This window comes from Polyergus mexicanus, unplaced genomic scaffold (assembly GCF_030449975.1).
Source record: "Polyergus mexicanus isolate NDT 795.1 unplaced genomic scaffold, iyPolMexi1.0 SCAF_10, whole genome shotgun sequence".
Lineage (NCBI taxonomy): Eukaryota > Metazoa > Arthropoda > Insecta > Hymenoptera > Formicidae > Polyergus > Polyergus mexicanus.
Window position 1 is genome coordinate 6,083,127 of NW_027223330.1, and position 72,089 is coordinate 6,155,215.

The 72,089-nt window shown below is 34.1% G+C and overlaps 3 protein-coding genes, 1 long non-coding RNA gene and 1 pseudogene across 4 annotated transcripts in view; 2 read left to right on the forward strand and 3 right to left on the reverse strand.

The window, feature by feature from the left end:
- Positions 1 to 9,360: 9,360 nt before the first annotated feature.
- On the forward strand, positions 9,361 to 32,114 carry LOC138937038 (uncharacterized). Its single transcript, XM_070302910.1, has 4 exons — positions 9,361 to 9,547; positions 24,079 to 24,194; positions 26,432 to 26,676; positions 31,996 to 32,114. The coding sequence occupies exons 1-4, from the start codon at positions 9,383 to 9,385 to the stop codon at positions 32,112 to 32,114; spliced, it is 645 nt and encodes a 214-aa protein (XP_070159011.1). The 5' UTR covers positions 9,361 to 9,382.
- On the reverse strand, positions 11,316 to 13,995 carry LOC138937036 (uncharacterized; annotated as a pseudogene).
- Positions 14,039 to 16,098, reverse strand: LOC138937037 (uncharacterized). The gene is made up of 2 exons (XM_070302907.1): positions 15,720 to 16,098; positions 14,039 to 15,303 (listed from the first exon to the last, which is right to left on the reverse strand). Exon 2 carries the CDS (start codon positions 15,188 to 15,190, stop codon positions 14,039 to 14,041), a length of 1,152 nt encoding a protein of 383 aa, XP_070159008.1. The 5' UTR covers positions 15,191 to 15,303; positions 15,720 to 16,098.
- Positions 32,115 to 55,444: 23,330 nt separating the features above from the next.
- On the forward strand, positions 55,445 to 56,383 carry LOC138937014 (uncharacterized). The gene has a single exon (XM_070302863.1). It carries the CDS (start codon positions 55,445 to 55,447, stop codon positions 56,381 to 56,383), a length of 939 nt encoding a protein of 312 aa, XP_070158964.1.
- A 13,473-nt stretch (positions 56,384 to 69,856) lies between these two features.
- Positions 69,857 to 72,089, reverse strand: part of LOC138937270 (uncharacterized) — a 7,119-nt gene continuing 4,886 nt past the window's right edge. The window contains exons 3-4 of the long non-coding RNA XR_011447484.1: positions 70,395 to 70,514; positions 69,857 to 69,951 (exon numbers count right to left, since the gene is read on the reverse strand). This is a non-coding gene — a long non-coding RNA (uncharacterized lncRNA). The remainder of the gene's footprint in view (positions 69,952 to 70,394; positions 70,515 to 72,089) is intronic.

The following is a 72,089-nucleotide window of genomic DNA, read 5'->3' on the forward strand; positions in this document are numbered from 1 at the left end:
ATCCGATGTCAAAACAAAACGTGCCTTTATCTACTTTCAGACAATACAAAGCGCTGCCGAACATTTCGGCACGATGACATGAAAAGGCTTCTCTTTTCAAGAAACATATATACTACATATTGGCGTAAGACACTACTATGCCTTTTTATATATATACATATATGCAAAACTGTTTAAAATTAACAAAAATGAAATTTCGAGATATAGAACGATAAAAGATAATCATATGTATTCTGTAAAGAGCAACAAATTCAGACTTTTATATATCTCGATAGTATATTGTCCACAGATTATTTTAATACCCAAAACATGCGAGCAACAAATTCTTTTAGTTAATTTATATATTAGGAAAGCGCGTCATATAGGATCCGCGGCGACAAAGTATCGATTTTTAATACTTTAAGACGAGCAACAAATTCAGTTTCTTATATATTTCGATAGTATATTGTCCACAGATTATTTTAATACCAAAAACATGCGAGCAACAAATTCTTTTAGTTAATTTATATATTAGGAAAGCGCGTCATATAGGGTCCGCGGCGATAAAGTATCGATTTTTAATACTTTAAGACGAGCAACAAATTCAGTTTCTTATATATTTCGATAGTATATTGTCCACAGATTATTTTAGTACCAAAAACATGGGAGCAACAAATTCTTTTAGTTAATTCATATAATATAAGAGCGCGTCGTATAGGGTCCGCGGCGACAAAGTATCGATTTTTAATACTTTAAGACGAGCAACAAATTCAGTTTCTTATACATTTCGATAGTACATCGTCCACAGATTATTTTAATACCAAAAACATGCGAGCAACAAATTCTTTTAGTTAATTTATATAATATAAGAGCTCGTCGTATAGGGTCCGCGGCGACAAAGTATCGATTTTTAATACTTTAAGACGAGCAACAAATTCAGTTTCTTATATATTTCGATAGTACATCGTCCACAGATTATTTTAATACCAAAAACATGCGAGCAATACATTTTTTTATTTACTTTTACTTCGCGCAAGTGAATGGTACGGCGCGGCGAGACTGAGTATATAGTGGTATTAATTAAATAATATACTTTTTTTAAAATATTTTTATGTTATTTTAGAGCAACAAAATAGCAACAAATTCTAGTGTATTTTATTTTTTGATTCGAGCATTCTATATATTTTTTTCACTATGGGGGGGGCTGGCTTAATGTCAAGCTAGCACCCCCCACTTTGAATGTAAATTCCTGCTAAACGATTTGAGCAACAAAATTCGGACTACGGCAACTAATTAGCACATAATTAGCACTAAATTATTTGATGTATTTGACTTAATTTGGCGTTGGTGGGGGGGGGGAGCTAACTTAATATGGGTTAATATCAAGCTAGTTTCTAGACTTAAACAGTTATTTCAAGGTTTAAAACTTGTATATACAGTTAATTTAAAAAAGATTTCAAGTTTGAACGCGCATAATTCATAGACAGAATAAGAACTTCCTCTTTGCATAATTTGGGAACTGTCTCCAAAGTATTCGTTTATTATACAAAAGAGATCACAACTTCCGTACAATAATTTATTAGCGTGTGCTAGAATCAAAATAGAATAAAAAATTCTAAACAAAAATAAGACTGCAATAGTTTTTGAGTTATAAGCTATCAAAGTTTACCACTGATATCGCGTAGATCTCACGTGCTCAGGCGCCTAACTACATATAGACGACCGATAGACTACCGATTCGTCATTGATTTTTTCAATCAATAAAATAAAATCAGCCTTGCCGTAAAAATCAATATCACAATTATTTCAAAAATGGATAACAGATGACATCGGCACATGTGTATGTGTAATTACGGACCTAAGCGCCTAAGTTCTACATATCATTGGCAAACTTTGATCACTTATTACACAAAAATTATGGCAGACTCAACATTTTTGTATTACAATGTTTTATTCTATTTTACCTCTACAACGCGCTAATAAATTATTTTATGGATTTTATGAGATATTCTACATATATAAGATCTTTCATATATTTACCGCATACTTTGAGGACAAATGTATATATAATAAACGGATACTTTGGAGACAGGTCCCAAATTATGCAACTCCTATATAAAATGGAAATTTATATACATGGATATATTTTTCCTCTACAATAAGCTCATAAATTATTGTATGGATTTTATGAAATATTCTGCATATATAATATTTCCCATATATTTTCCGCATAGTTTAAGGACAAATGTATATAATAAACGGATACTTTAGACTTAGAGCAGTGCTGGGATTTACTTGCACATTTCGGCCTGACTCCGTGGCTCACGCCTATTGTCCTCCACTCACCGCTCGTGCGCTAGCAACGAGTCGCCAGATACACGTAACTAAGGACCGCGGCGCTTCGTCTCAGGAGCGTTTATATGTAAGAATGCCCAAATATAATAATAAGACAATACTTTTCTAAATACAGCGCGAAAATTCTTATAATTAAAAGTTTTTCTTCAATATTTTATAATTCATTGATATAAAATATTGAAGAAAAACTTTTATATATAGAAAAGTATTGTCTTATTATTATATTTGGGCATTCTTATATACGGACGCTCCTGAGACAAAGCGTCCTTAGTTACGTGTATCTGGCGACTCGTTGCTAACGCACGAGCGGTGAGTGGGAGGCAATAGGCGTGAGTCACGAAATCGGGCCAAAATGTGCAAGTAAATCCCAGCACTGCTTTAGAGACAGATCTCAAATTATATAATTCCTATACAGGGTGACCCATTTTAATGTACCACCTTCAGAAACTTTTATTTTTGATTGTAGAAACAAATACTTCAGATAAAAGTTGTTTGGTTCGAAGGGGGACATAAGATGGTGTCATTGGTTTGACCTGGGATAATCTTTTGTAGGTCATATAAAGGTCACTTTGAATTTTTTAATCGGAACACCCTATATATTTTTGCATATTCTTGTAACTTATCTCGAGAGCTTTTCAAAACACTATAACAAAATATTTTTCCTTTAAGTACTTGTTGAGTTATAAGGCTTGAAAGTTAACAATTTTTTGACATAAAATGTAAAATATCTTGAGAAACATTTAATTTTCGATAATATTACCTTAATACTTTTATGCACAAAATAATGAGACCAATCAAGTGGTGTAAAGAAAACACATAGTTGATCTAAAAAAAAATATGTTGCAAATTAGATATTTTTTTTTAAGGCAACTATTTTCTTTACACCACAATTTAGCAACTATTTTCTTTACACCACTTGATTGATCTCATTATTCCGTGCATAAAAGTATTAAGGTAATATTATCGAAAATTAAATGTTTCTCAAGATATTTTACATTTTATGTCAAAAAATTGTTAAGTTTCAAGCCTTATAACTCAAGTACTTAAAGGAAAAATATTTTGTTATAGTGTTTTGAAAAGCTCACGAGATAAGCTACAAGAATATGCAAAAATATATAGGGTGTTCCAATTAAAAAATTCAAGGTGACCTTTATGTGACCTACAAAAGATTATCCCAGGTCAAACCAATGACACCATCTTATGTCCCCCTTCGAACCAAACAACTTTTGTCTGAAGTATTTTTTTCTACAATCAAAAATAAAAAAGTTTCTGAAGGTGGTACATTAAAATGGGTCACCCTGTATAGGAATTATATAATTTGAGATCTGTCTCTAAAGTATCCGTTTATTATATACATTTGTCCTTAAACTATGCGGAAAATATATGGGAAATATTATATATGCAGAATATCTCATAAAATCCATACAATAATTTATGAGCGTGTTGTAGAGGAAAAATATATCCATGTATATAAATTTCCATTTTATATAGGAGTTGCATAATTTGGGACCTGTCTCCAAAGTATCCGTTTATTATATATACATTTGTCCTCAAAGTATGCGGTAAATATATGAAAGATCTTATATATGTAGAATATCTCATAAAATCCATAAAATAATTTATTAGCGCGTTGTAGAGGTAAAATAGAATAAAACATTGCAATACAAAAATGTTGAGTCTGCCATAATTTTTGGGTTATAAGTGATCAAAGTTTGCCAATGATATGTAGAACTTAGGCGCTTAGGCGGATAACTAAACATACACGCGTACCGATCTGTTATTCATTTTTTAAACAACATAATGTAATAGTTTTTTTAAAAAAAATGTTAGTTGCAAATTACATATTTTTTGTTAAAAACAAAACTATATATTTTTTTATACCAAGTAATTTCTGTCATTATTTTGTGCATAAAAATGTTAAAGTATGATCATCGAGAAATGCAATATTACGAGATATTTATTAGTTTATGTAAGCTTGTCAAATTAAAATATTAAATATCTCGTAAACTGTTAACTTTTTGATCATATTACCTTTATAATTTTTTATGCAGAATATTACGAGGAATCGATTTCTATAAAAAAATATAGTTGTTCTATTTAAACAATTTAAGGTAACCTTGCCCTGACTTTGACGTCACCTAAGGTCAAACCATAGGTATTATTTTATATGTTCCCCTTAAAATCATAAAACTTTTGTCTTAAACATTTTTATCTACCGGGCTCAGTTTTTTTAGATATTCGGTTCGAATGTTTAAAATAGGACACCCTGTATATATATAAACACTATATAAAGACATTATTTTCTAATGTTATTATTTTCTGTTTATAAATAAAGTCATTTAATTTATTGTCAATATTGTGTGCATAATAAAGTTATTTATATAAAAAGTTATATGTGTATAAAATTTATATGTGTGTATAAGGTGCGGGAAACTTCTCTTAATGCGGGTAAAGTGCGGAATAGAAATGCTGAATGTAATTCTGTATTATTTTGCGGTTTTTGTAATAATTTACGAGAAATTAGTAACAACACAATTTCTTCGGCGGTTTAGCAATGTCACCAGCTCTGTGACTCGTCGTTCCATCGCGGATTTGTGACGATTTTCTAACAATTTTTATCTCCGTTAATTGAGATTCTCCATTAATCTTCGCATTTTATTTTCCACATTAATATTATATGTATAATAATCTTGTCTTGCGTCTGAAACTAACTTATTACGTTTGTTTATCATATATTCCTTTATTATACAGAGTGTCGCACAACTTTCGTACAATAATTTACTAACGCATTCTAAAAAGTGAAGTAAAAAATTTTAATAAAAAAATATTGAGGCAATAGTTTTTGAATTATAAGCGATCAAATTTGCCAATGATATCGCATAAAACTAGTGCGACCCATAACTAAACATGCGCGTACCGATCTGTCAACTGTTATTGATTTTTTCAAACAACAAAATAAAATCAGCTGTGCCGCAAAAATTAATATCACACTGACTTGAAAAAAAACATGTATGCATAGTTACAAGCCTGACCGCGCGAGTTCTTTGCGGTATCATTGGCAAACTTTGATCAATTATAACTCAAAAATTATTGCAGCCTCAACATTTTTGTATTAGAATTTTTTACTCTATTTTTACGTCTAGAATACACTAATAAATTATTTTATGGATTTTATGAGATATTCTACATATATAAGATCTTTCATATATTTACCGCATACTTTAAGGACAAATGTATATACAATAATAAACGGATACTTTGGAGACAAGTTCCAAATTATGCAATTCCTATATAAAATAGAAATTTATATACGTATTTTCTCAAAGTAAGAAATTAATATAAAGAAGACTTTAAATTGAAATATATATTTTGTGAATAGAATAAAAATTTCTATCACATAGAAGAATCGCATATTTTGGGAACTGTCTCCGAAGTATCTGTTCATTATATATATATATTAATTCTGAAAGTATACTGTTAATATAAGAAAGACCTCAAATTTAAACGCATGTTTTGAGGACAGGATAAAATTTTCCGTCATATATGTAAATCGCATAATTTTGGGACTGTCTCCGAAGTATTGCTTATTATATATATATTTCAGTCCTCAAAGTATGCATTGTATATAAGAAACCTATATAATTTTAAAATTATTGACTTATAAATAATTTTATAAATTGGGATATGTTATTGAGGTTGTATTACACACATTTATAACTAAAATCGAAGTGGTCTCAAAGTATACGCTTGACATATATATATATATATGTATATTCTATGATAAAATCAAAAGAGATAATATATGAGCAATATTATAGATTTGTATTCAAAATATTTATGCGACACAAACAGATATCTATGTAAAGTCGTTGCTTCTACGAGACGATAGAACAGAAATAGAGTAGAAATTCAACATATTTTCTGTCTCTACATATTTAACACAATGCGAAAAGCTTATATTTGATTGTTCTTCCCAAAGTATGCACATATCCTTGACTGCATTACTCTACATAATGATATCGGTAATGTAACTATAAAGCGTTGGTAATATACCGACACTTTTAGTTACACTTAGATGAGGGTGTTCACCCGTCGGAGTTCGCCCGTCGCTCCGGCATCCTCTTAATATTTTATAAATTTATTTTTACTCTTACATTTAAGCTTTACATATTAAATACTTGTCAAACTCAATTCTGAATCGTTTGCACAAAAATCTAGATATAATATGGCCTAATGATAGATCTAATCAATATATAATGGAAAAATAACGCCTAATGTATTTAATTAGTATTATCAAGTCATTATTAGAGAACGGATTTTTAGATGATTAAAATTTATAAATTATGTATTTTTTTATGTGATTTAAAATTTAAAAATATGTAGGAAAATAATATAAGGGAATGAAAATATATGATTAAAATAAGCTTTTTTCATGCTATCATCATCTTTTTATTATATCTTTGTACTACAATGCACTATAAAGATCATTTTCAGATTATCTATAGTAAATCTTTGGCGATTTTCACGAAAAAATACCTAGTAGCTCGAATAAGTACGGTCTACGTCACATTATGTGATTCGCATATATTTAAAACAAGTAATGTCATTTACATTTATATTTTCAATTTCTCTTTCTCATGTCCTAGAATGCGCAAAATTTTACAAACTTTTTTGTAACCTATATTTTTTTCAAACAAGTTTTTAAATTTTAATTGTACAGCATCAGCATTTGGACCATTAACATTGATAAGCGATGATGAATTCTTTGCCTGACAATTATCGAAGATATGCAAATTCAAAACTCTGATTTCAGTAAGAAAAAGAGAATAAGTCAAAATATCTTTGAAAACATGTGTTTTTGGGACAGAAACCGAAAATATGTATTCAAATACGCAAGCTCTTGAAAATATGTGTTTTAGGTGAAATAAAAATATACATTTTTGAGTCGAGGAAGTTGCAAGAAAAGTTTTGTTCAAATCCTGTGTCTGGCACATATCAATAAAAATATGCATTTACCTAAAAATCCGTTCTCTAGTCATTATTACTATTTGCTTATTATAAAATAAACATCATGATATAATAATTATTTGAAATATTTTAATAATTGACTTGATAATAAAATGAAACTTGATAATAAAACTTGATAATAAAATATCTGGAATATGAGTCTTTAAAAATTGTTTATGAATCTATTAAATACTTATTTATACTGTTAGTAATGAATGATTTATTGTATATTAAATACAGCTGTAAGTAATTGCACTGCGTATGTTCGCAATATTTTCGTTATTAAAATTTAAACTTTGCTCGAATACGTGCATTCGATTAATTAGGATATTGTACGGCGTAACTTAAAATTATCAAAAAGCAAATGTCGTTGGTCTTTGCAAATGCGTCTTCAATTTGCTTAATTATTGAAAAATCATTATTTTTTACACTTCAAACTTTAATGCTCAATTTAGCAATTAAAACTCCAAAATTTAAATTCCGTTACAATATACTGCAAAATGAATAATAAATAATGTTACGTAATTTTTTTTTCTGAAGCTTAATTTGTAAAGAAACTTTCCTTATATCTAAAAAACTGCTGTTGTTAATCCTAAAATTTTTATCCACGAGAAATGTTTCTAGAAACCAGTTATAAAATGCTTCAAACTAACATTTTTAAAATCTTTTTAAAACAAATATGTGCTACCTGGGAACTGTTGGAAAAATGGTACAGGCAAATAAAGTTGCTTTGCAATCAGATTTATAAGTAAATGAGACTTCTTCCTCTTTCCTTATAGTGGATCAAATATCAAATCTGTTCTTTTTAGAAGTACTTTTTTTTAGTTTTTAAGTACTAAAATTTAAAATATATATATATTTTTTTATTTATTCATTTTTAAATGTATATGAGAGAGAGAAAGAGAAATAAGAGAAAGAGATATAGTGTCAGAACTCTCTCTTATTTTATTTTCTTTTGTAAGAATTATTTTTATATTAAGAATTATAATTATAAAATCTTATTATATTAGAAAGTTTTATAAACTGTGTGGAAAATAATTTATATACATATACGTACATACATACATACATATATACAGGGTGAGTCTTTTTAATCTTAACAGGCAAATATCTCAAAACCTGTAAATATTTAGTTTTCGATAATCTTACCGTAATACTTTTATGTACAGAATAATGAGACAAATCAATTAATGTAAAGAAAAAAACAAATAATTGTTTAAAAAAATACATTGTAAATAATTACATACTTTTTCTTAAAAACAATTTTTTTTATATTAATTGATTTGTCTCATTATTTTGTACATAAAAGTATTACAGTAAGATTATCGAAAACTAAATATTTTACGAGATATTTTAATTTTTATATCAAAATATGTCAGATTAAAATATAAAATAACTTAAAAAGTACTTAATGAAAAGATACTTTATTATAGTGTTTTGAAAAACTCTCGAGATAAGCTATAAAAATATGTAATAAAAAATAAGGGTTCCATTTGAAAAAATTAGGTTGACCATCCTCTGATCTTAAATAGATGCCCCAAAGTCAAACCAAGGTCACTATTGTACGTACCTCTTAACATCATATAACTTTTATTTGAAAAGTTTGTTTATAAAATTGCATGTTTTCGAAATATTTGCCTGTTAAGATTAAAATGAGTCACCCTGTATAAATTTTGTACCTATAAAAATAAAATACGAAGTAATGTAATTCCTTTTAATTTGAATTATTATAATCCTGTTTCTACGATAAATTTCAAGAAACAAGGTGAAAGTACATTAAAATAAATTATTCTTCCGTAATATTAAACTCTATAATGTTAATGTAATAAATAAAGTTCAATAATGCCTTTTATTTATCCAATTCATGTAATACATCATACCTGATAAGAGAAGTCATAAGTAATCATTAACTCATTAAGTGCGGATCATTTATCGCAATCGGCATAACTATATAAAGTAGATCAAGGTGAAAATCATTCACTTCATACTTTCCGTCAAAACTTTATTTTGTATGCACCATTAAAGATATAAAAAATTTAAAATGTTTACAAAATTATTTGCGGTGTCGCTGATGATTATTAATCTGCAAGAAATTTATGGACACGGAAGAATGATGGACCCTGTAAATAGGAGTAGTGCCTGGAGGAAGGGCTTCCTCGTAGAGCCTAACTTTACCGATAACGAACATTTCTGCGGTGGTCGTACAGTATGTATTATGTATAAGACTAAGAACTCTATTGCGTGTTTTTTTAAATAAATAAATTGAAAATATAGCAATATGCATAAAAAATTGTTTATTATATTTATAAATACTTATAATTATTACATATTTTCTATTTTATATAAAGAGATATGTTAAAATTGATTTAAACAACATTTTTTGTTCTCATGGTCATTGGAACATTATATTATATCCCTATCTCTCATTATTTTTGTGAGTTTTAAAATTTTTATTAAGATAAAAATATAAAAAAATTTTATGATAAATTCATCTATGTACACTCACCTGCAAAAAAACGGACCACCTAACTTTAGCATAATTCTTTAACATCTTTCAATAGCAATAACCCAGACAGCACAAGGATGTCCTTAGGACGTCCAAAGGGCATCCAGGACATACATGTAGGATAACTTGAGGATGTCCTATTTTAATCCTCGGATCTCCTCTGGATGTCCTGAGGAAGAGTAAATGATAGCCGTATACTAGCCTCTGGAGAATCCAGGGAGATCCTGTGGAACATCCTAAGGATTTCTATGGGATATGTTAGGGATATTCTTCGTACGTTTCAGGGAGCAAATTTTGAAAATTGTGTCCTGTTATTTATTGCCAGTACTGAAAATCTAATATTGAAAATAGTTCACGTTCTTTGATATTTGAGACTTTTGTAGTCTACATGAATATTAAGTTTGGCCTCTGGTTTGAGTCGTGTAAATTCTTTATTTGATTTCTAAGTTTCGTGAACATTTCAGTTTACTTCATCAAGAAAAAAGTATCAGGTTGTTTTTCCTAATGAAGTGAAATGTTTACGAAACAAGAATCAAATGAAGAATTAATGCGGCACAAATTCGGAAGTCAAAGTTAGCCAAATCTAAAATTCATTTTATATATACTATAGATTTTCAATACTGGCAACAAAGAAATGCAATCTAAAAAAATGTTTTTTTTTGTGCAAATAAATTTATGCGAAAAAACTTGAAATTATACTTAAACTTAAAGTTAAACTTTAAACTAAAATTAAAAGAAACGTATATAAGAATTTTTCTATTAAATTACAGCATAACTGATATATAAAATATGTGAACGCTTTCAACATTTACACTAAATTTATATTCACAAAATAGAGAAAAAAATAAATGTACGTTATCCTTTTTACTTTGTATTTAAAAACTTATGCAAATTTTAAAATATGAATTTTAAATAAAAAGTAAGATAAATTAGCAGGAACTTCTCTAATTAATTTAATTAGTTACTAATATATTTTAGTTACTATTAGTTATTAATATATTTAATTAGTTACTAATTAATCTAATTAAACTAATATATAAAATATATGAATACTATCGTGATATAATTTATAAAAAATAAAATTGTACTTAACTCTCGTAAGAATAAACAGACTAGTAATTGTAAACAAATTAAGATTACTTTCCAGATAATGACAAATCGACGTAAGTATCAAAGTCAGTATTTCTATTTTTGTTTCTTATACAATCAAAGTAATAAAGGCAAAATGACTTTTGTATCAATTTGTCGCTAACTAGAAAGCAACCTGAGTAAACTTGTAACTATAAGAACATTTAAGCAAATTTGTTTGCATTTGAAATAAAAAAAGAAGTAAGTTTTTTTGTTTTATGCAAATAAACTTATGAAAATTAAAACAAATTTATAGGAATTATTCTATCCAATTATATTTTAACTGATAGAAAATATCTTATAATATAAAGATTCATTAATATTTTTAGAGAACAATGAAATTGCACTTGACTTTTATAAAAATACATTAAAAAAAATGTATTTATGGATAATTTCATTTTTGTAAGTGATATATAAAATAAACTTTACAATACTAGCAATTACCTCTCTGAAATACAAGTATTCCACATTAAATATTATCTCACAACTAGGAGCAGCTTCGTCATGTTCTTCATATACAACTTCTTCAATATGATTCTCATTACATATCGACGTAAACATTTAAATTTTGTTTTTCTATTAGATAATTCCGATAATTCTAACTTAATCACATTCTAATCACAGAAAAAAACAATAAATTATCAGATGACTACAAATTTAGCAAAAAACTGATATTTAGTACAAATAGATATAAAAATCTTTCTTGCATGTAAAGTAATAGAAAAAATAACAGTAAATATTTTTGTGATTTGTTTCGTTTTACAAGGAACAATCTGTTGATCTACACGCATAAAATGTCTCAAATCGCACAAATTCGTTTAGTCCATTTTGGTTTTGATTGTATGATATTAATAAGCTTGATATGCCTACTCTGGAATGTTAATATATCACTTCTCTCTTTCAATATTCATCATATGAAACATATATAATAATTTATACATTTGTGTCATCCGTCCTGTAAAAATTAATTAAAAAAAAATTAATTAATAACTTATTTAATAAATATTGTGCATTTACTTAGAAAATTTGTAAAAACTTACTTGTTTTTTTTTACATAACGTTCATTCGCATGTCGTAACCAAGATTTAATTGGTTCGGAAATACAATGATCTGTTGCTTCCGCAAACCGAATTCGTATAACACCTAAAAAATAAAAAATAAAATAAATTTTATTTATGAACAAATATTGTTTATATCAATTTATGTGTATATTCAAATACTTAATTATTTACTCACTAAATATAATTTTTCGTAGCTGTAAATCATAAAATATTCGTTTCTTTTTTCCTCCAACATAACTAAATGTAGCAGCTAACTTATCCGACATTAGTATTCGTAAAAGATTAAAAGTGATTCCTTTGACATTATTTCCCCCAATACGTGATAGCTGCTTAATCTATAAAAATGAAAATATGTAAGAAAGATTCCAATAAGTAAAATGTTTGCTGGTAGATTGGCAAAAATTCAGTCAAAACTTGGCAGCAGATTCGGTGCCATCTATGTCCACATTAAACTCGTTTTCTAACAACAGTTTGTTGAAATAATTTGAGATTCGCGGCGCGAGTACTCTGCGTTGATACCACTGCTTATCTGCCGTATTTTGTTATCAGATTCTGTTACATTTCTATTAACATTCTGCTAACTAAATTTATAGCAGACACTTGACAAAATCTATTTCCATAGATTTGACTATCAGGGATATAATTCTATATTTAATCAAATTTTTTAGAATACATTTACTAATTCTTTGCGATTAATAGTATTATCATTTAACGATTTTTCTAATTTTTCCAGGTCTTCAATATTATCAATTGGGAAGTTATCCATTAAACATTGTTCTGTCATTTCTTTTTCCAAAATTTCCTCATGCAAAAAACATTTATCAAGTTTCTGTAACATGATATCAAATCTATTGTTCATAAGTCTTCCTTGTTCTTCTAATAAAGATATTTTGAATCCTATATCTGTCAGTTTTCTTATTACATAACGTTGAAAATTAGAGTTTGCTAAAAATATAAAATAAAATTACTGAAATATATAAAATTAATAAAACAAAATCATTAAAACAGATTCATTAATTAAATTTAGCACTTACATGAACTTTTATCGTTTTTAGTTTTGTAATGTTTGTCAGGAGATTCGTCATCATATATAATTTGTTCATCTTTATCAAGTATTGCTACAAAAGGTCTCCCAATATATTAAATATATAAAATATTTAAGAAAGTCTGTTAATATATTTTTAAAAATATAATATCCTTATTATAATTATAAAAATTACCTTCACAATTGTCAATAACCAAATTATTATACGTTTCTTTATTTATTTCCATTAAATTAGTATTTGTTTTTTCCAATTCTTTTTCTTTGTGAACAGATATCTTTTCTATGTTTCAATATAAATAAGAATAGTTAAAATATTGTGTTATAGAAAAAATATATATTTTTTACTTACTTCCTAATTGCTTCGACTTATCACAAAATGTACTCATTTTTGTATCACGTGCATCTTTTTGTGGAATTTTAGGGTAGGGTGATAACTGAATCCTTTCGTCATCAGTAGCATTATCATCGCTACTTGATATTACTTTCTTGGCCCTATTCTTTCGAGATTTTTTTAACTCTTCAGAGCCATCGCTCTCTGAATTTATGTCTGATATAAATTCTGCTTTCTTTAATTTTAGTAATCCTTTCTCATATGTGTCTAAATAGGATATATAATTTATTAATGCTTAACGGTTAAAAAAAAACTTATTATATATGTACTTTTAATTTAATAATAACTTTTTAAATTATATAACACTTGTTTTATTTATGTTACTTACTTGCAGTAGCTAATATCCTTTTTATATTATATGTCAATTATCTTGAAGTAAAATATTTTTTTTCACAGCTTTTATAAATCTCGCATGCGAAGTAAATTGTGGCCAATGAGCACTATTTTTATCTTTTATTAACCAGGAGGTAGGAATCATTTGTAAACCATCTTCAAACTCGACAATAGAGTATAATTCTTCCATGATGAAATTCTTTACTATATTTATCCTTCAAACATATTTGAAATTATTGATGCAGCAATGGGAAGACTGCAAACTTATTATCTTTTATTAATGGTAGTTTAACATATTTTGTTTTAACATTTTCTATTCGCCACATCTTTAATTCTGATAAGTTCTCTACAATAAATATTCCTATAAGAGACAAAGGACAAGGAATATCATACAAATCTTTTCTATGACAGAATTCATGGCCTATAATGACATTTGTATTAAGCTCTTTACAATAAGCAATATTTTTTACTTCAATAATTTTTCCATCTCTTAAACCACAACAATTATCTGCCAATGTATCAATGCGTATTGTTGTATTTAAGCATCTCATTATTTGATATTGAGGATTATAGCAATCTTCTATTAAAGGACCTTTTGTATAAGTAGATTTGAAATCTACCAAAAAATGAGAACATGTTATTTCAGATTCTTGTGCTTGGTTGAGCTTATTTTGTTCATATTCAATGTATCTGCGAATAATTTGTTCTAATGGTTTATCAGGTTTTTTTAATAATTTTTTTAACGTTTGTAAGTAATTTTCATATTTAAAAGAACTAAAATAATCTAATGTTCCAAACTTTTTTACATCTTGTACTATATGAATAAGTCCATGTATATTATGTGAAATATTATGTACACTATATAATAACTTGAATGATGATACAAAATGTTGAAGAAGATCGTGAGCATAATCAATAAAGTCTTGTAACTTTGAGGAACATAATATCCTAATTGCCACATGTAGCACTAAAAAATGGTCATATAAATTCTTTTGAAGAAAAGATTTGAAAGCTATAGGGCCAATGTATAGTAGCAAATTTCTAAATTCTGTAGCCTTCCATAGTTTCACTAAAGTAAGTGATCTTGGTTTACGTGCAAATTCGCATGGCATATATAATTTTAATACATTTTCTAGCTGCCATGAGATTGCTTCAACTTTTCTGTGTCGTAAACGAATTTTAAGTTCTCCAAACAACCATATGTACAATAATTTTCGCATAACTCCTAAACAAACAAGATGCATATAATCCATAGGTACATTGTGCACAAGATCAAAATTTGGAATTTCTGAGAGAATTGAATATCCAATGTGATAATTTTCATCTCTTCTTAAACGGAAATCTGCGTCTATCCGTAGTTGCGCATTCATTTCAGGAAAACACATTTTGCCTTTAATATAACTGCCTTCGGTAATGCATTTCGTACAACTTGAATAACCGTTATGTCCTTTTATCTTCAATATGAATGCTTTTGCTGGCGCATCACATATAATCGAATCTATTGTATACATAGAATATTTTCATTATTAATAATAATTCCTTCTTCACATAATATTTTTGTATCATCCACAAATTTTCTAAGAAATTCATTTGAGTTAGACGGTTTTTGTAGGCCATAATAAACACCAATAACAAAAACTTTTTTATTGTTATTTATAAATCCCAAAATTGGCCAAAATTGTCGTTGCGATGATTTGGATAATGGTAATCCATCGATATTTATAGATATTTTAATATTAGTAGTATTTCTTGAAATCAATGATATAGCATTTAATATTGCTTTTGACAAACCAAAGTGATAATAATGACCATCACCACAAACATCTGTATCAGTATTTCGAGGAGTATGTATAAGACTTCTTGGATCAAATGGAATATCAAAATGACAATTTTAACATGTATATTGTTTTATACCTTTTAATAACAAACGCAATGATGATTGTGGAATGTATTCCGTAACTGCCCAATCAGATAAAAACTTTTTAAAATCAATATTTTGATCTGATCCACTATTTGAATCATTACTTTCTATAACATTGTATGTAACATCTTGCAAGACTCTAATGTTATGGTCAAAAAACTCAGATTCTCTTAATATTGTATCATTATCAGATACAAAATTTTCGTCTTGTAATTCATTTTCATTTCGTAATTCATTTTCGTCTTGTAATTCATTTTCATTTCGTAATTCATTTTCGTCTTGTAATTCATTTTCATTTCGTAATTCATTTTCGTTTTGAAATTCATTTTCATCTTCTAATTCATTTTTATTTTGTAATTCATTTTCCTTTTCTAATTAATTTTTATTTTGTAATTTATTTTTATAAAGCGATGTCAAATCGGATGTTGATGGTTTATCAAAAGATTCCATTATAAATTCTGTTTCCAACTTTATTATTTTCATTATATGTGAGGAACTAGTTGCACGTTTGTATAAAGGTTTTTCCCGTGACATATTTTGTATATCTATAAACGATTTAACAATCATATTTAAGATAAATTTTGGGAAGGATGATGCGCAGTGTGTAAAACAGACATCACCAATCAGATTGCTTAGTTAAGGAGAATTAGGATAGATTTGACTCATCTGCTTGGTGATTCATTTTACACTGTGTGTGCATTTGGGACTTATTCTAAAATTTCAATTTTAGAATAAGTCCCAAATGCACACACAGTGTAAAATGAATCACCAAGCAGATGAGTCAAATCTATCCTAATTCTCCTTAACTAAGCAATCTGATTGGTGATGTCTGTTTTACACACTGCGCATCATCTTTCCTAAAATTTAATTTGAAAAAAGGTTTTAAAATATAATTGAATATATATGTGGATAATTGATCTGTGAATTTGTTCCACTAATTGAAATAATAATCCATTTTGCTTTTCAAGATTGCTTTTCAAGAATACTATTTAAATATGATGTAAAGTATTGCGATCTCTCTATGTTACGCTTTAAAAAATACTTTCAAAAAAAAAAAAAAAAAATCTTCATTTTATTTCTCAGACAAATTATTCTGCATCTTTAAATTTCTATAACAATGTTTAAGAGTGTCTATACCCTTAGGGCCACTGTACAAGCTTTTCCGTAACACGTTACGTTACATTAAGTACTGACCATAAACCTACATTCTTACGTGATCTTGAACTTCAGTCAACATACAAAGAAAAGTAACATAGTAATGTTTTTGTTACGTTACGATTTTCTTTGTGCGTTGACTTAAGTTTAAGATTATGTACGAATCTAGGTTTACGGTCAGTACTTAACATAACGTAACGTGTTATGGAAAAGTTTGTGCGGTGGCCCTTATATATATATAGGATAATATTTTACCTCTATTGTGCCAATAATAATTTTAGGTAAATATCCCAACTTTCCACACAATATCACTTTGAGTATCTTCTGTCTTTCCCACTTTCACAAATGCCACGACTCGCACTATAAAAAAATACAGAAAATATATAATAATGTATATATAATGTATTTATATTAGCTATGCTTAGTTGATTTTTATTTTTAATTAATATGGGGTGTTTTCCAACCAGGAACATAAATCGACACAAGTCGACTTGTAGGATGATTTTCGTAAGCTGATATTGTATTGAAAATCGTTTTTACTCAAATTTTAAAATGCTACATAGATTTATAATTACCAAATAAGCAAATCCTAATTCGTGATTATAAATTTAAGACTGCTATGAAAATCACCGAAGAGACTTGTATCGACTTATATCGACTTGCGTTCTTTGTTGGAAAGCGTGTGACTCATATTACACTTCCACATGCGTCATATCCGACTCATTCCATCTTTATGCGTAATGAATTAGTTTACAGTTTTATTTAATGAATTAGTTTACAGCTTTGTTTGTTTTATTACTTACCAAAACTTTCGTTCACTGCGACGATATTGTTGTCTCGCACGTGCACTGTTCTGCCTGCTAGTACTCGCCCGCCATGATACTATTTCCCGAATATGATATTTGCGCATGCGCGTTTACTAAATGCAGTGCGCGATATTTAAAAGAAGATTGCCATTCTTTTATGTGACTCGCTTCTTCTGTTATTAAGAATAAGGCACTCATCACATGATATTATGATAATTACATTTAATATTATGGATTTTCAAATTTATATATAAGATGTCCCATTTTAATTGATATAGCTATAAATATCTCGAAAAGTACTAAGAATATTTTAGATAAATGTTTCAGATAAAAATTGTTCAGTTCCGAGAGAAATATACATTAAATAAAAAAACACTGTTATATATCTCCAGTATTTATTGTATAAATATTTATGCAAAAATTTAAACACATTCTAGGGAAATCCACAGGATATTTCTAGGACATCATATATCTATTTTCTGTATATATAATTAGGTTTGTTCGTTTTATCTAAACTCCTTAGCATTTTCTGCACTTAAAATGAGATAAATGTATATTCGGATGTTTGAGAGAAAAAAAGCAAAGGACCTAGTACAAAAAAATAAACCTAATGTACTTAGGATGTCCTGAGGAGTATCTCAGGACATCCTGGATATGTTTGGAATAATTCTGGGATGCTGCGAACTATCTGGAATAACAGGCCAGATATCCTACATCCTGTAGCTATCCAGTGGACATTCATGGGACATTTATACCTTATTATAATATTTAAAATTTCTAAATTATATTAAATATCGTATATAAGTAAAATAATCATATATGCACATTAAATTTTCATAAAATATATTATTTTGAAACGTCCTAGAAATGTCCTGAACCGTCCTGGACATATTCAGGATGATCCTGAGGACGTTTTGTGCTGTCTGGGAACTCAGCAAAAAAACATCGTATTGGGAAAAAAAGCACAAATAAAAGCTTGAACATTCTTCTTAATAGCCAAAAAAAAAAAAATTGAGTTACGCAAAATGTTTTACAAAATGGCAGACATTGAAAATAGATCTAGAAAAATGGGACAAATTTTTTTTTTAAACCGCTATTAACTTTTTATATATCGAAATATTCTCGTTTTTATAAAAAAAATTATGTATATCTCTTCATTCGTTAACATAGATAGTTTTTGGAAACAACCACTATGCTCACAATAGAGTTCAGTTTGAACCATTTAACTTGATATTTATTTGTTACAGTCTATTTTTTTTTTAGTTTAAAGTTTAAAAGATAAAAGGGGGTGGCCATTTTTGATGGAATGTACCCTATATGTATACTAAATATTTGATTTATTTTGATTTAACAAAACACAAATTTCTTATATAAATTCAAAGAAAATTTTTATATCTCAAATTAAATAAAAATTTATGAAAAATCTCGTTTAAAAAATTTTTTAAATAATTTTGAAATTTTATGAAAAGTATATTTCGTACATATACCTTTTTTAAATATTTGAAATAAATATTGAGTATTATTATTGGTATATCATTATTATTATATTATATTTATTATTGATAATTATTTGTTACAGATATAAAATTTCATAAAATTTTATTTTTAATATCTTTTAATAATTTTATTTTTAATTATCTTGCAGAATTTCACAAGATTTCAAAGATATTCATTATTCATTATATCAAAAAACTAATGTAAAAGAAAACAATGTAAATCAGCAAATTAAAAAATCACTAAATATAAGAATAATACATTATAAATCGATTATAATTTAAAATTTTTCACACATTTCTTTGTATGTTTTCATTTTATTTTAAAACGTTGTTTGGTAATTTTATTAACAGCTTTTACACACACATATACACACACACATTAAAATTTTATTAAACTTCAATTAAATAATACTTGAAAGAAATGCATTTTTTAAAATAAAATATTGCAAATTTAAAAAAAAACCTTCCGCAAGTTTATTATTAGTTTTTAGAAGTATTAAGTAGAATTTCCTCAAAATAGTATTTAAGAAGGCATACCTGTTTGAACCTTCGAAAAATGAATTTTTTAGACGGTAAAAGTTTATAATAGCGAACCCAGTTCCAATGACCTTGACCTTGACATATGTTGTACATATGTAGGTTCTTAAGTAACTTCCAAAAGATTTTAGCCGTCGCTCATTTTTTATTAAAAAGTTATTAAGAAAAAAAGTTTGGAAATTATAGCACTTATTTTGAGTATTGAAAAGCATAAATGAGAGAGAGAGAGAGAGAGAGAGAGAGAGAGAGAGAGAGAGAGAGAGAGAGAGAGAGAGAGAGAGACTAATATATATGTGGAAATAGTATAAGTATAAACGATTTCTCGCTTTTCCTACATAAGAATTGTAGAGTAGACCTTGCTTCGCGTTATAAAATATATTCGCGGACGCAGTGGGTTCCGCCTCTCCTACGGGAGGGCTCCACTTCCGGAAGATATAACCTAACCTAAATCAAATTTTAGTATTAAATCATAAATAGGTTTGAGTTAGGTTATATCTTCCGGAAGTGGAGCTTCCCATAGGGTGGGGGGGGGGAACTCACTGCGTTCACGCATATAATTTCCCACCCACACAAGAATTGTAGGGTGGATATATTTAAGGAAAGTTTATAACTTTAGAAATTAATAATACATTTTTATATATATAATGAAAAAGAGTTTATTAAATGTTATTATAATGTCATTATAATGGATATGCTTTACTCATTATATCGAAAAAACCTTCGAAATGTTCGTTGAACTTATAATGTCTCTTAAATACAAATTCTGCAAGATATGCCTCATAATGATACGTACGTGTACCATAGCGTGGTAAGTGGTAATGCCGCTCTCATTTCGCGCTACAAACGCTCTATATTTTGTGTGTGAGCGCCTGTGGTAGAATCAATGAAATTTTGTTTATGGTTTACAGTTTTATGTTAATTATGTAAATTACATAACTGTCCCAGTAAGCAATTTGATAACAAATTGTTGCCAAATTGGCATCAAATTCGCTCAAAACTTGGTAACAAATCCAGTGCCATCTGTGTCCGCATTAAGCTTGTGTTTTGGTGACAAAGCTTGTCGACATAACCTGACAGCAAATTGACGGCAAAAACCGAGCAAAGCTTGACATGATTTGACGTCAAATTGATGGCAAAAATCGAGCAAGATCTGCACAAGGCAATCTGATAGCAGATTGTCAGCAAAAACCGAACAAATTCTGCAGCTTTTGGCCATTCATATAAAAATATATATTTAAATAGATTTAAAGCCTTAACCCTAAGTAATAAAATGATGATAAGTTTTGGTCATAAAATGACCATTAGATAATTAGACATTATATAAAATCATATATTAATATGTTAAAACATATAGGTAAATTCAAATAACTTAATTTATAAAATTAAAGATCTTTTTGGACAGAAATTGTTTGAATAAGTGAAAATCGAACAATTATCTGTCCGATTTGCAAAAAATCAATTCAATATCTGAATTTTCTGTATAAGAATTGTGTCAAAAATTGAACTGATAGAAATATATATATTATAATATTATTAGCATTTTGTAGGCTTTATATACACTCATGACAAGAATTTGAATATGGGTATAGATAATGAATAACGCGCCGCATAGCGATAAGCGACTGAATTATTTTATAATACTTTGTAATAAGCTGCAGATTTTGTTCGGTTTTTGCTGCCAATTTGCCATCAGATTACGCACTCTAGATCCTGCTCAGTTTTTGCCGACAATCTGATGTCAGTCATGTCAGCAAGCTTTGCTCGGTTTCTGCCGCCAATTTGCTGTGTAGTTATGTTAGCAAGCTTTGCTTGATTCTTGCCGGCAATCTGCCAGTTTAATCGGTAATAACAACTCTTGTACCAAATTTGTAGCCTTTTTGCTGACAATAATTTGTAGCAAGCACTTGGCAATATCTGTTAGAACAGACCTGGCTGACTGGGGTTCTTTCCAACAATCTGAATAAATAATCGATCTTGACGCTATGTGGCGAGTTATATTATATACAGGGTGATTCAAAACAACCTTCTGTCCTTGCAATGTCATATACTTGACACTAATCTAAGACGATTTTTCCTTTGCCAAAATTTTTTCCAAAGCTTAGTTTTTAAATTATAAGCCAAAATAGTTAACGAATTACGGGCCGCGTACGCGAGGCAAGCAGGGGCGGCGCAACTCACCGTCCGATGCTGGTGATTACGTGAGGCGCTCGCTGCGATCAGCTGTTTGCTACATGCGATGGATGTAAAAGAGGAAGATAGAGAGAGAGAGAGAAAGAGAGTGCGTGTGTGCGATCAGCTGTTTGCTACATGCGATGGGTGTGAGAGAGAGAGAGAGAGAGAGAGAGAGAGAGAGAGAGAGAGAGAGAGAGAGAGAAAATGTGTATGTGTGTGAATACGCGTATACGTTCTCTCTCACACATACACTCCATCGCATGTAGCAAACAGTTGATCGCAGCGAGCGCCTCACGTAATCACCAGCATCGGACGGTGAGTTGCGCCGCCCCTGCCTGCCTCGCGTACGCGGCCCGTAATTCGTTAACTATTTTGGCTTATAATTTAAAAACTAAGCTTCGGAAAAAATTTTGGCAAAAAAAAATCGTCTTAGACTAGTGTCAAGTATATGACATTGGAAGGACAGAAGGTTGTTTTGAATCACCCTTTATAATAGGAAATAAATTATGACTTGAACGATCACATACAGGAACAATGAATAATTTCTCACTGTTTCGCTCTATTCCTCCGAAAATTCATTGGCCTCTATTATTTCTTCTTTTCCCTAATTTTGCTTCGTCTATCTTAACAATAATGCCTGGTCCGCCGATTTGTTGTTGATGATTGGTAATCCATTGCATTAATAGCTATTGATAGTAACGAATAAAGAGATAAAGAAATAAAGTATAATAGACACATATTAATCAATTATGTTTAATGTTAACCTCACGACAAAAATAGGTCCCAGTCAACTATTGTGTATGGCTGCTAATCTATAGTTCTTGTTTTAAGAAACTTTGACGTGGTGGATGTATATATAAAAAATATGCAATAAATCGACATATATTTATTAAACTCAAATGTCTTTTCGCGAACCATGAAATAGGTTGATTTTAAAATTGCAAATTTTTCGCTGTTTTTTTCGTCCTCGAACTTGTTTATAATATTTATTTGTGCAGTGTAAAATATATACATTTGATTCATATCTTATATTTAAAATTGTATTGCACTGCGGACATATTATTTCTCGGTGGATGACTTTTTTCTCCCACTGGTATTTAATAAGCTGCTGTTTATTATACGTCAGATTTATGAATTCGTAAAGCAGCATTTTGTGTTTAATTTCTACTCACAATTACGAAGAAGAACAAAGATCAACTGAGAAGGTTTGTTGTGATATGCTTGTATCTTGGACGGCATAGTTTCTATCGTTTTATTTACATTAGTAAAGACATATAAATAAATAGTATGTTATAGTAGGAATACGGTAAGTAGGAAAGCAGTGTGCTAAAGTACACCGTATTAAATGTACATAAGAAAAATTTATTAAAAAAATTATGTTTTATCTAGTTAACTCTTTAATAAAAAACGAGCGAGAGCTAAAACATTTTGGAGAATGCTCAGGACAGTGACCTTGATAACATACATCAAAGCTAAGGTCGTTGCGGCCGGGTCCATTATTATGCACTTTTACCAAATAAAAATTTCCAGCTTAAAAAATTATTTCTTAAAAGTTATACGAATATTTGCAGATTTATATTTTCATGCATTGTGTACGTGAAAACGTTCATTTATCATATCTAAAATAAAAAATACAAGTTTTTTTTATTGAATATATTAATAGTTATCCAAGCGTTTTCAAAATTTTAAAAAATAAAAAAATGATAGTATGTTGAAAAAAGTTTCGTTTTTTAAGAAAAAATCCATCTTTAGTGTTTTTTTGTAAGCAACGAGCGACGATTAAATTAGAAGACAAAATTATTTAGGATTATGTCCTTGACAACATATATCAAGGTCATTGAAAACGATGAGGTCGCCCTTAATCTTAAGTTTTACCATAATATTGGATTAATATTGTAAAAAAATAAAGTTTTTATCAGGTCGTTGCGCTGCAAAAAATCTAGAAAATGTATTTATTTTTCGAGAGTTCGAACGAGTATGTCCTCTTAATTATATTTTATTGGAAATTCTGATTTATATTGAAATTAATTTAGTAATTATCCAAATATTTTTATTTGTATTTTAATGAATTTATTATACTTTTAATAGAATATTTTTATTAGTGAATAGAAAAAGATATACAGAGAAATAAGAATAAACAAATATAACTTAATCATATAAAAAAAAACTAAAAACAATTTTATTAGATTCAGCATATTAAAAATGGAGGCAAATGCGGAGAATGCGGTGACGATTATTCTCTACCCCGACCACGGCCAAACGAAAATGGTGGGATTTATGGAACCGGAATAATCGTTCAAAAGTGAGTGAATCATATAATAATGTCATTCTAACCACTCATACACACACACACGCACACGCGCGCATGCACGAATACACGCACGCACGCACGCACGCACACACACACACACACACACACACATACACACACTCACATATTCCCTGCCACATCAACACACACCAACACACACACCCACACAATTTAAATAAAAAAAGAAAAGTGTTAAAAATCATAAACTTAAATAAATGATGACAAGCTTCCAGTTTTAAAGAGTAAAGTCTAATTTTTTAATAATTCATGATTTTTTCGTTGATATAAGTTTTATAAATAACTGTTTGATAAAGTACCAGAGGAGTTTCTGGTTTCGGGGGGTGTCGGGAAGAACGCTTAGAGTCCACGCACACGTACGTTGGTCCGAGCCGCACTTCGCGAATATTCGCACTTACACTCAATTCGATGATTGACTGCCGGTTGATAATGTCCTTACTTTCACTGAGATTCTTGAGAACACCGTGAGATTGATTTCTAGATCCGATCCGAATAGCAAACTAAATTCCGAGAGCTTTGTCGATTTTTCCAAAGACAGCGTGCGCTATGAAAGACCGTTACTCGAGGAATGATCGAGGATCACCGGAAGGGTCGATATCGACGCAGGAACGCGGAAAAGCTCCTGAGAGCTTGATTATGATTGGCTGATAGCGTGGTGCGATGCTGATTGGATTGATAAGACCGGCATCGGGATTGGGTTGAGGTCGCGTATGAGAGAGAAAAGGAAGAGAGAAAGAACACTAAAGAGAAGGATTAGAGTGAGTGAGATGATGGTGATGAGATTGCGCAAAAGTCGCGATATTTTCTGAACAATAACTATTTGCGACATATTTACAAATATTTTTTGTAAAGCAAAAGAAAGGATCATGTTTGTACTGCAATTAAATATATTTTTAATACAAAATTATAATTTATTTTTTTAAATTGTTCAAAATTACAATATTAAATTTCGTTTCTAAATTTCAACGGCGAACATCGCCGTTAAATTCAAACGAGTACCTTGATAAACAAAACACGAGCGAGAACAAATAGCGTCACGGTCACCCGCTCGGTGCGTGATCGCGTGATTCTTATAGTGAAAAACCGTGACGAACACTTGGTTTTCGAACGTTCAATGCCGAAAAACTTTTGTTATTTCCATCGGCTGAGCGCGAGCTTCCGCGGTCGGTCGATTTAGTCTGCCTATAATGACGTTTCAAGCCGGTCGACGTTCATCGAGCTCGATCAACTTTCTTTCTCTATTCTCGCTCGTATCGGACTTACAGTGGCTTACTCGTCTCAAAATCGAATTGTCTGGCATCCGATCGTGTTTATATTCTCGCGGCGGTCAATTCGATTATATCTAATACTGTACTCTTTATTCCGTTAGTGCTAAGACATTGTGAACTCATGTGTGGCGTCCGAGAGTTGACGCTCCTTACCCGCATCGCGAATGTCCTCTGCTTCGCGCCAAATTTCATCCGGCGTCCGCGTGCAAGATTTCCGCTTTCGCGAGAGTTTCTAGAAAGAAGCTCTCAATCAAGATTTCCGAACCACGTGAAAGGCAGTCATTAACAGGACGTTTTGAAGATTTCCGTCAGAATCGTGGAATACGTGCCGTCGCTCGCTCCTAGTATTCAAAATAAAATAATTAGTTAAGATTATCTGCATTTGAGTCTTTTCTAAAATCTCCTCGTCTTCCAGCGGATCTACGGATTCGCGTTACACACATAACAGCTTCTCGCTCATCTCTGAGCGTTTCTAAAGATTTGGGCGATCTCGGCGAGGTCGATTCTCGAACAAAAATTAACAAAACTCATATAAAATTTGCCGATTACGTTAAAAGCTTATACACACACACATACACATGCTTATATTTATATATACAGTTCCTAAAAAAACTTTTAAAAAAGAAACAAAAAACGCGTGCAAATACATAAAAAAGAATCAAAACTTGTATATGCAAACAATAGGAAGTTATTTAAAAAGTAAACAACAATCAAATATTACCCAAAAATTAACTATTTATTATAAAAATACAAATAAGATAAATACCAAGTACGTAGTCAATACCGAGAGCCAAATGGAAAACCTAATCTATGGTACACTACTAACTTCACAATTTCTGATATTTTATTATGAAGTCAATTTATTTTTTTGTTTCATGAGTTGAGCTATCATTGAATGTGTTACATGGAATGTATGTTATATGAAAATATCACTGTGCACAGATACAAAACAGGTTCTACCATCGATGTAACTGTTCTTCTCACAGCCAGTCACTTAGGTCACTTTGAATTCAGTCTCTGTCCGTTTAAAACAAAGAAGGAATTAGAAACAGATAAGTGCTTCGATCAGCACCGTCTCTTATTAGCGGACGGTAGCGGCTACAAATTTCCTGTTAATATCTACGGAGCAAAAGAATACGTTATCAAACTGGTTCTACCAAAAGATGTCACATGTGAACATTGCGTACTCAGATTAGAAATAAAAATATAATTTAACATATCCGACAATCATTTAATTGTTATATAGAATAACTAACAATATACATATTAGATAATTATATACATTAACGGACACTTCGCCGATGACCTTGATCTTAACATGTGTTGTCAAGAACATGACCCTGAATAACTTTTCCTTACATCGGCGATCATTATTGGATGAAATTCCGAAAAGTACTCACCCCCGATTTTTTTGAAACTCAATATTTTTACGTATTTTGACGCGCTGATTACGAATATTATAGTGAAAATCGGCGACTACTTGATTTTTATGGTAAAAAATAAAAATTATAGTTTCTTACGTTTATCTCAGTAAATACGAAAAATTATGATAACTGTGTTTTAGACAAAAATTTTAGATCTCACGGAGATAAACATTTTAGGATCTATACATTTTCACTGTACGAATAATAGTTTTCGAGAAAATCAAAGTTAAACATACATCTCAAACCAATGGCTGTATAGGTGAAACTATAAAGGCTGACAGTACTGTATAGAAGTTTCAACCTTGCTTTGCGTGGAAAGTTGCAAACCCATGTGGAACCTCGCTTTGCGTGGAAAAGTGTATGCGTGGAAACAGTGGGTTCCGCCCCTTTGCGGGGGGTTCCATTACCAGAAAACTAGACAAATAGGTTTGCGTGGAAAGTTGCAAACCCATGTGGAATCATATATGTACTGCGAAGTACATGTTTAAATAGGAGGACAGATATAAGAGATTTAGAATCCAATTTGTCGAAAACTATCACTCGTACAGTAAAAATGAATAAGACATAAAATGTTTATCTTTGTGAGATCTAAAATTTTTGTCTAAAACACATTTATCATGATTTTCCGTATTTACTAAGATAACCGTAAAAAACTATAATTTTTATGGGTTTATCATGGTTTTCACCATGAAAATCAAATAGTCGTTAATTTTCACTATGATATTTGTAATCGGCGCATCAAAATACGTAAGAATACTGAGTTTCAAAAAAATCGAGGGTGAGAACTTTTCGGAACTACACCCACTTATATTAATGCTTTATAAATTTTGTTTGTAGAACAATTTTTTAATAAACAATAAGCGCTGATTAAAACTTTTTGTATGTTACTCAGGGTGATAATCTTGACAATATATGTCAAGGTCAAGTTCATCGAAACTATCTCTATACTGCATATAACCAATATACCAATTACTTCCTCTAGCATTAACAACGTGGCAAGTTTCTCAAACTTTTTGTGTTTTTAATTTTTTAATAAACAATGACTGCCGATTAAGTTGTAAGAAAAAGTTACTCAGGGTCACGTCCTTAGTATGTCAAAGTATATCAAGGTCAAGGCCATGTGTCCGTTAATGTAAATAATTATCATAAATTATACTATTGTACCATAATATTATATACATCTCGAGAAAATCGATTCTTTTCATCATTTCACAAATAAAAATATTATATCAGAATTATTAAAAAACCAATAGTTCACAAAACATTTTATAATTTATGCTATTTGTGACATAAAATGTAAAATATTGTAGTGTCTATTTGTTTCTAAAATCGCTTTAATAATTTCGTTGTGATCGTTATAATTATTTTGCACCCAGAATGCCCAGAACCTTCGATAGTTTATCACTTCTCTTTCTGGCGTTTGCAACTTTCTCTTTAATAAAAAATTTATATCTAAGATCTTAAAATATCTAGATAATCTTCTACGTTGCCTCCATTTTTACTTTAATTTTTTTTTTTATATACTTACAATACCTTGTAAAGTAATTATTTTTTCACTAAAATATTTGTTACATTTTTTACAAATCAATCTGTGGATTCTATCTATTAATGACATCTTCATGCAAGCACAATATAGCACCTCCAACACATAAATATTTTTTTAGTGAAATTATGTAAGTTTTATATCAATCAATTCATTTCATATTCAGTTTATAAAAGTATAAAAATAAAATTATTGGAAACTAAATATATTTTGTGAGATTATATATTCTCATAAAATGTTAAAATTATTGATTTTTTGATAATTTTCTCTTAATATTTTTATATATAGAATGGAGTCGGAGGGGGGATGCAATAAAACTGTGTTAATTACAGGATATAAACAAATAAAAATAAAAACATTAATACCTTTCGAAACTAACAAGAAATTTTTATTTGAAACATTTTTGAATTAGTAGTTTGTACATATTCGATTACACATAGAAGCGATTTTCAATGTTGATTGGCGTAAAGCAAATGATTTTCCATCTTTTATTTGTCGCATATAATGCAAAAATAAAGATTATTTTACGTTATGTTATTTATAAAAGAAATTTTATGTAAAAATATACAAGATATACATTCGCGAATGCAAAATTCGGCCAAATAATTAAAAAACATATACATCAGTGAATCCAAAATTCTGCCAAATGATAAGAGAAAAAAATCAAAAAATTTTCAAAAGAAGTAGCAATTTTGTGATATGCAAATATAATATATTTATATAAAACAAAAAGATATGTTCTCTATTTTTATTTTACTAAAACCGAAAATCTTTTTTAATTTTTTTTACAAGAACTTTACAAGATTGATTTTAAATTATATCCGTGCATTATACCATATATATCAAGCATTATAGGTCAATTTGTGAAAAAATATAATCTGTTTTATATATAATAAATTCATGTTTCTTAAATTTTAGAAAATAGATGTATAGAGTATATATATAACTCTGTGTATATACTATGTACATATATAAATAGGATTATTTAACAGAATTAAATTTTTTTTTAAATATATACAGGGTGTCCCATTTTAAAGGACCCATTCAAATATCTCAGAAACACTGCGTTAAATCGAAAAATGTTTCAAACAAAAGTTATGTGACTTCAAGGGGGCATAAGATGGTAACAATGATTTGACCTTGGAAAATCATTTGAAGGTCATGTGAAGGTCAACTTTAAAATCTTAAACGGAAACCCCCATTTTTTCTTTAGCTTTCTTGTAGCTGACATCGAGAGCTTTCCAAAACACTATAATAAACTATTTTTTTATTCAGTACTTTTTGAGTTATTTTATATTTTAATCTGACATATTTTGATATAAAAAATTAAATATCTCGTAAAATATTTAGTTTTTGATAATCTTACCATAATACTTTTATGTACAAAATAATGAGACAAATTAATTAGTATAAAAAAAATTGTTTTTAAGAAAATTATTTACAATGTATTTTTTTAAACAATTATTTGTTTTTTTTGGCACTAATTAATTTGTCTTATTATTCTGTACATAGAAGTATTACGGTAAAATGATCGAAAACTGAATATTTTACGAAATATTTAATTTTTTATATCAAAATATGTCAGATTAAAATATAAAATAACTCAAAAAGTACTTAATGAAAAAATACTTTATTATAGTATTTTGGAAAGTTCTCGATGTCAGCTACAAGAATACTAAATAAAAAATGGGGGTTTCTATTTAAGATTTTAAAGTGGACCTTCACATGACCTTCAAATGATTTTCCAAGGTCAAATCATTGTCACCATCTTATGGCCCTCTTGAAGCCACACAACTTTTGTTTGAAACATTTTTCAATTTAATGCAGTGTTTTTGAGTGGGTCCTTTAAAATGGGACACCCTGTATATTATAGAATGTACAGGGTGATTCAAAATAACCTTCTGTCCTTACAATATCATATACTTGACTCAATTCTAAAACGATTTTTCCTTTGCCAAAATTTTTTCCGAAGCTTAGTTTTTAAATTATAAGCCAAAATATATAATTAAAGAATTACGGGCCGCGTACGCGAGGTACGCAGAAGCGGTGCAACTCATCATCCAATGCTGGTGATTACGTGGGGCGCTCGCTGCGATCAACTGTTTGCTACATGCGATGGGGTGTATGTATGAGGGAGAACGTATATGCGTATACACATACATACACATTCTCTCTTTCTCTCTCTTTCTCACTCACTGACTCTTACCTTGTATGTAGAGATTCGTTGCCCTCATATGATTCAATAACTAATATTTCCGTGTGATACAACGAGTAACTAGCAAACTTTTTTTCATTCACAAATTGTATCACTTATCGAACTTTTATGAATTAATCCACACACTTTATCGATAAACTGAATTTATTAAAAAAAACGATGTTATTATACGTCATTATATTTTCATATTTTATAGTTTCATGTTTTCGAAACTAGCGAATTTACAATGTCGGAGGCTTTAGCCGATCACAGGACACATGATAGCGTCCGCGTCGATCACGCGTAATGTGATACATTCAGTCATTCAGCAGCCGACAGCCGGCAACGCTACCGACATAACTTGCTTGTTATCGTCGCGCAACCTCCGCATCGAATAATGCGTTTCTTTCTTCGAGTTATTTTAATAATTAATCGGTAATAATCAGTAAATTGTGATTAACAGTTATAATCGTTAATAAATTCAATTTATCGATAAAGTGCGTGGATTAATTCGTATAAGTTCGATAAGTGGTACAATTTGTGAGTGAAAAAAAGTTTGCTAGTTACTCGTGTCACACGGAAGTATTACTTATTGAGTCGTATGAGGGCAACGAATTACTACATAAAAGGTAAGAATCAGTGAGAGTGAGAGAGAGAGAGAGAGAGAGAGTGCATGTGTGCGATCAGCTATTTGCTACACGCGATGGGTAAAAGAGAAAGACAGAGAGAGAGAGAGAGAGAGAGAGAGAGAGAGAGAGAGAGTGCGTGTGTGTAATCAGCTGTTTGCTACACGCGATGGGTGTAAAAAAGAAAGACAGAGAGAGAGAGAGAGAAAGAGTGCGTCTGTGCGATCAGCTGTTTGCTACATGCGATGGATGTAAAAAAGAAAGACAGAGAGAGAGAGAAAGAGAGTGCTTGTGTGCGATCAGCTGTTTGTTACATGCGATGGGTGTGAGAGAGAGAGAGAGAGAGAGAAAGGGACAGAGAAAGAGAGAATGTGTATGTGTGTGTATACGCGTATACGTTCTCTCTCACACATACACCCTATCGCATGTAGCAAACAGTTGATCGCAACGAGCACCTCACGTAATTACCAACATTGGACGGTGAGTTGCACCGCCCCTGCCTGCCTCGCGTACGCGGCCCGTAATTCGTTAACCATTTTGGTTTATAATTTAAAAACTAAGCCTCGGAAAAAATTTTGGCAAAGGAAAAATCGTCTTAGAATAGTGTCAAGTATATGACATTGTAAGGACAGAAAGTTGTTTTGAATCACCCTGTATATATGTATATTATAGAATGATTTACAAATAAGTAACAAATTTATATATGTTTCAACTCTGATTTAGATGGAACTATCACACTGGAAATACTTGGGGCATTTGTGAAGATGGAAAACAAGGCATAGGTTGTGGTCCACAAGAGACTTTTACAAGCTGTGCTGATGTCTCTATCACAAATTAATCTGCAACTAACTTCAACATATTTGAATTAGCATTTTTATTAATCTTTTGAAACTGACTGATTAATGCTCATAAAAATCTTTAATGAGAAAATTCGGCTTTTTAAGAAGTCTGATCTCTATCAAGATCTAATAATAAGACATGCGAGAATGTTTAATATTTTATTAATTGCGTGAATAATAAAGAAGTTTGCTCTGTGTAATTATAGTTTTCTCTTTTCTCCTTTCTTCTATTGAAATAGGAAAACTGTAATGCAATTGATTGTATAATAACAGTGTTGTGCCTCCGGAGAGGCACGGTAGTTGGGATCGTTTGCCGGAAGGAATTTGGGAATTCGGGCTTCGCCTGAGAACTACACTTGTTGTTGTTTGTTTAAAATGACACCTATTCAGTTAAATAAATATATTAATATCTATTTTATTTGTGACTTGATTACAATGTTCCCGCACTTTCGCTCGCGTCGCGTATCACGATAACGGATATCTTAACGTGCGCGTGTCTAGAGTCGAGTTTCGGTCTCGAGACTCGCCTCTCGCTTCTTCGTGTATATTTCTGCCGACTGCGTGGCTATTTAATATTATAATAATTATTGATATTCGTTTTGACACTCGCGGTTGTTAGAGATATTACTCGCGTAAAGGAAAGATTGCCCGCGTAATATTAATTAATGATCAAGACTGCCCGCGTAATATTAATGGTAAAGACTGCCCGCCGTTCGTTAGCGGTGGGCCTTTTTATTAACTCCCCTTGGCTTTCCGGGAGGGGGTCGTTTAGCGACAAGGCTGTGTGTCGTGTCGCTTGATTTTGGCAATATCCGGATGCAAGCTAAAAAGTTCTAAGTAGGACTTCTTTGCTTGCACTTTCGTAATTTCTTTATTCCTTTTTATTTCGCTTTTAAGTAGGACTTCTACGTTGCATTTTCGCAATGTCCTTCTTCCGCTTGCCCTGATTTCCGCGTTTTCGCAATGAAATGATTGCACGGTCGCTCGGGCTTAGCGCGTGGCTCGCGTTGTCAGCGCTTTGTTCGGTCAACGCTCGTAACATGATCTGTATTCGCGTTACACATTGGGCAATCATATAAAATAATATGTATTTAGAATAATATATTTAATAATTCGTGTATAGCCTGTTCGGGCTATAACAACAGCAATAGACTCAAAATACTATCAATTAAGTGGGAAAATTGTCAAATAAGAGCTAAGGCACGGATATCATTGCGCAAACATATTATTGTTAAATTTTAGTAATAATTGTATATTAAAAATGAACGTTTCGGACCGTTTTTCAGTCCATCTTTAGCATAAATATAAATACTGTTATGCCTTCGAAAAGGCACGGTAGTTGGGATCGTTTGCCGGAAGGAATTTGGGAATTCGGGCTCCGCCCGAGTAACTCACTGATTTTATTATAAAAGAAAATGACACTTTTGTATTCAGGATAAATATATGTATATCTGCTTTATTCGTAAAGTGGCTTGATTACAAAGTTCCTGCACGTTAACTCGCATCGCGTATTGCGATAGCGGATATCTTGACGTGCACGTGTCTGGAATCGAGTTTTGGTCGCGAAACTCGCTCTTCGATCTTTCATATTTCTTTCTGCCGACTGCGTGGCTTTAATTTAATAGTTGCCCGTAATTAGCGTTATTGACTGCCCGCTTGATAATTATTGTGACTGCCCGCGTAATGTTAATTAATGATAAAGACTGCCCGCGTAATGTTACTTAATGATAAAGATTGCCCACCGCTTATTAACGATGGGCCTTTTTATTATGCCCCCTTGGCTTCCCGCGAGGGGATCGTTTGGCAGCCGGGCCACGTGTCGTCGCTCGATTTTGGCGGCAAGACCCGAATGCAAGCTAAGGAGTTCTAAGTAGGACTTCTTTGCTTGCATTTTCGCAATTTCCTTATTCCTTTTTATTTCGCTTTCAAGTAGGACTTCTACATTGCATTTTCGCAATTTTCTTACTCCGTTTGCCCTAATTTCCGCGTTTTGGCAATGGAGTGATTGCGCGGTCGCTCGGGCTTTGCACGTGGCCCGCGATGTCAGCGCTTCGCTCGGTCAACGCTCGTAACGTGATTTGTATTCGCGTTACACGTTAAGCAATGCCTTATCGTATAAAATAATATATATCTATTAATTCGCGTATAGCCTTCCTGAGCTATAACAATACATAAAGATTAGATTGTTCGGTATTTTAAAACTTGATATACACAATATTTGTTGTTGCAGTCAAATTTTAAATTAAAATATAAAGGGAATGATTCATTAAAATCCGTGTAAAGTTTGTACAAATTAGTGAACAACATCTAAACGCCATTGCCACACGTATATCCGTTGGTGATTTACAATATAATGATGATGATTATCATAATCTTCATATATTTATATCTATGCTGAAGATGGACCAAAAAACGGTCCGAAATGTATATTTTTAATACACATTTATTATTAGAATTTAACAATAATAAGTTCGCGCACCAATACCTGCGTCTTGGCTCTTATTTGTCAGTTTTCTATTTAATTGTAAGTAATTTATTGTCTTTCCGAAAACGATAAGACAAATTTTATTATATAAGACAAGTTTTATATAAGAAAAATTATACTGCAATAAATATATAATACAAAATTTATAATACACTTAAACAAGTATAAGGATTCAAGTTATAAATGAGTTAGAAATATTTATTTAATAGTAGAAAATATATCTATTTATCAATTTATCGGTATTTGTTTCCTATAAGCCATTACGCAAACATTAATAGAATTCGAATGGTGAAAAGGGGACTAATAAGAGCCTGGATGCGGTAAAAAAGTATTATATTTTATTAAATAAACATTATTATATTATAATATACCAAACTCACTTCGGATCCTTCTTCAAGGTTTGTTCTCCAAGATTTTGAAAAGAAGGCCACCTCAAGGTTGCCTTTTTAGTGTTACCTTTTTATTTTCAATATATTGACGACGTAGTTCTTGTTGCTCTTCTTTTCTTTTTCTACCATTGTTACATCCTTTAATCCCCTTCATAAGAAACTTCAACTTATCATGAAAATGAGAAACAACAATAAAATTAATTTTTCAAATATTTTTATCAATTTAGTGAGTGGGAGGTTTGTGCGTGACTGATACGGGAAATCGAATTTTCTAGGCAGATATTTAAATCATTATTCACGACATTCCGTATGCCATAAAAAGAACGTTATTGTAAGTTTGATGGATCGAGCTTTTCAGTTGTCACATCGACAATTTCATGAGAAAAACCTGAATTTAAGGCTCCTGAGTAGTCACCGTGAAACTCCGAGTTGACGGTGGCGATATAGGAATAAAGATGCTGCGGTAGGAATAAGAACCCTGTTCAACGACTTATCATATAAGTCAGTGCTGGGATTTACTTGCACATTTTGGACCGATTTCGTGACTCACGCTTATTGTTCCCCACTCACCGCTCGTGCGTTAGCAACGAGTCTCCAGATACGCGTAACTAAGGAACGCGACGCTTTGTCTCAGGAGCGTCCGTATATAAGAATGCCAAAATATAATAATAAGACAACACTTTTCTATAATTAAAAGTTTTTCTTCAATATTTTATATCAATAAATTATAAAATATTGAAAAAAAACTTTTAATTCTAAGAATTTTCGCGGTGTATTTAGAAAAGTATTGTCTTATTATTATACAATATTTGGGCATTCTTACATATAAACGCTCCTGAGACGAAGCGTCGCGGTCCTTAGTCACACATATCTGGCGACTCGTTGCTAACGCACGAGCGGTGAGTGGGGGACAATAGGCGTGAGCCACAGAATCGGGCCGAAATGTGCAAGTAAATCCCAGCAACACTGATATAAGTGAACTGGGATTTATATGTAACTTTCGGCTGGATTTTTTAGCTCACGCCTACTGCTCGCTGCTCCCCTCTTATCCCTCGCTCCTTAGCAACGCATCACTGCATCGTAAATCGTAACTAAGGAGCGCATCACTTAGTTTCAAAAACGTGCGTATCACAAATGTGATAGCACAATCCTTTGATAACCATAAAACATAAATATTTTGAATTGTTATAGAACGTACATATACGTAATTAATAATAGAATAATAATTATTTTTGTTATTAATACAAAATAAAATATTGAATAGAAAATTTTAATGAGAACCTCTACTACTAGAGAACTAGAGTATTGTGCTATTATATTTACGATGCGCACGTTCCTGTGACTAGCAGGGGAGGACGCGACTTTAGGATTACCGAATTGAAAAAGGTTCTTATAGTGTAGTACTCTATTAGAAAAATACTTGAGCAAAAGGATAGAGCGCAATGCTTAGCCATTTCCAAGAAAATGATTTAAACAATATGGCTTTCATATATCTGGCTTATTCATGAAACTGAGCATAATTTTTGTTAAACTTACAACCTTATTATTTTATGCATTCTACTCAATATAAAATAAAGCAAATAAAACGCCACTATTTGAACATAGTTATAATTTAATACAAAATTACAAACAAATGTGTCAAAACTTATTCATCCTTATTATCAGTAACATCAACATTCTCTACAGATCGGTTACAATTATTCGGATGATATACTTGTCGTAATTACTTGTTGTAATTTTGTATTAAATTATAATTATGTTCAAAAAGTGGCGTTTTATTTACTTCGTTTTGTATCGGATAGAATGTATAAAATAATAAATTAAAATTGAATAAATTAAATTGAATAAATTAAAAGAAAATTGCCTTCCAAAAGTGCAATTAAAAAAAATTTAATTTAATTAACTTTATTTTACATGAATAAATATTCGTTGCTAGATTGTATAAAAAAGAATGAGAAAAAAAGTGCCAGGGACCAGTGTGACCAGAAACAGGTCCCGCGGCTCACGGCTCAGCAATGGAGGGGATAACGCACACAAGCGCGAACCGCGTACATGTGCGCTCTGCGCTTCGGTTAGTTTCGGAGAGTAGAGAACAGACATATGTTTTTGTTGGTGTAAAATTGCGCTCGGATAATCTGCTTTTCTGAAGGAATTGGAAAGCTGGTGTTTCGAAAGAAGAGACGTAGATTTCTGGTCTTCGATGCAAAGTCTTCCTTTTATTATTAACCTTATACAGTATATGTCAACACTCTCGTGCGACAGGCTGGCGACTAGACGCGTTTCGTTGTTCGTGGGACTTCGCTAAACGCTGGCTTACGCATGCGCGTTAATCAAATGCGACGGACTGCCTCGACACTTCCGCCGTTCAAGCGTTTGATAACAATCCCGAGATCTGTGCATAGTTTAACAAATCTATTTCTCGGGAGCGCTTTCGTAAAGATATCTGCTAGCTGTGCCTCCGGGGAGTGGTGCACTTGGACACAGTATAATTGGACACGGTGCAAATGGACACGTTACAAATGGACACGAGATTTTGCACACGGTTCAATTGGACACAGTGCATTTGGACACAGTAATTTTGGATACAGTAGCTTTTGGACACATAAGAAAATACGCATCGTTTACTTGGACACCGCTCAATTGGACACTGTTCATTTGGACACCGTTCGTTTGGACACAGAAAGATGCGCACCGTTCATTTGGACACCGTTCGTTTGGACACCGTTATTTGCCCACCGTTCGTTTGGACACCGTTCATTTGCCCACCGTTCGTTTGGACACCGTTCATTTGCCCACTGTTCGTTTGGACACCGTTCATTTGCCCACCGTTCGTTTGGACACCGTTCATTTGCCCACCGTTCGTAACAATGCCGTTTGCGAGACAAAACGCGTACCCTGTTGTCGACCTGCGTGTTTCAACGTCACTCGCGAAATCTGCGTCTGAGTATCCCACTAAACCTACCAGTCCGATTTTCGATTCGCTCGCTCGATATTCGATTCCTACGTCTATCGTTTTGACTAGATACGACATGATCCGTTTGACTGCTTGCCAATGACTTTGATCATGCTTGTTTGGAAATTTACTAACCGCATTTACCGAGTATGTGATATCCGGGCGTGTAACTACGGATAGGAACATCAATGATCCTACGGCCTCGCGATACGGAACGTTTTCTCTCCCGTTTTCTTCTGACTCGACCGGATATAGAATCGTATGGGGATCTGCCGGTACTGACACCCCTTTTGCTTGACTCATCCTGAATCGTTCGATTATTTTTCTCGCGTATGCCGTTTGATGGACGAACATCGTTTTAGACTTTCGATCTCGACAAATCTGCATCCCGACGAAACTACTGCAGTCACCCAACGTTATCTCGAATGCTTTGCTTGACGCTGCGATTATACTATCGATTACTTCGATTGATCTTGATGCTAAAATTCCGTCGTCAACAAAAAGCGCGAGATAAACTTCGTGTCCTTCATACATTCCGTAGAAAATACACCTATCCGCGTCCGTTTCTTTTAGATTAAACCGTTTCAAAAATCTTGTGAACTTAAGGTTCCAACAACGCGGTGCTTGCTTTAATCCGTAAATCGACTTCTTTAGCAAGCAAACTACGCTCTTTCGATCGCCGGCTTCTGTGTTGATCTCGAGGCCCGTAGGTGGCTCCATCCGGATGTCCTCGTCAAGCACGCCGTACAAGAATGCCGTTCGAACGTCGAACTGAATGGCCTCAAGGTCGTTCTGTGTGATGATTGCAAGGAGAACTCGTAATGAGTCGTACCTTACGACTGGTGAAAACGTCTCCGAGTAATCGATCCCTTCTCGTTGTTGGAAACCCCTAGCGCATAGACGCGCTTTGAATTTTGACACATTTCCATCTGTGTCTCGTAGTATTTTAAAGACCCATTTGGAGTCTATAGTTTTCTCGCCAAGAATACGTGGGACTATCTCCCATGTCCCGTTCGTTCGGTGAGCTTCCAGCTCGTCGTCGATTGCTTCCGCCCATTCGGCAGCTTGCGGACCAGAGATGGCTTCTTGATACGTTTCTCGCACGTTGTACTCCGCGAGACACAACGCGTATCTCGCCGGAGGACGAATTGATTCTCGATTTCGTAGCGTTCTCGGCGTGCCTGCTGCTTGCTGCTGCTGCTCTCGTCGTCGCTCGTTCTCGTCTTCTTCCTCGCCAACGTCTCCTAGCTCGTTCTCTGCATCCTCTCGACCGGCTGGTACTGCTCTCGTGTTTACGGCAACCGCATCGCCGGCGTCTGCGTTAACGGCGACAGCTCCGTTGCCGTTAATGTTCTCTGGCTCATCATCTTTTCCATCGTTATCGCTCCACGACGGTAGGGTGAGTTCGACTTCTGAGCCGGTTGCTTCTGATATCATTGTGTGCGTTTTCTCGTTAAAAACAACATGTCTCGAGATAGATACGCACCTGGTGACCGGATCGTACAGACGATAGTTTGATGTGACGCTGTCGTAGCCGACTAGAATAAGTTTCTTCGCTCGTGCGTCAAACTTCGTGGTCTTCTGTTTCGGCACGTGCGCGTAGGCATCCGAGCCAAAGACTCGCATGTGTCGAAGATCCGGTTTTCTCCCGGTCCATTGCTCGTACGGAGTGCGGCTTCCGCCAACTCGCGATTGTCCCGTTCTGTTGATTGCGTAAACGGCTGCTGCCGTTGCTTCTGCCCACAACTGAGCAGGAAGATCCTTTGCCTTCAGCATCGTCCTTGCTGCCTCGACAATCGTTCTATTGTCGCGCTCCGACCTTCCATTCTGCTCGGGCGTATACGGTGCTGTTGTTTCCAGTGTGATGCCTCGTTCTCTCACGTACGTCTTCATCCTGGCGTTGCAATACTCCGTCCCGTTATCGGTGCGTAAGGTCTTCATTGTACGCCCAAACTTGTTGAATATTGCTCGCTCGAATTCTATAAATCATTCATAAACGTCTGATCTATGTCTCATGAAGTAAACGTACCGAAAGCTCGTAGCGTCGTCCTTGAAGAGCACGTAATATCTTGCTCCGCCTATCGACTCCGTCGGCATTGGCCCACACACGTCGCTGTGTATGTATTCGCCCGGGACATCCGATGCTCGATCACAATTTTTCTTGAATGGCAACTTGTGAAGTTTGCCGTACTGGCACGCCTCACAGAAAAACTCGTTTGAATTTTTCACGAGTACTCCGTCGACTAGATCTCGATTCACCAACTCGGTGATCGCACGCTTGTGCAGATGACCCAGCCTCTCGTGCCAGATTTTCATATCCAGCGACGACACGTTTACTTCTCGCTTCTTTTCCGGTCTACGAAAGAGCATCCGGTATAATCCATTTTCTTGTCTCGCTCCTGTTGCCTCGACGACGCCGCTTCGTGATACCTCGACGATTCCATTTTCAAAGTTGACTCGAAAACCTTTTTTCGTACATACTCCGACTGAAAATAGATTTCTGGCGACTCGAGGAACGAGTAAGACATTTTCGATCACACCGTTCTCCCATTTACCATTGGCGAATTTTTCGATGCGAATTTTTCCGATGCCCGTGATCTCGCACTTACCGTCGTCCCCGAGTAAAACAGTTTCTCTGGTTACCGGCTGCAGATGTTCCATCCAGTCTCGACGGAAGGTAATGTGCTCCGACGCCCCGCTGTCGGTAATCCAGATTTCTTGTTTGTCTGCCTCACTCAATTTCCTGTCGACTCTTTTCTCTCGACGGTCTGCCTTCTCTCTCGTGTGAATCTATGATGAATACGCACAATTTCCGCTCGAATTGTTTTTCACACCTTTTTTGTTAGCTTTTTGCTTCATCATTTTATCACATTGGCTGGCGTAATGTCCCTTTTCCTGGCAACGAAAACACTCGATGTGATCTTTTGACTTTTTCTGTCTTTTGCCTCTGTCCTTCGAGCTCGAACCACTCTTCGAAGCACCTTTCTTTGTCACCGCTAAAGCACTCGCCGTGCTGCCATCTTCACCGAGATTTGAGTCTTCGCGAATTAGTCTTTCTAATAAATTTTCTATTGTCTGTCTCGCCGGATCTACACTGTCCCACGCCATTTTAAACACACTGAATCTCGTTGTTAAACTCGACAGAATTTTCGCGATTACCGCTGCATCGGAAACTGTCTCGCCGAGATCTTGTAACTGACGCGCCATGTTCTGTATCGTACTCACATGTTGAATTACAGTGTCCGACGGACTCATTTTGTACGAATAGAAACGTTGTGTCAACGCTCCGACGTTCGACGCAGATTTCTGTTCGTGCATTGTGGCTAACTTGTCCCACATTTCTTTTGCAGACGCGCACACTAATACACTAACAACCTGCTCGTCTTCCATCGCCGAGGCGATGATTGCCGTTGCTTTGGCGTTATCCTTTATCCATGTCTTCATGCGTCCTGCGTTGATTCCCTCTACATCCGGAGGCCTAATTCTCGATCCGTCAACTACGTCGAAAATCTCATTTGCCATTAAGACCGCTGTGATCTGAAATTTCCACGACTGGTAGTTCTTGCCGTCGAAGCGCTTCACTGACCGAATTAACCCGTCGTCCGGCATATTCGACTTCGACCTTCTGTCCACGCGTTCTATGTAATACGAAAACTACACACTCGCTGATACTCGCGACGCGACTAGAAAACTGAGTATAATGTCTCTTGTGAACTTGCTTTCACTGTTCCCGCGATGCGCTCGGATAATCTCACGACCACCTGTTGGATTGTTCTCGTGTATCTCTCGCACACCACAATGGCCGCCGCGACCACGTATCTACTGCTTCGCGAACTCGCGACACTCTTTCACACCTTTCTCTTTCCTTTCCAGCAAATTATCCGACCTCGTTACGGTGACTGGGCCCATAACCTGTTGGTGTAAAATTGCGCTCGGATAATCTGCTTTTCTGAAGGAATTGGAAAGCTGGTGTTTCGAAAGAAGAGACGTAGATTTCTGGTCTTCGATGCAAAGTCTTCCTTTTATTATTAACCTTATACAGTATATGTCAACACTCTCGTGCGACAGACTGGCGACTAGACGCGTTTCGTTGTTCGTGGGACTTCGCTAAACGCTGGCTTACGCATGCGCGTTAATCAAATGCAACGGACTGCCTCGACAGTTTTCCGTCTTCTTCTCACTTTCTACCGAGCTGGCAACAAAGGCAATGTTGATCGCTTGGCTTATTACATACGACAGCTTTAAATGCTTTTCCGACTCGTGAACTTTTTATTATGTATATATATGTATATATATACATAGTTATATAAAACATTTTTTCGTTATGCTATATTAAGTTTTATTATTTATTATGATATGATAAAAGTGATATATTTACGTGTAAGGACATATGCGATTTCTTATTTCTTTACTTTAATAATTACTTTATTAATTATTTACATAAATATATATTTGTGTAAAATTATAAATATTACAATAATATAAGAACAAAGAGTGAATGGACTTCCACACCACCTATGAGGTTCCACTAATGGCGCGTTAGATTTTTTTATTATGTGGATCTTCGCCTGGAGCCCTATTGTACCACATTTTATTGATGTCTCTTGTAGACATAATATTTTTTTACATATTTACTTTATTATGTCTTTTGCAAACATAATATCTATTACAGACATGAAAATTTTTAGACGCGCCTTTTACAAATATGGTGTCTTTTGGAGACATAATATCTATTACCGACATGATATTTTTACAAGAAAATAAGTAAAGCAACTATTTTTATTATATTATATTATATGAATAATAATGGCCATAAAATATAAGTCATTATCTTCTGAACATTATTATTGCATATCGGAAGATGTTGAGGGACCAGCAATATCACAAACATCTGCAGCATATAATGTAAGACTGCTTTTTTGTTTTTTAGGAGGAGTGTTATATAATTTGTCCGATGACATGAGAGATAAATGCTTCTCATCAATCTCCATGTTTAGAATGGTTTCTTTTCTTGCTTTCAATGCTGATTTCAAAACACAAATAGCATTTATAGAGGAAGACGAAAGTTTATTTCGTTTTTTTGTTTTTAAATCTGTTAAAACAGAAAACATTCTTTCTGGATCGGCATTCGAATTTGGAAGTGATCTAACAGCATTCAAAAGACGTTTGAGATTGGGATATTTATCAATATTAGTGGAATACTGACTTTGTAAAATTTGTTTCCACATATCATCAAAGCTTAATTTTAATAGCTTTTCCTTTTCTGTTATTGTAAAATCTAGATGTAAAGTAAGCCATTCTTTCTTCAAACCGTTTTCGTCAAACCCGCCAAGAGTTTCAGCGATAAAAGAAACATCATTGAATGATGTTTCTCTATCAATATCTAATAATACTAGGTTATGTTCGAAAACTTTTAATTTTGATAAAAATTTATCATTAATTGGTAATCTTTTATAAATTTCCTCGGCGGCAGTTACATAAAATTGCAAACAATTCTTTCGAACATTTGCAACTATATCTGCATGTCCTTCCTTCATTAATTCATCGAGGTAGTCTTCACATTCAGATCCTAAAGAAACTTCTTCTAACAATTTTTGATTCTCCTTTTCATCAAATTTAATATTATCACATAAATTATTCAGTCAGTGCTCTGACTTTAAAAAATGTTTGCAAACTGTGGTTAAAAGTTCTACTGACTTTGGCTGAAATAAATGTATTCTAGTTTCCACAGCTTGGAAAAATGCATTAAATGAATTAAAAAAATTTAAAATATGCTGTAAAAATAAGAAATAGGCTTTTATATCTAGATTTTGCATCATAGATAATAAATATGTTCCAGACTTTGTTCTTTCGCTTATGGTAATTTCATTCAGAAATAACTTGATAGTATCCCAAGACTCAAGAAGTCTTTCAACACATGAATGATGAGAAAGCCACCGTGTATCAGACAACTTTAAAATTTTTAGGTTTGTTTGCTGAAAACATTCACAGAACTCTTGATAAATTGCTGAACGTTTTGGACTACCGTTAATAAAATTCACGATTTTTTTTAAAAATTCCTCGCAATAATCCGGTATTTTAGCGCATGCGGCATGCGCAACTAATGCAGTGGAATGACAAGGACATGGAAGTGTAATTAAATTTTTAAACATCTCTTTCAGTTTTTTTTTAAATGAAAGATGTTTTCCCGTCATTACGGATGCATTGTCACATGATAAAGCAACAATATTTAAAAATGGAATATTCAATTTCCACATTTCAGCTTTAAAAGCATTAAACAATTTTTCTGCGCTGCAGTCTCTCGCATCAATATTAATTAATTTTACTAATTGCGAGCGAATGTTTAATGTTTTCGAATCAACATACCGAACAAGAAACGTCATCCATTTTTCATTTGAAATATCAGATGTTTCATCAATAAAAATTGAAAATTTAGTGTTTTGAATGCTGTTAACTATACGATCCGTCTCAATCGGACATAACACATTTGAAATTATACTTGTACATTTTGTATGGCCCATACTCATATTTTTCAAAACATTAAAATTTTTTCCTATTTCTTGAAAAAGAGTAAGAATATATCTTTTGCCGTTCGATGCGAAATATTTTTATCAGCAATTAGCACACGCGGCATAGCGAATTTCTGCTGATTTCTTTCGCTCTTCAAATGACAAAAGTGATTCATTCACATTCATATCTTCACTGGATTTGTTTGTTTCATTTTCTTTACATTTTATAATATGTTGCTTGGATTCTGCGTGACGATAGATTTGAGACAAACCACCAATAACAGATATATTACAAAACATATATTACAAAACGCGCAGAAAAATGAATTAACGTCATCTGATACTTCGCGTAGCCATGGCTTAAACAAATCGATCTCTAACCATTGTTGTTTAAAACGTTTTCGTATTATTGTATTTGAACTTATATTGTTATTATTTAATAATGATGCATTTTCTTTATGACACGCAGAATCCGCATGTCTTATAACGTGCGATAAACCGCACGAAAAATTTTTATTACATATAATACAATGGAAAAGGCTATCGTCAAATGATACTTTGCGTATCCAAAATTTAAATCGATCATCACTAAGCCAAGCTTCTGAAAAGCTTCGCTTAGGTTTCTTTTTTAATGTATCACACATTTCTATATAGAATTGTCAACAACAAAGACTCTAAGAATGAAATATATATATATATTGATATAATGAATAAATATAATGAATAAATACAATGAATAAATATAATGAATAAATATAATGAATAAATACAATGAAGAATGTAATATAAATATATAAATATAACAGATAAAAATATAAGTAAATTTGAGACTTACAATTGGAATAGTTCCATAAATTTTATCATCCGCGAATCTTGTCCGTAAAAGATATCACATAAGGTATAAGATAAAATATAGATATGTAAAATATATTATGTCTATAAAGGACATGAATAAACTTTCTGAACATTAAGATTTCATATAAGAGCACTGTTTAGAGAAAATTATTAAAACGAAAGGTAGCAGCGTAAAGAATTCCAGATAAGTTTGAATTGATATAATCTATTGAAATGAAATTTGAATTGATATAATTTATTGATTCTGTGCCTGCGTACTACTTATCTAGTCGACGTTTCGGCGAGAAAAGAGACGAGAGCCTATTCTACATGTTTAAAAATAACGAAATTGTTCTAAGACAATAACAAGAAAAAAATACTTTGTCAGCTGATTTGGGCATATCGAGACGAGCGGACACGACAGGCTGTGCGTTTATTTGTAAACACAAGCAGAAATCTGCTCGAGAAAAACAATGAACATATTGGACAATATTTCAGGTAAATATCATTAAAAATAATATCGGTAGTCTAAAGGAAAAATTTATTTTAATTGATGAAAGATTTATTTTTTGAATTTTATCATCCATATATTTTGTCCGTAAAAGATATCACATAAGATATAAGATAAAGTAGATATGTAAAATATATTATTTCTATATAAGACATGAATAAAATGTGGTACAATAGGGCTCCAGGCAAAGATCCATGTAATAAAAAAATCTAACGCGCCATTAGTGGAACCTCATGGGTGGTATGGAAGTCCATTCACTCTTTGTTCTTATATTATTGTAATATTTATAATCTTACACAAACACATATTTGTGTAAATAATTAATAAAGTAATTATTAAAGTAATATAAAGTAATTAAAAAATTGCATATGTCCTTATATGTAAATATATTACTTTTACTATATCACAATAAAACTTATAAATTATAGCCAATGCTATACTAATATAGCATAACAAAAAAATATTTTATATATATATATATATATATATATATATATATATATATACACATATATGCATAATAAAAAGTTCACGAGTCAGAAAAACATTTAACGCTATCGTATGTAATAAGCCAAGCAATCAACATTGCTTTCGGCTGCGTTCCAATATTCACGGCCAGTACTGAAAATCTATAGTGCACGTGACGTGGACTATAGATTTTCAGTACTGGCAGTGAATATCGGAACGCAACCATCGTTGCCAGCTCGGTAGAAAGTGAGAAGAAGACGGAAACATATGTCTGTTCTTCTCTACTCTCCGAAACTAACCGAAGCGCAGAGCGCACATGTACGCGGTTCGCGCTTGTGTGCGTTATCCCCTCCATTGCTGAGCCGTGAGCCGCGGGACCTGTTTCTGGTCACACTGCCAGGGACAAGAATTGAACCCGTATCTGATGCGTAGTCACCCGCTTTAATGCCCGAGCTACGTCGCCTTCTCAATAATCGACCTAACGAAGCTGTATATAAGAAAATATATTATTTAAATATTATTAAAATCAAATTTTTTGGGAAATGGCTGAGCATTGCGCCCTTCCTTTGCTCAAGTATTTTTCTAATAGAGTACTACACTATATAATAGATATATAAAAGATATATACTATATATATGTTACGTGTTAGCTACAAGTTACCAGCGTGTTACCCATATGTCAGAATTTTTATGCAGCGCCTCACGTTGCAAATGGATGAACTATGAGGCGTGAAAAGTGACGTTTTGGCAGCCCAAATTATTCTTGCGTGCCATTTCGTAATTATTCACTTTATGCTAATGCTGTGATGTGTAACGTATTTGTGAAACTTATAAAATTGTCCGAAAACTAAGCTTAGGAAGTTAAGTATTATGTAAAAAGAACATTTTCCACTTCTTTCGACAGTTGTCAAACTACATGTTTTCCCGCATGACTAGGCTTACTTTGACACTCATTTTACAGTTATTTATTACTTGTCAAAGGAAAAGCTTAGTTTTCGGACAATTTTACGAGTATACTAAAGCGATCTGTAGTCTTGTTTTTTAAAAATATCTTTTTATTTAAAAATGGCACGCAAGAATTCTCAGCGTGTCATTTCTCGCTTCTGACGTCATCATTCCAATATGGCCGCGGCGACTACTCAGGAGCCTTAATCATCAACATCCTTTTAGATAACGACTATCTTTTAGATTTTATTTTTACGACCATCTGTTACTGGATCAAATTATTAATTTATTGAAATGGGAACTCCCCATCTCTCACCAGTTCTCCTTCTTCCTTTTTTACGGTCCCTTATGTAAGAAGTGTCACGGAAAAATGATTGCTCGTAATTAAAAACATAGATAAATCTATATAGTATATGTATGTGTCAACAAACTAAACAAAATTATCAAAACATATAATAATCTTCTTCCAGTTGAGAATCATAGCAATGGGCGCGTTCAGCAGATTCCAACAGTTGCAAAGCGGTTTGAGCTAGTGATCAGTGAGCGCTTAATAATACAGACATGTCTGCTGAACAGACTTGAGCTTCAAATTTTTGAAAAATTATTCAAATCATGAGATTGTGTAGATTTTTGTGATCGCTATCAGTTAAGAACAAAATTAAAATAGTTTTTTGTTATTCAATTGCTATACAAAAATTGCATAGCATGTCATGTGATCTTGCACTGTTTTTCCTAATATAATCTTATTTCTCAGTTTGGTTACAATATTATTAAATATTATACTGTATTGTGCATCACCGATTGTATAATTTACACTATACATTTTATTACCAGCATTTTTATTAAAATTCACTTTTTCTAAGTTATAATTTAAAAATTCAATGATGATTAAACTGTCATGCGTGCCGCCATATTGTTTTACAACATGTTGTGCTTAGGTAGCAGAGAAAAAGTTAGATAGAAAAAATGGCGTCCGCTCACTAAACATTGAGTAGTGGTGACTGAGCGGAGTGAGTTCAAACACTCAATCAACAGTTGTACAACAGTTGAGTCTGTTGAACGCGCCCAATGTTGTATATAAGTTTTGTTGCCAGAATTGCGATGCTTTTTATGTGAGACAACAATTAGCAAACAAGCAAACAATTAGCAACCAGAATCAAAGAACATAGCCTTAATATAAACAGAGCTTTTTCGTCCCACTCAGTAATTACCGATCATTGCAGAACATGAATATAATTGGGACTAAAAAATAGTGTATCACAAGTTTTTGAGAAAATTTCAGTCAAAGTTGCTAAAATAGATCTTTTGATACTTTTGCGTGAATTGTATTTTCCGATGAGGACGTGCTACAGACAACAGCGACAGCTCAAAATAAAGCTCAAGACTTATACTTTATGATAAAAATACCACAGGTCCCAGGTAGAAAAGATTTTTCTGAAAAAAAGTGGTTGAAACATAAGAAATATCTATTGCACTGTTTTCCAGTCATACATCTTCAACTGTTCGTTACTAAATTTTTTTTTAGTAACAGAAATAACAAGAAACTATTCTAATTTTGTTCTTAACTGATAGCGACCACAAAAATCTACACACTCTAATGATATGAATAATTTTTCAAAAATTTGATCCGCCATTTTGGATCTTCCATTTTTAATTTTAAAATTTTAACATATAATTTGTGATAAGTAATTAGGCAAATGTATACATACCGACTTTCATGATTAGAATGATTTTAAAAAATTTGGTAAATATGCATATTAGGTTACACCTAACCGATGACTTTGACCTTGACATATGTTGTCAAGGACATGACTCTGAGTAACTTTTCTTTATAACTTAACCGGCGGTTAACCTAATGGGTGCAATAGATGTTCCTTATGTTTCGACCACTTTTTTCAGGAAAACCATTCCTGCCTGGGACTTCTGGCATTTTTATCATAAAGTATAAGTCTTGAGTTTTATTTTGAGCTGTCGCTACCGTCTGTAGCACGTCTCCATTGAAAGATATAACTCACGTCAAAGTATCAAAAACGCCTATTTAAGCAACTTTGACTGAGGCTTTCTCAAAGACTTGACGTGATACCATTTTTACAGCCAAATTCGTAATCAGTATTAAAATATCTATCAGAAATGTGATTTGGTAGATCCTAACGCAAGAAAAAAGTTCTTATTTTGTCGATTAGTGTTATTATAGTACTGATATCGAGATCTGTATACGATATACATTTTCAAGATGACGAATAATTATATTTAGACTCTCTCTCTTTTGCATAACACCGTCGTTCGTTATTGCAGTATTATTGTACGCCTGAAATCGCGGAATTAAGAGATGAATCAGATCCATGTAAAATTATTGACATTATCCCGCGAATACAAACTAGTGTCGCGAATTAAAGGCTGCTATACCAGCGCCTTTGTATTTCTTTCTGTACAACACTTTTGGGCTTTAATGTGAGCGAGCGCACGCTTTATAACTAAAGGATTTAACTAGTGCAAATCTAGAAGATCTTTCGTCGTTATCGAGGCCCGAACAAGTCCTTTCGTCGGAAAATTCTTGTTGTTATCTAATCGATCTTTACTTGCGTATGCCGTGAAATACGACATTCTTGCGCTCGATCATGGTAAAATCTTGAATCCAACGAACCGGCTGATCTCTCAGAATTATACTTTATATTCTTTTTATCTATTTCTACTTGTTAATGTATTATTATTTTATTATATCTTTGTATCTCGCAAATTTCAGACTATTTATATCGATTCTCTGTCGTCCCGTTCATACGAATTACCTCCTCTATCAATCTCGTAATTGAGCAGCGGATTCTGCCATCGCGATTATTCATCGATCTAACATCTATTGGTTTTTCGTGGCGAGTTATGAGTGGCGCGAATTATCGTGCCTGGTGCTCAATCTTTTGTTATCTAAATTTGCTCGTGTATGAGATCGATTTGCCGTATATCGCCCCGAAGGTGTGTTATGGGTTAGGTCAACGATCCGTCGGAAAAAGACAAAATAATTACTAAAAATATACACGGTCACAAAACAAAAACTATTAGATAATACAATCGGTACGGTCAGTACATATATAAGATGATCCGGAACAATTGCTTTTCTTTAAAAGGTCGTATTCCTAAATCAACTCTAAGGCGATTTTTCCTTTACAAAAATCTTGTCTAAAGCTTAATCTTTAAATTATAAAAAGGAATAGCGAATTACGGGATGAGTACAGAAGCTAAGCAGGGGCGCCACAACTCATCGTCCGACGCAGGCGCTTACGTGCGGCGCACGCTACAGTTGATCGAGCGCTGTTTGCGTAATATACACACACATACACATTCTCACATACACACACATACACCTATTGTGTTCACATGTACAAACTACGCTACACATGGTTTGCTATAAGCGGCAAATGTAGCTGCTGCTATCTTGTGTTAAAAATAAGAAATATAAATTTTTTGGAGATGGAAACGATTGGATGTTTATTTAGCGTAGATTTCGTGTTTCTTAGCATTGTAATTTTTCTGTTCACAGAACAATTAAAGCAAAGTAAGCACACCTTTCTTATATAATTCATATTCAATCTATCAATTAAGCCTAGTAAGAACTAGATTGCTTCAGCTGTTATTGAGGTCCGAGATTCATCATTCGCGTCCATTGTTCCGAATAATGCTTTTACTATCGAGCCTATTCCATTACCAGTTCTCTGCATCTGTTAATCGGTGGTATATATATTGTTCAAATTTGTGTCATAACGTTTTTAAGATATTTTGCCTCTCGTCTTGCTATAATATCGAGATTATTGCATGCATCTTGATGGTAATCATTTTGTATTCTCATTGTATCGCACATTGTCTCTGTTTGTTGCAAATACATCAATATACGTTCTTATTAATATTTATTCTTCAGTATTTTTCGATTAATATTGTTAGATCTAATTTGATTACTAATTTCCATGTTTCCTTGACGTAGTATAGCTGTCCGATTTTTTTGAAGTATAAGCCTGGGTTATACTGAAATTCTTGAATTTCGTACAATGAATCCGTTTCATCTAACTCCGTAAGACCCTCGGACCATCGGCTATTCCAGTTGACGAATATCTTATAATATTATATCCTTTAGTTTATATTTCGCGATAGTATCATTATTATCGGTTAGTGTCCTTTTCTGAGACTGCGATTCTGAGATTCTCCTGCAGGCTTTTCGACAGATCGCCGCGTCTTCCTTCAATCTTCTAACGTCTTCCATACAAACGACAGTGTACAATACAATTTTATTGACATTTTATACCATGTCGGCCAAATCTTCGAATTATACTATTCAACAAAAAAAAAACACCGGAACGGAACTAGTCGTTTCTTATAGGTTTTTGGATGCTGAACATAAATCCGGTTTCGAAATTGCTGAGAAATTTGCAATTAAAGTTGCAAAATTGGCTATTTTCACGAACTTTGTCGTATTATAGCTACAATATGTGACATGCTGGAGATATTTTATTACAATCAAAAAAAAGTATGTTAAGACTTTCAATCCTTAAAAGGAATTTTTGGTGTCAGTTACGATATCCTATTAATAGGATATCCATGGTTAAATCAGTATTTACTGATGGCGACCTCGATTAACTGCGCTTTGGGCAGGTTATAAATCCATCCCTTCATTTCTTCGCTTCACAACTCTTTGTCTCGTTAAGTTAGGGTTCGTGTCTCGGTACAAACAGAATGGAACCGGTCCCTGTTTGGGTGCCAATGTAACGTTCCGCTTTCGCGAGGCGGAGACAGACAGTTCGGTCGGAATTCTGGGCTCGTGAAAGGGGTATCGAGACACGAATGAGAATGCATGTTGGCGAAAAATATAATTTATTGTTTTTGTATATGTGTGTTGTATAGCGAGAATGTATAATGTAAGTATGTGTGCGCGAAAAGATATACAGTTGTGTGATTCGGTCGCATGCGGATGGAGGTGGATTCAATGCAACGTGCTTAGTTGTAGCGCAGTGCGTGATTTTGTATGTACGGTCGAGTATCGATTCGAGATCGCGGAGCGCGAATCGGCAGGAGCCGTTAGTTCTCGGGTGGTGATTTTGACTGCGTCGGTGGGCCGTCTTTTGACGCGTATATCGATCCCGTGCGTCGATCGGTGTTGCGGCAGGGCGGGATCGGTCCTTGACGCGGGACTTATCGCTCCCGTAATAATGGCGCGTCGGACGCGTTGATGGCGGTTGATAACCGGTCTGTCGGTACGTGTAATTGTCAGCTTCTATTCACATATCTGGATCGCGGGTGGCGGAATCGGGAATGTATTGGCCGATGGATACTCCCGTCCGTGGTAGCAAACTCCCTGCCACGAAAATAACGCCGATACACGCAAATGATCGGAAAGTCGTGAGGTGCCGAGAACTCCCGGCGGGGTCGAGCACGCCTGATCCTGTGTACCTGTACTTCGTGGTTTTTGCTAGGATCGCTCTTCGAGATGCTACAAACTCTCGGCGGAGGTTGAGTACTCCCAACCCCGTTTCTTTCTCGGAGGAGCGTGTTTAGGATTCGGATAGTTTCAGACGTCTTACTGATTCTGCTGGATCAGAAGGTCTGGTCCCGATAGCCGAAAACACGCTCTATTTATACTGGTTTTCGGCGCGTCTGCGTAATTCGCCTATTGTTCTAACGGTATTTCCGTCATAGAAACGGCGCGGGCGACTCGGGTGTTTCCGGTATCAGTTGGTCGGTACCCGAGCGCGTTACCGGCTCTCGACGGTTACTCGCGCCTAACGGCGGTTCGATATTTGCTTCGCAGTTTCTGTCGTTTAAAAATGGGCGCTTGGCGCCTCCGCCTTTTGCCCGACCGGTGTTCGTCGGGCGGCGGATTTCCGGCGGATCGGCGACCGGGTACTGGTAGAGTAACGGTGGGGATCGTATCGTTACAATGTAATTCTATGACATATAAACTATGTTTTCGTATTACATTCCCAGATAGCACAGGACGTCCTATGGACGTTCATTTTATGTCCATTTTACGTCCGCACGTCCATGGACATGAAATGTACGTCCATTCTACATCCGATTTGAGACATCCGTTAGTAGCCAATATTTGGATGTCCGGTCTTGGACATCAAATAAGTTTCACGCAATTTTATAATAAATACAATATATATGTATATATATACAGGGTGTCCCATTTTAATCTCCTCAGGCAAATATTTCAACAACCAAGCCCGGAAGAGAAAAATGCTTCAGACAAAAGTTGTTTGGTTTCGAGGAGGCCATAAGATGGTGACAATGATTTGACCTTGGAAAATTATTTGAAGGTTATGTGAAGGTCCACTTTAAAATTTTAAATAGAAACCTCCATTTTTTATTTAGTATTCTTGTAGCTGACATCGAGAGCTTTCCAAAACACTATAATAAAGTATTTTTTCATTAAGTACTTTTTGAGTTATTTTATATTTTAATCTGACATATTTTGATATAAAAAATTAAATATTTCGTAAAATATTCAGTTTTCGATAATTTTACCGTAATATTTTTATGTACAGAATAATAAGACAAATTAATTAATGCCAAAAAAAACAAATAATTGTTTTAAAAAATACATTGTAAATAATTTTCTTAAAAACAATTTTTTTTTTATACTAATTGATTTGTCTCATTATTCTGTACATAGAAGTATTACGGTAAGATTATCAAAAACTAAATATTTTACGAGATATTTTATTTTTAATATCAAAATATATCAGACTAAAATATAAAATAACTCAAAAAGGACTTAATGAAAAAATACGTTATTACAGTGTTTTCGAAAGCTCTCGATGTCAGCTACAAGAATACTAAATAAAAATGGGGGTTTCTATTTAAGATTTTAAAGTTGACCTTCACATGACCTTCAAATGACTCTTCAAATCAATGATACCATCTTATGGCCCCCTCGAAACCAAACAACTTTTGTCGGAAACATTTTTCTCTTCCGGGCTTAGTTTTTGAGATATTTGCCTGAGGAGATTAAAATGGGACACTGTATATTATTCGTAATAAAACGTAAGTAAGTATCTTATTAAAATTGCACATGAATAATGGCTTTGATTTTATAGATGAGAAAGAAAATCGGGTTAACACCGTATGGGTACGCATAATTAGATCTTTATTTTGTAATGTAAAAAATTATTTATATAATGATATCTAATATTGACTGCGTTCCGAAAAAGATATTCGTATAGATTTTTAGTACTGGCAGTGAATGTCGGAACGTAGCCATTGTGAGATATCAATAGCGTCTGATGACTCTAGATGGCGCTGGAATTGCGGTAATGCATGTTCGCCTAACAATAGTGAGTCATGAAACATGAGATGATTCAAGATTCAGCAGATATTTGTTGGCGGGGACTTCCGTCTGTTCTTTCGGCGAGAGAACATCGTGGCTTAGTGCTAATCGATAGTTAGCTAATCTAGAGATCTACGGGCCATCGTTCGGTCCCGAGAGTGTGATATCCTGTTGATAGTTTTCCGCCTCTTGAACGAGACGTGCATAGTGCGGTGCGTTCGAGCCTCCCGGCCTGAAATATCTAACATTGCCGCGTAAGTGTGGCCTCGGCCATTGTCCTCGGATGAAAACTGCGTACTAACTCGCACATACGCACATCATACGAGATCTACCACACATAATACACATAAACATGGAGGTGGATGATGACGGTCCTCCTGAAAGCGTTTCGCGAAACGCTTCCCAGTCCATAGGGACGAGCCATGAAGATAAGGTTGCTGAACAACTTCGCGATATAATATATCGCAATCGCAAGAGGAGCCAGTCTTCTGCATTAAGAAGCCCTCTCCCTCCCAAAAGATCCTCTTTGGATTCTCTTCGTATTACAGACCCTCGTTTGCAAAATAAGTATAGTCTAAATGTTAAATCTCCGTTTATAATCCATATGGAAAAAATTCTCCTCAGGCCTCTTCCCCCCTCTCAGGCTCGGTATTCCGATGCCACCGAGACAAACAACAACACAAAAACAGGTATAGATAACCTTGACAATAACACTTCCAACGCTAATCTAGCATCCAATAACGGTACGTACGGCATAATCGCCTTTGGCAAACGTATAAACAGGCATATTGCCAATTTCTTGTCCGCATTCGACTTAAAAACAATAGGGAAGAATAAATTCTCGGTAGCGTTCCCCGACGGCAACGCGGCGAATAAATTCTGCGATACTTTCAATGAAAAATCTAATATCATATTTCCCTTCGACACATGATAGCATACGTGCCTAATTATAAAGTCATTAGACAATTCATAATTAGAGGTGTCGATGATGATGACTCTCCAGAAGATCTAATTAAAAATGTCTGTCCACCACCGGAGTGGAACATTCTATGGCAGCCTCCATTTGAGGCTGTTAGACTCAAAAAACCTATTCGCACTCGAGACAGCAAGAATATTTCTTCAACTAAATATACAGAGTCTGATACATATGTTGTACGTTTCAGAACACTATCAGTCCCGCCCAGCGTTATATACATGGGAAAGAGGTGCTATTTGACACCATTCATTGAGAAGGTTAGAAGATGCCAAAGGTGCCAGCGATTTGGGCATGTTGCTAGGTTCTGTCGAGCTTCGGACAGAAATGCAGTGTGCCAGCGTTGCGGTAAGCTTGTATCATCTCATGATAGCAGCAATAATGTTAATGAGCCGTGTTCGGCCGAAAGTCCGTCATGCATCAATTGCAAAAGGCATAAATTGCCAGATAACGAAACTGTGCATGAGGCATCATCCAATTCCTGCCCCATTTTCCAAAAACAGAGGCGAATAAAAAAGCTTATGGCATTCCATGGCATTTCGCAGTCCGAAGCCATGTCAATGCTGGAGAGAGCAGATCCTCAATCACAACAAGCTGGGGATAATTATACCCGCTCGCATCCTCTTCCCACTTTAGGGGAATTTCTCCCATATGCCCTTCCAAAGTCCTATGCGGAAGCGGTGTCTAGAAATAATCATGCTAGCCATTTCAATCTTTCAATACCCTCTTCGGAGGTTAGTGTGAAACGTTTCCCTAGTATTGTCAAACCTCAGTTCTCTACAGATGGCTTACCCGCTAAGCCATCTATTAACCGTAAAAGTCAAGATGTTGGATCACAACACAAAAGACCACGTCTTTCCATCCTATTTCTTGTAACTTCATACAGGACATAAACATTAACAACTGTCCAAGCAACAAAACAGTTAACCGTAAAAACTCCTCTATTTCAACCTCCATTTCCCCGGTCAATGATCGTAATGCACTTGCTTCCAATTCTGAAATTTTAAATGATTGGATTCGTGATTGCCAAAAGAAGTTTTCTGTGGCTGAGAACATACAAACAGATATCTTGTCACAAATGGGGGCTCTTCTTCTGAGGAGTACCCTCTACTCTTGATAATTGGCATAACATCACCTTTTCTAAACAATTTATAACATGAATATTAATATCCTTCAATGGAATTGTCGCTCTATGCAAAGGAGAATACCAGAACTTGTTTTTCTCCTGGACAAACATAATGTCAACATTGCCTCACTTTGCGAAACGAGACTGGATGAACATTTTCGTCCCTGTGTTAATAATTTTGACTTGTATTCACGTGATCGAAATCGTCTCGGCGGAGGCGTGGCCTTACTCGTTGACAAGAGATTTAGATTCTCACAAATTGCTGACAATGATATGAGTCTCATTTGTAATCACAATAACATAGAGTATATATTGGGTAAAATATGGCTTAGACCAGATAAATTCATCTTTGTTTGTTCACTTTATAATCCACCACGTGGTAGTAACTGCTTGCATACCGAAGCATGTGCCTGACAATCTGTTTTCCGTTGTTTGTCTAACTATGATCCTATCGTTGTATGTGGAGATTTGAACGGGAAGAGTGCCCTATGGTCGCCGGAGCTGCTGGGTCCGGACGTGGAGGGGCGCAAGCTTGAAAGTGCTATCTTATCGGCTGAATTTTCCTGTCTCAATGACGGAAGCCATACGTGGGCTTCTGCTGATCTTTCAACCGCCTCCGCTCTAGACATAACTTTGGCCTCTCCTTCTATCGTTCCAAGGTGCTCCTGGTGTGTTCTCGAAAACAACTACTGTAGCGACCACTTTCCTATTACGATTTCTGTTGTCGGTAACTATACAAAGCCTTCTTACGGTCGGCCTTCCTTCACCATTTCTAAGGTCGATTGGCCTGCCTTTCAATTAGAATGCTCTAAATATGTTGAGCAGACTCATGATTTCGGCAAGGATTTGGATAATGCCTACGATAGCCTAATCAATGCTATACATCTGGCACTTTTAACTGCTGGCGCAAAAAAGCTTCCTTCCAACAACATTAGGGGAAAGCCTCCTACTGCATGGTAGGATGAAGAGTGCAAAGAGATAATTTTAAAAAAGAATCAGATCTTTAGAAAATTTAAGTCATTGCTATCATTAAGTAATTTATCAGAACTTCTTGAATACAGGAAACACTCATCAAAATTTTTTAATAAGAAAAAGAAACTCGCTTTTCAAGAGTTTTGCTCTTCCTTAGATATTAATACGCCTATCACAACCGTATGGAAATATATCAGGTCCTTGGCAAATAGAAACACTAACAACTTGCCTCATTCTCACATCTCGGAGAGCGTTTTCTTTGACGCCTTTAATAAGCTGGCCCCCTCAACCCCCAGCCCCGCGCTTGACATCCGGGATTTCGTGTCGGGTCTCCCTAACGTAGGCTACAATGGTAACAAGGAGTTCCTCCTCACCCCATTCTCTAAACAAGAATATTACGAAGCCATTACTACGCTGAAAACAAAAACCTCACCCGGTCCGGATCTTATATCTAACAAAATAATTAAAAAATTCCCGGATGCACTCCACCTTCTCATCCTAAAAATTTTTAATTTAATGTTTAACAAGGGTACATACCCACATCAATGGAATGAGTATTTCGTGGTCTTTATACCGAAACCTGGCCGTAAGGACTCTCTAAGACCTATATCGCTGGCTAACAATTTACTAAAAATTTTCGAAAGGCTGATCCATAAAAGAATTGAATGGTGGGCAGAGAGGGGTTCGCTTTTCTGCAGTTCCCAATTTGGCTTTAGGAGGGGGCTTTCCTGCACGGATAGCATCTCCATGTTGACTACAAGCATATACATTTCTAATAAAGCCCGCAGATTTACCGGTGCTGCATTTCTTGATATTGAAGGAGCTTTTGATAGGGTTCGTCCGGAGATATTAACAATACTTCTCTCGAGATATGGGCTTCCTCCAAAAATTCTTAAATTTATTAAAGCCTTGACTTCCCGTAGACATCTTATTGGCTACGCTGCGGGCATCAATTTACAGAGTCGCGACACCATCATCGGTCTGCCTCAGGGCTCCATCCTTAGCCCTATATTGTTCAATTTATATATCGCCTTGTCACACAAGGTCTTGCCTGATACTGTGAATATATTGTACTATGCGGACGACATTGCTATATATTGCTCGGATAGTCTGCTGGAACCTGTCAGGGATCATATGAACGACGCATTGGAAAGTTTATATCAATTTTTTGTAAACCCGGGGCTTGTTATTTCCCCCTCCAAGTCAAGCTATGTTATCTTCTCAACACTTAGGCCACGCAACCTCCGTATACTCATGAAAAAACATAATTTCCAGCTTAAAGTTGGCAACGGCAACATACAGTTTTCGCCGGCGACGCGTTTCTTGGGCGTCGTGTTAGATTCCGAACTCAACTGGAAGGCACATATTAACCACGTAAGGAATCGAATCATGCCAAGACTAAACATCCTCAAAGCTATGACAGGTATCAGATGGCGCGCTCATCCCACCAACTTACTTAATGTTTATAAAGGCTTTATCAGACCTTTACTAGATTGGGGATGCCAGTCCTTTAATCCCCTGGATGAAATCCTCTATTTGAAAATCAGTCGCCTACAATATGCGGCATTAAGAGCTGTCTCCGGTCTTATGACCACCACTCCCACCAATGTCCTTCTGGATATCAACGGAGAGTTCCCGCTGGATGCACGTTGGCAGGGCCTCACTCTGAGATTCCTGGCGAAAGTCATGGCTAGGCGTTCTCACCCATTGAGACGGTTGATCTCTGCGACCTACCGGTTAACGAGAGAGATAACATTTGCCTCCTGGCCGATACCTTTTTTGCTCATACTGAGCTCTTTGGGCAGACGGATACTTTTCATCTGCCGGGTTACCTCGAATTCCCGTACGAATGCAGACATCTCGATCCTGCGATTAACACGGATCTAGGGCATCGAGTTGCGGCAGACATTGACCCCGCCTCCTCCTTTGAACGCCTTACATCCTCCTTAAAATATGATGCCTCATTTTACACCGACGGATCTCGGTCAGAATTGGATAACAGAGCTGGATTTGCTGTATTCTCTCCGGAGCTCGATTTAGAGCATAAAGAAAGAATAAACAATAATTGCACCATCTTTGAGGCGGAAGCATTCGCCATTCAAAACGCGATTGATATTGTTCTGGAGGGGAAAACTAGAAGAGCTGTAATTTTTTCGGATTCATTAAGTGTACTGTCTAGCCTAGACAATCCGGTGTCTACCGGTATAACGCATCATGGAATTCTTAAAATCAGGAGCTTGCTCTCCGAATGTTTCAAACAAGCTTTGGTAGTGCATCTTTTTTTGATCCCCAGTCATAGGGGTATCCCCGGCAACGAGAGGGCGGATATTCTGGCCAAGGAGTCTTTGCGTCTTCCTGATACTTTCCTCCTTAGCAAATGTCATTACACCAACCTCTATTCCAAGTTTAAAGCCATATCCAAGGGCAGAGCATCACAAATAATTCTTACCGAGAGTCTTCATAAAGGGAAAAGATATTTTAATCACGTGCGTGACGTTCTCGCTCCACCGTGGTATAACGACAAGAATATTAGGGAAGATCTTACTAGACCTATTGTCACCTTCATTTCAAGATTGAGATCTTACCATACGACAGCGAAGGGCCATCTTTTTGATAAGAATATGTCTGACTCTGCGGAATGCTCATATGGGCACCTTTTCCAAGATATGAACCACATCTTCTTCCATTGTCCAAACTTACATGATGACTCGAACCTGCTTATCACTCAGCTGCGCAGAATCGCTTTTGACATTACACTAGACATACCAACATTGGCTTTCTCAAATAATACTAGGATATTTCGTCTATTGCACGGCTTCGCCATGAGGAAAGACTTACTTATATAATTTATCGAAAGTTACAGCATAACTAGCGATTGGCGTATAGATAATTCCTACGGAAGTCTGACAGCCAAAAGAGAAGAAGAAGAAGAAGAGGATTTGTTGACGGGAAAGAGAGTAAGGTGTATTATTAGTCCATTGCGTCTCCGTGTTTTCAAGAAAAGTGATCAGTTTATCGAATTGTTTAATATTTAGTGTTTAGTGAGCTCTGTTGACTTTGTGTGGATTAATATCCATCGGGCTCGGCTGCGGAAGCAAAAGTAACAAAAGGGCTGGTCGGCCATCCTTCTCGGCGTGCTTTTTGTTTTCCTGATCTGGGCGAGAACTTGGTAGACGCAATAAACTATACAACGTTTATTACAAGCCAAAGATTGTTTATAAATTTATTGGAAGTGTTTATATGAAAAAAACTGACTGTTATATATGCTATAACCGTTTGCCGTTACTAGTTTTTACGGAAAGTCTGACCTATCCAGTTGAGGATATCTTATAGTAAATATTGCAACACAAGCTGTACCGGCCCAGTTAAGTAAGTATCATTAATATAATAATCATATATATATTAGTTAAAAATGCCTAAAATAAATAGAAAATATTATATACGTGCAAAAGGGATAACTAATGCATCTATAAATAACGCATCAAAATCTAATTGTGATTTTATTAAATAGTAATACATTATTTTCAATTTCAAGTACTAATGATGTATCATCATTAGTATTTGAGAGAGATGCTCATAAATATGATTTAAATAAAAAGTTGGATAAAAATGTATCGCTAACATATACCATTAATTATGAATTAATAAATAATAATGAAGAGGCTCTTGGAAGTGAGAATAATAATGATGCAGATGGTATTAATGACGATGGTGCAATTAATCGCAATTTTTTAGATAATAAATAAGTACTAATGATGTATCATCAAGTACTAATGATGTATCATCATTAGTGTTTGAGAGAGATGCTCATAAATATGATTTAAATAAAAAGTTGGATAAAAATGTATCGCTAACATATACCATTAATTATGAATTAATAAATAATAATGAAGAGGCTCTTGGAAGTGAGAATAATAATGATGCAGATGGTATTAATGACGATGGTGCAATTAATCGCAATTTTTTAGATAATTTTGAACGTCGTAAAGAGAATAATGTAAGTTTTACATCACAATTGCAAGAATGGGCTATTAGAAATCGAATAACTCATGTCGCATTAAATGAATTGATGGGATATATAAAACCTATAATAAATATCTAGAACTTCCTCGAGATGCTCGTACTTTATTAGATACTGTGAGAAAAGTATTGTACATGCAGATGATATTGAACCGGGACGCTATTATCATTTTGGAATAAATTATTGTGTGGAAAAACTTGTAGAAACATATTCTTTTGAAAATTTGCAGATAATCGAAATTATTATAAATATCGATGGCTTGCCTTTGTGTGTTCAAAAGTTCAGGGAGTCAAGTCTATCCTATTTTATGCAGTTTAGTTAATAAGTACAACAATGTTGGTATTATTGGAATTTATCATGGATATGAAAAACCTGCAGATGCTAATAAATTCTTACAATCTTTTGTAAAGGAAGTTCAGGATTTGATTACTAATGGTATAACAATTAATGGAATAATATATCCCTTTAAAATTATAGCTTTTGTTTGTGATGTGCCAGCTCAATCTTTTGTAAAATATACGAAGGGTCATTCAGGTTATTATTTGTGTACAAAATGTGAAACCAAAGGCGAATGTTATTTGAACAGAGTATGCTTCCCCTACTTAGAGATTTCCAATATAAGAACAAAGAAGAAATTTACAATAGATTAAAATCACAGCTAGATCATCATACAGGTACATCGATATTAGAATTAATTCCAGATATAGATATGGTGTTTGATTTCCCAGATCCAATGTATATACTTTATTTGGGACAAGTTAAAAAATAGTTGTCTTTTTATGGTGCCATGGAAAACCTCCTGCTAAATTATCATCACAACAACAATCGATAATATCAACATTTTTAGAAAAACAAAGATACAATATACCACGTGATTTTAATAGAAAACCAAGATCATTATTAGAAAGTAAAAGATAGAAAGCTACTGAATTTAGAACATTTTTGTTATATATAGGGCCGGTCATATTAAAATCTGTATTAAGTAACGATAAATATTTAAATTTTGTAACTTTACACGTAGCTGTTACTATTTTATCTAGTTCAAAATATATTGAATTGTATCTAAATTATACTAAATTATTATTACAATACTACGTTGAAACATTTATTATTCTGTACAGTAAAGAAAATGCATCGCATAATACACATCATTTATTACATCTTTGTGATGATGTAAAAAAATTCGGATCGTTGCAAAAATTCAGTGCTTTTCCATTCGAGAATTATATGCAATCAATTCTTAAAATGATTCGTAAAAATAATAAACCTTTGGAACAAATTGTTTGCCGGATAAGCGAACAAAATAATTATATGAATCCTAATTTGAACATAAAACAACATAATAAACCACATCTTTTAAATCCGCATTTCAATGGTCCGCTTATCACAACTATAATCAATTTAGTAAAATAGTGTTTGAAAAATTTATATTAACAAATAAAGAACCTGATAATTGTTGTTGTTTACTGGATGGAAGTATTATAGTTATTTTAAATTTTGCTTCTAATAATGAAAATACTATTGTAATTGGAAATAAATACAAGACTCTTCAAGATTTGTATACCAAAACCTGCAAATCTTCGAAACAAAATATTTATAAGGTCTGTAATCTGGGCAATTTACAGACTTGGAATTTGGATCAAATTGCAAATAAATGTATTAGATTAGAATACAAAAATATACACGTTATTTTTCTTCTGTTACATACAGAATCATAGATAACAAAATTGTGCTTTAACTTGTACATAATTAAATAACTTGAACAAAAATATAATCTGTATTTATCGTCATCTATTTTTATTACTTTAATCAATATTGTCTAATTATCTGCTTAAATCATCTTACTTTCTGTACGTTAGAAAAAAAATGTAGTTTATGTTACTAGGGTGATAAACTTTCCATTAATTTGCTTTAATATTATTTATCTTAGGTAAAGTACTTGAGTAATATTATATTTAAATCTTTATCTTTATAATCTATATGTACATATATTTACACATAATATTGGCGAATTCTTAGCTTTTTTGTTTTTTTTTGTTACTGTAATCTAGGAATGCAGAAACGAACGTGGACGATAGGTAAGTTTTCGACAGATAACACTGTTGAAGCGGTACCATCTGGCTGGATATTGTAGAACACAACAAATGTTACTGGCTTCCATTTAAATACGAACAAATTATTGCAGCAATTCGGAAAAACACGGAACGAAATACATGCTGGCCATGTTACGATATTATTACGTTTCGAAACAGCACATATGGTTAGTAGTATTTTATTTTTAAAAAATTTTCAGATTAATATTATTTTTGAAGTGAAGTAATATATATTATTGCTATTCTTTGTTATAATGTAAACATTAATTTGCATAATTGTAGATGACTATAATGTGGCAAGGTTGAAATCCAGAAAAGCCAAATGCACATCCGATCTAAATTCAGAGGTTGAAGGAAGCACAAAAAGAAAAAAGATGAGAAATCGTCTATATGTGAGCGACACCAACGACTATTGTGAAGAATATAACAATCCCCCGACAAAACAAAAACAAATGAAAGGTTTGTTTCAGTATAAACAAACATTATTTCTACAGTATAAATATTAACTATTATATAATACTGTAATGTATTCGATAAAGAATATATTAATTTATCAAGTGTAATTTATATTTAAATTATTTTCTCAGAAGAAAACATGGTGAAAAAAGAGAAAAGGATAGCAGACATATATTCTAGTGAAGACTCTGAAGAATCTGATAGCATCCTTCCAAAACATCCGCAAATGACAAGTATGTAAACAAAGTATGTAAGCACTTAGTTCAAGTTCCATTCATTTAACTAGACACACAAACACATGCGCGCGCGCGCGCACACATACATTACATATGACATATAACATATATGACTATACATTGAATGCACCTACTATGTACATATATATATATATATATATATATATATATATATATATATATATATATATATAGAGAGAGAGAGAGAGAGAGAGAGAGAGAGAGAGAGAGAATCAACTAATATGCACAAAGAAATAATAAAATAAATCTATTTATATATTTTCAAAAGTGGATTTCCGTTTCCGGTGGGTGAGAAAGAGTATTGTAGAAAGTGTGCAGTGAGAAAGGTGGAGAAAGTGAGGAGATAGGGAAGTGAGTGAGAGAGTAAGAGGTGCGCAAGTGAGGAGTGAGGTGAGGGGAAAGTGGAGAAGTAAGGGTGGAGGTACGAGAGAAGGTGATAGAAGCAAGGAGGCGGAAAAGATAGAGCAGAGCAGAGTAAGGTTAGGAAGAGAGAAAGAGGGTCACGTGGTAGAGAAGTGAAGAACCGGGAGCGTGAGATAGATAGAGCGGCGACATACGGTGGGGCAGAGAGAAAGGAATATAGAAGTTAGGTAGAGAGGCGAGCACAGGGATAGAGACAGAGGCAGAAGAGGAGGGGGAATAAGCACTGACAATAGAGGAGGTAGAGAGGCGACAGAAATAGAGGATTAGAACAGGAAAAATAGCAAGGAAGAAGAGATAGAGGATAAGACAAAAAGGGAATTATTGAAGACGGGGGAGGTGAGAAGGGGGAGCACGGGGAGTTTAGATGAGATGTGGAAAAGAAAAGGGGAAGTGATAGAGAGATAGGCAGGGGGAAAAGGGGGTGAAGATGTAGGGGAGGGTAGAAAAGGGAAAAGGGTTCAAAGGTCACCGGTGAGGGGTTTGGAGGGGGGGGAGTGGGAGAGATGGAATGGTGGAGGGAAATGAAAGAGGAATGGAAAAAGGAGTTAAAGGAAGGGTTAAAGGAGGTGAAGGAGGAAATGAGGAAGGAAATGCAGAAAGATAGAGAGATGATAGGGGAGATGTTAAGGGGGTACATGAAAGACATAAGAGAGGAAATAGATGGGATAGTGAGGAGACAGATGGAGGAAATGGATGAGAGAGGGAGGGTGGAGAGAGAAGAGATGAAGGGAAGAGTGGAGGCGCTAGAGAATGAATGGCGAGAGATGAAACTTAGAGAAAGGGGGAGAGGGAAAAAGGGGGAGGGAAGAGGAGGAGAATTAGAGGGGAAAATTAAAGAAATTGAAATAAAGATGGAGATGAAGAAAAGAGAGGAGAGAAGGAGGAATATTGTAGTAAGAGGAGTGAAGGGAGGGGAAAGAGAGGTGAGGGCGAGGGTAGAGGATGTATTAAAAGAGATAAAAATAGAGGCTAGGGTAGAGGGGGTGAGATGCTTAGGAAGTAAGGAGAGGGGAAAAGGGACGGCAATAGTGAAAATAGACGAAGTAGAGAAGAAGAAAGAGATAATGAGAAGGAGAGGAGAAATAAAGGGCAGAGATATAAGGTTGGATGATGACTTAACATGGAAGGAAAGAAGGATGAGATGGTTAATAGAGAGTGTGGCAAGGAGAGAGAGAGAAAAAGGTAAGAGAGTGTGGGTAGGATATGGAAAAGTGCAAATAAATGGTATTTGGTGGAAATGGAATGAAGGAAAGGAAAAGTTAAGGGATGGGGGGGAAGAGGGTGGAAAGATCAGGGGGAAGAATAAGAGTAGGAGAGGACAGGGAGGGAGGAGAGATGGTGGGAGAGGAAGAGGAAGGTGAGAGAGGAAAGAGGAGCATGGGGAGAGGAGAGGAGAGGGAGGGGGAGGAAAAGAGAGGGGGAAGGGAAGGTATAGGGTGGGTTTTTAGAATGTAGCGGGGCTGAAGAATAAGGATAGAGATTTTTGAGAGGGTCTGAAAGGGTGGGATATTATGATATTGTGCGAAACGTGGATGGATAGTAAAAGCTGGGAGAGGGTAAGGGGTAAGATGCCGAGGGGATATGTATGGGAAATGCAGTGGGCCGGAAGAAAGAATAAGAAAGGAAGGGCGATGGGTGGAATGATTTTGGGAGTAAGGGTGGGATTAAAGGTGGAGAAGGAAAGGGAGAGGAGAAATAAGGAAGGGTTAATGACATGTAAGGTATGGTTAGGGGAATGGTGGAGGATAGTGGGGGTATATGTGAATAGAGATATAGAGAGGAAATTAGAGGAGTTAAAAGAGTGGATGGAAGAAAGAGAGGAAGGAGTGCGAGTGTTGATAGGAGGAGACTTTAATGCAAGAACGGGGGAGGAAGGGGGAGGAGTGGAAGAGGGGAGTGAGGAAGAGGGGGAAGGAAGATGCAGGAACTCGAAAGACAAAAAAGTGAATGGAGAAGGGAAGAGATTGTGTAGGTTCCTGGAAGATCAAGGGTGGTCAATTTTGAATGGGAATGTAAAGGGGGATGTAAAAGGGGAATGGACGTATACAGGGGGAAGGGGGGAATCGGTAATCGACTATGTGGTAGGGGATGAGAGAACGAGGGAAGGAGTAGAGAAAATGATAGTGGAAGCGAGAGTGGACTCGGATCATCATCCGCTCAGAGTATGGATAAGGGGGGTTAGTTGGGAGAGAAGCGGGAGGGGAGCAAAAAGCGGGGGCAGAATGAGGAGAGGAGTTTGGACGACGGAGGGTAGAAAGGTGTTTGGGGAAGAAGTTGGGAAAAGGAAGGGAAGGAAGGAAGGAATAGAGGAGGAGTGGGGGGAGTTGAAGGGTAGGGTGTTGAGAGCGTTAGAAAAGACGGAAGAGGAAAAGCAACGGGGGAAGGAAAAAGGATGGTGGGATGAGGAATGTAAGGAGGGGAAAGAAGTGGTTAGGAGAGAGCTAAGGAGATGGAGGAGGGAGGGGGGGACAGGTGATAAATATAGAGAGGAAAAGAGGAGGTACAAGGTCATATGTGAGGAAAAGAAGAGGAAGGAAGCTGAGAGGTGGGAGAGAGAGGTGAGGGAGGTGAAAACGGAAGGGCAGATTTGGAAGATAATAAATAGAGAAAGAAGGAACAAGAAGAGAGTGAATGAGGGGATAGAAATGGAGGAATGGGATGGTTTTTTTAGAGGGCTCTTGGGGGAAGTGGAGTGGAGGGTAATAAGGGGGATAGGAAGGGAGATGGGGGAGAATGAAGAGGAGGAAATCGGAAGGGAGGAGGTTAGAAAAGTGATAAGGAGGTTGAAGGATGGCAAGGCGGCGGGGGGGGATGGAATACCGAATGAGGTGTGGAAGTATGGAGGAGAAGAGGTGGAGGAGGGGATTTGGGGGGGTGTAGAAGGATTTGGAAAGGGGAAGAGTGACCAAGAGAATGGAGGGAGGGGATAATAGTGCCGATACTGAAAAAAGGAGAGGGAGATAGGGTAGAGGAATATAGAGGGGTAACGTTAACCCAGACGGGGTATAAGGTGTATATAGCGATATTGGCGGAAAGGTTGAGGAATGAGGTGGAACGGAAGCGGTTGATACCGGCAAGTCAGACGGGGTTCAGAAAGGGAGTAGGGACGATAGACAACATATATGTGCTCAATTATTTAATTAATAGGCAGGTGGGAGAGAAAGGAGGTAGAATGATAGCTATGTTTTTGGATTTAAAGGCAGCTTTTGATTCCGTGGATAGAGGGGTGTTAATAGAGGCGATGAGGGCAAGAGGAGTAAGGGAGGGTCTAGTTGAGAGGTGTGGGGAGGTTTTGAGGGAGACGGTAAGTAGGGTGAGGGTGGGGGAAAGGGAGGGGGAGAGGTTCTGGACAGTGAGGGGGGTGAGACAGGGTTGTCCGTTGAGTCCATGTTTGTTTACGTTGTTGTTGGCGGACGTGGATGATGAACTGAAGAGGGGAGGGTGGAGTGGGGTCAGGCTGGGGGAGGGAAGGTGTATACTTTGGCGTATGCGGATGACATAGTGTTGTTGGCGGAGGATGAAGGAGGAATGAAGGGGATGATAGGAAAGTTGGAGAGTTATATGGACAGGAAGGGTTTGGAGGTGAATGTGGCGAAGACTAAAGTAATGAGATGTAGGAAGGGAGGAGGGAGATGGAAGAAAGTAAAATGGTTTTGGAAGGGAAAATTGTTGGAGGAGGTGAGGGAGTTTAAGTATTTGGGGTACACGGTGAGGTCGGATGGAAAACAGGATGCGCATGTGAGGGAAAAGGTTAGGAAGGGAGCAGCATTATTAGGTAAGGTGTGGGGGATAGGAAAAAGGAGGTTTGGGGGGATTGGGGAAAAAGGATTTAGTTGTTTGATAAGCTAGTATGGTCGGTGGTTAGTTATGGGGTGGAGGTGTGGGGTTGGAAGGAAAGGGAGAGGCTGGAAAAATTGCAGGACAGGTATTTGAAGTGGGTGTTAGGAGTGGAAAGGTATACGCCGGGATATATGGTAAGGGAGGAATTGCAGAGGGATTTGTTGAGGGGGAGGGCGGGTATGAGAGCTTGGAATTTTGAGAAGAAATTGGAGGAGGGTAAGGGGGGAGAGCTGGCTAGGAAGTGTTGGGAGGAGATGAAGGGAAGGATTAGGAGGGGAAAGGAAGGGATAGGATGGGAGTAGGAGAGGAGGAGATTTATAGAGAAAAGGGGGTGGAAAATGGAGGAGATGGTGAAATTAAGGGGGGAGGAGATGATTGAGAGAGAAAGAAAGTTGCAGAAAGAAGAAAGATGGAAGAGGATATGGGGGTCGGAATATAATAGGTGGTATAAATGGGTGAAAGGGGAAGGAGTGCCGGGGTATTTAAAAAAAAGATGGGGGGAAAGTAGATGGCAAAGAGTAGCAAGATTTAGATTAGGGAATGGGATGAGGGCAGGGAGATACTGGGAAGGGGAGGAGGGAAGGAAATGCAGGGAGTGTGAAAGGGTGTTGGAGTCATGGGAGCACGTTTGGGAGGAATGCACGGATTGGGGAAAGGAGGGGGAGGGAGAGAGATGGATGAGAGAATTGGAAGAAAGAAGGGGGGAAAGGGTGAATGAGTGGAAGAGTAGGGGAGTGGATGAGGGAGAATGTGAATAAACGGAAACGGAGATCCATAGGCTAAGTTAGTGTTTAAGATAGCGTAGATGCGTAGTGTGTGTGTGTATTAGGTAGGGTAAGGAGTATAGGTTAAGGTTGCGAGATAGATTAAGAGTCTAGTTTTAAGAAAAAGATGTATCGCGTTGTTTTTTTATTTGTAGGCTGTGTATGATGGTTGTTTTGTAACCCCAAGGGGATCAATAAAGAATTATTATATTATTATATTATATATATTTTCAAAAGTAAAAAATATAAAGAAAAGTTGTCTAACACAAAAATTTATTGAAAAAAAACACTAAATACATTTTAAATCATATTTGTTATAATATTAAATCATATATTTATTAAAATATTAATTATAAAACAATTATCTCTATACTTACTGCAATACAATTCATGCAATTCTTTTTTTCCCTCGCTGTTTATATTTTCTGCATTCTCTTCGTAGATAATAATTGGTTTTTGTCGATCGGTTAGATGAAATATTGATTGTGAATAGTTGATTGGTTGTGCATCTATTAAAAGAAACAAAAATTATAATGAAAATTATATAAATATTATAAAATACAAACATTTTATTTATAATCATTTTATTTATTATAATCTAGATAAAATTTAAAATTTTATTAATTGCTATTTAACTTTAATCTACAAATTGTATATAATTTTACTTGCAGTATTTATCTAAATAAATAATACTAAAATAAATGTAGAATATTTTCCATATTCTACAATTAGAAAAAAATTGTAATATTTTATTTTTAAACATTAACAACTAACTTTATATAATATATTTAACAGATATTTTGCAATATTAACAAAATTATAAAAGAAAAATGTGTAGAAAATAAAAGAAATAAAAATAGAGAAAAATTTGTAATAATTTAAAGACATTGATAAAATCTGTTATATACTTAATAAGCCTGCTATATACAGAAAACAATAATAATTTTCTCACTTATTTCTTTTACTTGTACATCCAAGTTAGATTCCATATCGAAGCTATCCAAGTATAATATTTGACTTTCTTCATGTTCCTCATAATTGTTTATATCATTATTTAATAATTCAGACTTTCCTGTAAATAGAAAATATTCTCATTTTTATATACAAATTGTAGTTTGTGCAAAATTTTTACATGTACTATTTTCGAAATTTTTACAACAAAAAATAAAATTAAAAATAAAATTAAAAAGATGTTATTAATGATACTAATCGACTTCGTTAAATTTACATAATTACAAAAGAATAATTATACCTGTTCCAATAATTTGTCTTTCATTTTCTAGTTCGGAACATTTTTGTTTTTCATATTTCGCTCCAAATTCGCAATCAACTGTAGATTTTTTGGATATGTTGTGTTGAGCAGAGCTTGTTTCAACAACTTTTTTCATTGGTTTATAGCTCATAGGAGGTTTTGGAATACCTATTTTATTTTAATATTAATATTTTTAATATATTTGTAAATCAATATGTTGAATGTTTTTAATATATTTGTATATCAATACTTACATAGTTCTTTTAGTTCATTAATTTTAGTAGATGTATCATTTTCATGGTACATTAATAATTTATTAATTTTCTTTTCAGCTATATTATCTGTATAAAAAAATACATATGTAATATATAAATATTGAAAATGATACAATTGTTTGCAGTAGAAACAAAAAATTTAATGTTTACCTAAATTTTCATTTTCTTTTTCCTCCTCGGAAGATGAACAGTAACGAGATGGTTTATTAATTGGTCTTTTTTATAAAAATGCTTTATTATACATTTTTTCTTTTATAGTTAACAATGTTTCTTCATCATTCGTAGAAATATTTGTAATTTCTATTTCAAATTCTCTAGCTTTCTTGTAGGTATCTAGAAAAGATTAAATTAAATGAGCAATTTATACTTTAATATATGTATATTAAAAATAATATATCTGAATATATATTTACCAAAAGGTCCTAATAATTTTTTATAGTTAATAACCTTCCAATCATTATTAGGTAACGAGTTCTTTCCAGACTCAAAACTAGCGTTTTTCGGTGGCCATTGAAAAGCTTTAGATATTAATATCAACTACGATGATGGTATGGTCGCAGACCATTCATCCCACAATACGACGAAGTACATTCCTTAGGAGCCTTAAAACGTTTCTGCTATGAACTTTTTACAAAATATTTAGATAGAATACGAAGTCAAAGTAATGTTAATTTAACGTCATATAGATCAAATCATGATCAAAATATGATGTAAATTAGTTCGAATTTATATATTTACTATGTATACCCTCTATTTATCAAGACTATAAAATATTATTTAAAAAAATGTATGTCTAGAAGATTGTTAACATATTTAAAATATAAAATTCTATGTTAAGCAAGACATAAAACTGGAAGAAATAAAATAAAATGATATTAAATAAAAAACTATATGAGCATAGATATTAAAAATGTAAAAGCTAAATAAATAAAAAAATTAAAAAATGTTAATAATGGGATTATGTAAGAGAAATAAGTTAAACAAAATTTATTTTTAGTTAGACAAAATAAATTCTTAATTTATTATGGATTATATGTACACATTTAAGACACAAGACATAAAACTGGAAGAAATAAAATAAAATGATATTAAATAAAAAACTATATGAGCATAGATATTA

Bases quoted from the DNA above. Each gene is read 5' to 3' on its own strand.
- LOC138937038 (XM_070302910.1), top strand. From the start codon at position 9,383: ATGTTTACAAAATTATTTGCGGTGTCGCTGATGATTATTAATCTGCAA. The intron at 24,195-26,431 runs GTGAGTGAATCA...CACTGTGCACAG, and splicing joins ACCGGAATAATCGTTCAAAA to ATACAAAACAGGTTCTACCA. The intron at 26,677-31,995 runs TCAGATTAGAAA...TTCAACTCTGAT, and splicing joins CACATGTGAACATTGCGTAC to TTAGATGGAACTATCACACT.
- LOC138937037 (XM_070302907.1), bottom strand. From the start codon at position 15,190: ATGTGTTTTCCTGAAATGAATGCGCAACTACGGATAGACGCAGATTTC.
- LOC138937014 (XM_070302863.1), top strand. From the start codon at position 55,445: ATGATAGCATACGTGCCTAATTATAAAGTCATTAGACAATTCATAATT.